The sequence below is a fragment of the Bos indicus x Bos taurus genome, chromosome 29, assembly GCF_003369695.1.
Source record: "Bos indicus x Bos taurus breed Angus x Brahman F1 hybrid chromosome 29, Bos_hybrid_MaternalHap_v2.0, whole genome shotgun sequence".
Classification (NCBI taxonomy): domain Eukaryota; kingdom Metazoa; phylum Chordata; class Mammalia; order Artiodactyla; family Bovidae; genus Bos; species Bos indicus x Bos taurus.
In genome coordinates, this window is record NC_040104.1 from 14,472,977 (window position 1) to 14,544,354 (window position 71,378).

Consider the following 71,378-nt stretch of genomic DNA (forward strand, 5'->3'; position numbering starts at 1 on the left):
TCCTGGAACCAAAACCAGTTCTGCCAACTCATCACTACCACGGGTGAGTGGCCAACCTTCCTGAGTCTCAGTTTTCTCCTCTGTAGTTCCTGTTGTTTGACAACACTCAGCTGCACCAAAGGGCCAATACATAACTGGACATCACTGCCCCCTCCTCTGAACCCACCACCCCTGTGAGTCTCCGTGCCAGCCACCAACCCCACATCCAAGGGGCAGCAGCTGGGAAAGGAAGGCCCACCAAAGCCAAACAGGCAAGGGCTGAGCGGGTGGAGGAAGCATCAGAAGGAGCCAGAAAGGAGATGGGCAGGGGAGAGCATCTGCAGGAGAGAGGCAGCCCAACATGACCCTTCCCAGGCTGCCTGCCAGGAAGCATCCAAAGATGGATTTTGAGCAGAGGGTCACATTTTGAGATGTCCATTTCATTCGGGGCCAGCCTCATGTGCACCACTGTGGTTTCAGGGGGCTAACACACTGCCCACCACCCCCCGTTCCTTCTCCTCCAGCCTGAAGGGTGGCATGTCTGTCCAGGTTCCTGCAGATCCCTACAGGATTCCATCAGCCCCAGCCTGCACCCTGCATTTCCCTAAACAGGAACCAAGACCACATGGGTCAGCTGAGAGGGGGGCTCTGAATGGCCTTGCATGCATGGAGACTCCTTAAGCCCCGAGGACGAGGCTGGAGCTCAGGTTCTGAGCAGGTGCCATTCATCCTGGGGGAAGGTGGGCAGGGGACGGGGACAAGGCATCCAAAGGCGGAGGCCTGCAGGAGTCAAGCTGGAGAGGCCATGTTGGGTGTCCCTCGGCCTCCCTTGAGGACAGTCCTTCCACTAGGTGGACTGCAACATGGACTCTTTGCAGGACACTCTCTGGGTGGACCACGCTTCTCAACAGACACCCAGACAGGTTGGGGGAGGCCAACCCTGTGTCCACAGATCAAACTCATCAGGCTCTCTACCCCGATTCTGACTCTGGGTTCTGAGACGCATCTGCGGCTGATTAAATCAACAAGTGCGGTTTGCCTCGGGACCCTTGAGAGATCTCCACTCCAGAACAACACGGTGTTTGGCAAACTGAGTCCCTACACTCCCTGCTTTGAACTCAATGCCTCACAGTTTTGCCACCCAAATCTATCTTCCGTCAACACGGAGTCAAGCAAGTCAAGACTCCACTCAGCCCTGGTGCCCTTGTAACCCTCCCAGAGAGGTGACTGGTCAAGACCAGTGGTTCATGGGGCTCCCAGACCAACAGCATCACATCACCGGGGACCTTTTTTGAAAGGCAAGTTATTGGCTCCCAGCCCAGACCTGCTGTTTGGGAAATTCTGGGAGTGGGCCCCCCACTCTGTAGTTTAAGAATCACTGGTCTAGTTGATAGTTCTCCTTCTCTGTTTGGCTTACTTCACTCACTATGACATTCTCTATATCCATCCATGTTGCTGCAAATATGACATCCCTTATATCTAATCTAAAAGAATCTAAAAAGAAATTATACAAATGAATTTACATACAAAACAGACTCACAGACTTTGAGAACAAGCTTATGGTGACCCAGGGGAAGACTAAGGGGGAAGGATAGTCAGAGAGTTTGGGATGACATGCACACACTGCCATATTTAAAAAGGATGACCAACAAGAACTGACTGTAGACCTCAGGGAACTACTCAATGTTATGTTGCATGGATGAGAGGGCGGTTTTGGGGAGAAAGGGTACATGTGTATATACGGCTGAGTCCCTTTGCTGTCCACCTGAAACTGTCATGACATTGTTCATTGGCTATTCCCCAACACAAAATCGAAAGTTTTTTTTTTTTTAAAAAAAGAACCACTGACCTAGACTTATGATTTCCTCTCCTCCAATCAGAGGGAGAATAGAAGGGTGGGTACTGGAGGCAAGAGGGCTGGGCAGAGCCCTGGGACCCTGCTGCAGTCTGGGGCACTGGATGAAGGAAAGGAGAAGCCAAGCTTGCTTTCTGATGAGCGAGGAGGGAGTGTGGCTTTCCCCCAGCAGCAGAAGCTCGGGCATCGGTCCCTCTGTGAGCCTAATCCATCCCCAGAAGAGCCTGACCATATGTCCCTGCAAACACAGCTTGCTCTACTGCGGAGCAGATGTTCCCACGAGCTGAACCGCTTGACTAGAGTTAATGGGCAGCCATAAATCATCAGTTGGAGCCACGCGGAGGCTGCAGGGGAGATGAGGCCACTTGGCCTGAGCTCCAGCATGAGAACTAGGTGTGTGCTCTGCCGGAGCCAGCGTGCAGGACAGCAGCCAAGCAGGGGAAGGATGGCAGAGCTGGTCCCTGTGCCTGCTCAGAGCTCAGACTGCAGTCACTCACACTACTGGGGATACCCTAAGTGGGGATCACAGAACCCAACTGGCCAGGGTCCTACTCAGCTGCTCACCCAGCTGCCTACCCCAGGGATCAGGAAGGGCACTTTACACCCCACTTCCCTCCTCTCCTTACCAAGGTTCTCACACAGGTTTTTTCCCAGGAAGTCATGAACGAGTAGGAGAGGTGGGCAAGGAAGGGAGCCCAGACAGGAAAAGGTCCTGGGAAGCTCCGGGACACCAGCAGCCTGGAGGGCAGCCTTCTCCATCACCACCCCTTTGTCCTCCGAAGTGCAGCCTCCCCCAGCTCTGAGCTGAACCTGATGCTGGATATACCACTGACTTCCAGCCTGAGGCTCCCCCTGCCCCCTGAGGCAGCAGGGCCAGTGCAGAGCCCTGGCCACAGTCCACTCATCAGTTCAGCACTGAAGACCATCAGTGCCATCAGCTGGGACTGGTTCTCCAAAACTACAGGGAGGAGGGTAAACTTGATGGGGTAACCATGCCCAGCCATTTGTCAGGAGGGCACAGAGCGAAGAAATCAGCCAGGACTTAGCAGATAGGGAATGTAACTCAAATTAAAAAGACTTAAATTCTGGGCCAATTAAATGTATGAAAGGGTCCTGAAATTAAAGTTTCAGCAGAAGAATCCATATAATAAAGATTGGTACCACCAGGAGTGTGAGACAACTCCTCTGTGTGCAATTTCCAGGACAAACTGCACCCCTCTGGGCTGCTTGGGCAGATCAGTGATTTGGAAGGAGGACCGAGAGTTGTGGGAAAGATGCCGGAAGAGATTTCTGCTGGGAGGGGTGTGGCTAAGCTACGAGTCTCACCCTTCCCTTACTTGGGTGAACTTCTAACCCCAAAGCTAGTGAGAAGTGGCTGCTAGGAGATTCCTCAGAAAACCTACACTGTGTTTTGTGCCACCACTGTAAAGGTAAGGGCTTCCCAGGTGTGCTAGTGGGAAAGAACCTGCCGGCCAATGCAGGAGATGGAAAAGACGCAGGTTTGATCCCTGGATTGGGAAGATCCCCTGGAGGAAGGCATGGCGACCCACTCCAGTATCCTTGCCTGGAGAATCCCATGGACAGAGGTGGGATCTCCTGGCAAGAATACTGAAGCGGGTTGCCATGCCCTCCTCCAGGGAATCTCCCCAACCCAGGAATTGAACCCCAGACTCACACATCACAAGCAGATTCTTTACTGTCTGAGCCACCAGGGAAGCCCACTTGGAGAAGATAGAGACATGGTGCGGGGTCACTTCTGAGAAAGTGAAAATTGGGGTGTACCCACATGTCTGTTTACATATGGCTATATTTCCCTGAAACCTGCAACTTCTATCTCTTTGATGCCCAACCTTCCCCTTCCCCTGTGGCTGCTTCCTCAGAAGAAGCAGTTCCCATGCAGGAAAGACGGTTAAAATAGGCGTTCAGCTCCAGCCAGAGACGGAGATGTGATGCGTGAAGGGTGTTCGTTTTTTTTCTTCACCACATACTTTGCGGTCATGACTGCACTTTAAAGAGAATATCAAGTTGGTGGAGTTGGTTAAGACCCAAGACAAATGTTAGCTGTTTGTTTTTAAACCAGGCCTCCTGAGCGACAACCCCAGCAAGGTTTTGACAGGGAAAACCTCCTCTTACAGACATGGGGACAAGCCAGAGGCTCCCTTAGGCTGAGGAAGACTTTCTTTTTTAGTTTAGAGACTCAGGGCTACAAACAAAGCTAGGTACTAGTTAAATAACTGGTCGGACTTTTAAAGCAAATGCAAGTTCCTACGAGGAAGTCGACTCTTTATAAAGTTTAGAGACTGTAAAAAAAAAGGGAGAAACATCCCTGAGATCCTGGGCCCAACCCTTGAGTCTCTAAGAATTGTCCCCAGTACCCTCCTGGGTCAGTGGGAGTCCTAAAAGGCACCAATGACCACAGCAGTAAGATTCTGGCCAAACAGACATATAACTCCTTCGGTCAACAGCCATCAACAAGCCAGCAGCCTGCCAGGAGACCTCACCGACAGCACAGAGGTCAGCATCTCAGGAGAAGCCTTGAAATCAGGTGCAGGTTCAGAGCCCAGCCCTAAACTCACCACCTGAGCAACTTTTGGTAAACGACTTACCAGGCCCAGTTTCCTGATCTGTGTGTGTGTGTGTGTGAATGCCACTCAGTCGTGTCTGGCTCTACGACATGGAATATAGTCCATGGAATTCTCCAGGACAGAACACTGGAGTGGATAGCCTTTCCCTTCTCCAGGGGATCTTCCCAACCCAAGGCTCGAACTCAGATCTTCTGCATTGCAGGCGGATTCCTTACCAGCTGAGCCACAATGTAAAGCCAGTGTCCAAACGAAGGGTGATCATGAGGGTTAAATGAGATATTTGTAAAGCAGCTTGCACGTTTCCCAGCTGCTAAATCTTAATACACGTGTGTGTGTGTGTGCCTGCATACTCAGTTGAGTCTGACTCTTTGTGACCCCACAGACTGTAGCCCACCAGGCTCCTCTGTCTGTAGAATTTTCCAGGTAAGAGTACTGGTGTGGGTTGCCATTTCCTACTCCAGGGGATCTTCCTAACCTAGGGATCAAACCTGTGTCTCTTTCATCTCCTGCATTGGCAGGCAGACTCTTGTGTTAAATACATTTTTAGTATACATTTTAAATACATTTAGAGTATTAAAAAGTTAAATTTAAAAATTATAAAAGCTGCTCTTCCCCAGAATCCCAGCCCCCAATTTAGACTATTTGTGATAACTTTTGTGAGGGTTCAAAGAGAGAGCTGAACCTCCATTTCTGGGAAGATGGAGTAGAGACATTTTTCCTGTTCCATCCACTATATACAACTAAAAGCCCTGGATAGAATACACAAAACAAACACAAGAAGACTCTGAAAGGTGGGAAGGAAAAGGCAGAATGCTGAGGGGCCTCAGGACCTAACGACAACACAGCAGTCAGTTCTCTGGGCTTATTTTTTGCCTCATATGCAGCAGACACGGAGCTGCTGCTGCTAAGTCGCTTCAGTCGTGTCCGACTCTGTGCAACCCCACAGACGGCCGCCCACCAGGCTCCCCCGTCCCTGGGATTCTCCAGGCAAGAACACTGGAGTGGGTTGCCATTTCCTTCTCCAGTGCATGAAAGTGAAAAGTGAAAGTGAAGTCTCTCAGTCGTGTCCAACTCTTAGCGACCCCATGGACTGCAGCCTACTAAGCTCCTCCGCTCATGGGATTTTCCAGGCAAGAGTACTGGAGTGGGTTAGACATGGAGCAGAAGATGGCAAATAAGCCAAAAGACCAACTCCCAGCAAAACTCTTCTCTCTTTGGCTGAAGAACAAGGAAAAGGGAGCCTAGCAAGACAGAAAACTTGTAGACAATGAGCACTCTGCTCCAGCCATCTGCAAAAGGGCTGTGATACAAAGGGCTGGGTGGGAGACTACCCTGCACCTTCTCCCTCATGCTGCAACAAGACACCCTCAATGTCACTGCCTGGTACTGTTACAGGAGGTCAGGCAGGAAGCTGGGAGCTTCATGCCCGCCAGGCTATGAGATCACCTTCCCTCGGGGTACAGGTGGAAAGCAATGGAGACCTGGACTTCAGGTTCATGGGGAAATAACAAGATGACCCCCACCTTGCAGAGTCTGTGTCAGGAGACAGGTCTCATTGTCACTCAGCAGTAATGAACTGGACACACGCCCCCTTTCCTGACGTCAGTGAAGCCACGTGGGGAGCAGAACAAGGCACTCCTCCCCCTGCCGGTCAGGACATTTTAGTGAAGGCCTAGCAAGGAGCCAGAAACATATTCCCCCACCCTATCCGCTGCCCAGCAGTAATGAGGAGCCCCCTCAGGTGTCACTGGATGTCCAGTGAGGGATTCAGAATTCTACTGTCACCTGGCAGCAGCAGGTGGCCTTCCCCTGCAATCCTAAATGTACGTGTACCAAACAACAAAGCTGCAAAATATTGAAGCAAAGATTGGTGGAACTGAGAGGAAAAAACAAACAGACCCACAGCTATGGTTGAGGACGTCAACGCTCCATGTGCTCAGTCACCCAGTCATGTCTGACTCTTTGTGACTCCATAGAATGTAGCCTGCCAGCCTCCTCTGTCCATGGGATTTCCCAGGCAAGAATACTGAAGTGGGTTTACCCCCATTCAACAATTAAAAGAAAAATTAGACAGAAAATTAGCAAGGGTATCAGTTCAGTTCAGTTCAGTCACTCAGTCGTGTCCAGCTCTTTGCGACCCCACGAATCGCAGCACACCAGGCCGCCCTGTCCATCACCAACTCCTGGAATTCACCCAAACTCATGTCCATCGAGTCAGTGATGCCATCCAGCCATCTCATCCTCTGTCGTCCCCTTCTCCTCCTGCCCCCAATCCCTCCCAGCATCAGAGTCTTTTCCAATGAGTTAAGTCTTCGCATGAAGTGGCCAAAGTATTGGAGTTTCAGCTTTAGCATCAGTCCTTCCAAAGAACACCCAGGACTGATCTCCTTTAGAATGGACTGGTTGGATCTCCTTGCAAGGTATACGGTGAAGATCGCTCAATCATGTCTGACTCTTTGCGACCCCATGGACTGTAGCCTACCAGGCTCCTCTGTCCATAGGATTTTCCAGGCAATGGTACTGGAGTGGATTGCCATTTCCTTCTCCAGGGAACTTTCTGACCCAGGGATTGAACCCAGGTCTCCCATATTGTAGACAGATGCTTAACTGTCTGAGCCACCAGGGATGCCACCTATACCTTGCAAGGTATAGAAACACTCAAAACCATCACCATTGTCAACCAGCAGAATCTCTTTGGTATTTACGGAACACTCCACCCAATGACAGCAGAATACATAGTCTTTTCAAGTTCCCTCAGAACATATACCAAAATAAGCCATATCCTGGGCCATAAAACAAGCCTCAACAAATTTAAAAGAACTGAAATCATATAGTGTGTTCTCCAACCACAATGGAGTCAAAGTAGAAATCAGTAACAGAAAGATAACAAGGAAATAGACAACAGACTTCTAAATAATCCATCGGTCAAAGAAGAAGTCTCAAGAGAAATCAGAAAAGACATTGAACTGGATGAAAATGATAATACAATATATAAAAATTTGTAGAACACAAATAAAGCTGTACTTCAGTAGAAATTCAGAGCATGAAATGATACATTAGAAACCAGTGTGAGTCACATCTATCATCTAGGCTCCCACTGCAATAACCTAGAGGGGAAAAGAGCAAAACAAACCCAAAGAAAGTGGAGGGGAGGAAACAAAGCCCATACACACATGTTTATAGCAGGGTTTCCACTTCAGTGCGGTTGCTGAAACACACCGCAGCACAGCCATACCGTGGAATGTAACTCATAACAAGGAGGAACAAACCACTGATGAGCGGTTCCAGCGGCTAAGGAGGGGGTGGACCTTCCCCGGTGGCTCAGCAGTAAAGAATCTGCTTCCCAACACAGGAGATGCAGGTGCGAGCCCTGAGTTGGGAAGATCCCCTGAATACTGAAGAAAATGGCAACCTTCAGTATTCTTTCCTGGAAAATCCCATGGACAGAGGAGCCTGGCAGCCGACAGTTAAGTTCAGTTCAGTTCAGTCGCTCAGTCGTGTCTGACTCTTTGAGACTCCACGGACTGCAGCAAGCCAGGCCTCCTTGTCCATCACCAACTCCCGGAGTTTATTCAGACTCATGTCCATTGAGTCGGTGATGCCATCCAACCATCTCATCCTCTGTCTATCCCTTCTCCTCCCGCCTTCAAAAGACCAGGCTTGGGGTCTTTTCAAATGAGTCAGCTCTACACATCAGGTGGCCAAAGTATTGGAGCTTCAGCATCAAATCAGTCCTTCCAATGAATATTCAGGACTGATTTCCTTTAGGATGGACTGGTTGGATCTCCTTGCTGTCCAAAGAACTCTCAAGAGTCCTCTCCAACACCACAGTTCAAAAGCATCAATTCTTCTGCACTCGGCTTTCTTTATAGTCCAACTCTCACATCCATACATGACTCCTGGAAAAACCATAGCCTTGACTAGATGGACCTTTGTTGGCAAAGTAAATGTCTCTGCTTTTTAATATGCTGTCTAGGTTGGTCGTAACTTTTCTTCCAAGGAGTAAGAGTCTTTTAATTTACAATATGAAAAGGCAAAAAGACGCCTACAGTTCATGGGGTCGCAAAGAGTTGGACATGATTTTTTGACTATACAACAACAAAAGAGGGGGTGAGAGTGAGATGAAACCACATAAAAGGCCAGCATGAAGATACTCAGTGATGCTGGACACGCTCTGTATCATGGTCAGTATTCTGGCTGTGATATTAGAGTTTTGTGAGATGTTGTCGTTGGGGAAACTAGATAAAGGGCACATGAGCTTTCTCTGTATGATTTCTTATAACTACCTGAAATCTACATCTATCTAAAAATAAAAATATAGTGAAAGGAGAGCTGGAGAGATCCAGAAATGGCTTCTAGAGGATTCTAAAGTCCTGGTGGCAGGGGATGCTAAACCCCAGCTGTCCAAGCCACCTTGTCTTGCCTTGTCCAAAGAACCGAGTGAAGCCCGTTCTACCTCAGGACTGCAAGGGGCACCGAGGGTCAGGCTGAAGGAAGGGTGTGCATACAATTTTTGCTTCCAAAGGAACCAGACAAAGAATAAGTTCTATATCAGACTACAGCAAGGGGAAAAGACACCCGTGGTCAAAAGTTCCTAATTCAAGTTCAGCCCTGAAGGATGTGTACAGGTTGGAGACATAGGCTGACGCTCTGATAGCCATGGATACAGAGAGCAGCTCCTTGTGACATGTCCTGCCTTGTACCAGCTGTCCCTGAGCCCCAGCTGGTTCCTCAGCGTCTCCTTAAATGATCTGAGATGCTTGGTGGCCTCCATGCGTTGCCACTTTTTACCCTAAGTTAGCTCAAGATAAAAAAAAAAGCACTGCCCCCAAATACCGAGGCTTGGAGTCTGGCAATTTAAATACCATGAATTAAATAGCTGGCACCTAAGGACAAATTCAATCCCTCCTTCAGTTGCCATAAAGCCACAGGACCTGTTTCAACAGAGAGACAGAAGGGTGGATTACAACAGTAATAATGACTTCCACCTGGGTGGCGTGGGGACCCCACCTTCCTCTCTCTGCACAGATTTCATCCTCTGTTACAGGGAGGGCGTAGAGAGATAGGAGGGTCTAAGACTATGCCTCCCCTTCCCTTCGAGAATCAACTGAAATGCCAACCACCCACACAAAGTCTCCCCTCGATCATCTTCAAATACCTTCTCCCTCCTCCCAACCCTTAAAAACTTTATCTAAAATGCTCCCTTTTAAATTAATTTTTATTGGAGTACAGCTGCTTTACAATGTTGTGTTAATTTCTACAGTACAGCAAAGTGAAGCAGGCATGCATGTCCATACATCCTCTCCCTTTTGCATTTCCTTTCCATGTAGATCACCACAGAGCACTGAGCAGAGTTCCCTGAGCTGTACAGTATGTTCCCATTGATTATCTATTTTATGCATAGTCTCAATAGTGTATATGCGTCAATCCCAATCTCCCAATTCCTCCCACCCTCCCTCCCCACTTGGTGTCCATTTTTTTGTTCTCTACCCCTGTGTCACTATTCCAGCTTTGCAAATAAGATCACCTCTACCATTTTTGCACGCTTCTTATCTTGTGTTAGAAGAACATGTCTGATATTCCCTACTAAAGTGGAAATTCCCTGAGGACATGTGTTTGTTTTGCCTTTATTTATACAGTGCCCAGTATGACACAGATAAAGTGGGCAATGAGTATTTGCTGAAAGAAAAAACCAAGGACAAATTGAGATCATTTGTTCCAGATGAGGACGTTCTTCTAAAAGTATAAAATAAAAAAAATTATAAAGTGTAAAGGCATGGCATATATCTAAGGTCTGGTCATTCTCCCTTCCTACTTCCCATGGGATCCAAGCCTATTATTTTCACCTCTTTGGCATCTCACAGACAAGGCTCTGTGGACAGGGATCATAGGGAAGGTGAGGTTGCTTCATTTGCTTTTGTTTTGAATTTCTACCACTCCTAATTTCAAAGGAATGAAATTGAAGGTTGGGTACAATAAAACCCCAAGCCCCGGGTATATAAAGATAAAATTGAGAAATCGGAAATGTATTGAGGAAATGAGGGAGATAAACTGACTGGTACCTTGGGTGAAAGTCACTGAGATTGGGCTGTAAACTGAGTGCTAAGCTTCCTGGTAGCCAAGGCAAAAAGGCAAAGTGGTGGTATTCTTAGTTCTCACTGTCATAAAAAAGGATCCTACCAGATATTGGGAAAGATAAACCCTTTCCGGGAGCTGCCTTTGGCAGGAATGATGGTGTCCTTCCCTTTAAGAGGCTGAAGAAAAACGTTGCAGGCAACATCCTCAACCGCCCCCTCCCCAAGTCAGCAATGCGGAGGACCAGCCTCTCACCCTGGGAGGCCCTGCTTCTGGGTGAGCATCAGAAAGGGCCGCAGTAAAGAGCAGGCCCCCAGCCAACCCACCAGCCCCAAGCAGCTGCAAGATTGGCTAGTCACGTCATTATTTAATGCTGTCTGACGGGGTGTAGGAAAATGCCTGCCTGAAACAACTATTTCGCATTTGGCATGAGGTTCGGCTGTCCTCTCTGACAATAAATTGCCATTGGATTAAGTTCTCTACTAAAATATATCGTGTCTCCTGAGTGTAAAAAATAAGCTATGATAATAAACTATGATAATCACTGTGTCAGGAGAGCATGTGCCAAGTTCATTTTAAAAGTCATCAATTGCTTGCAAGTTAAAGAGAAGAGGTTGCAAAGAGACAGGTGAGAACTGGGGAGGCAGCTACGGGTTGGGGATGCTGGGGGCAGACAGAGCTCAGGAAACAACAGCAGCCAAAAGTCAGGGCTCTTTGAATCTTGGTGACACGTCACCTGGCCTTTCATTGTTCTATTCGCTCTGCTTTTGTGTGTTTGAAAATACCCACATTTAAAAAGAAAACAACTTTAAACCTAAAAGCATTGCTTTATACTGCAAGATTCTGGCCATGAAAAGTGGTTTGAACCCTGTAAAGCCCTCCCTGGGTTATCCACTATTCACTCCCTGCCACTGCTGTGACTCAGCTCCAGGACACCCCAGGTGGCTTTCCCAAGTTCACACGCCGGCCTGGCCCCAGTCCTGGCTGAGGACACCCGGGGACCCACTGGACTCTGAGTGCTCCAAAAGGCATCTCAAACAATGAACTGTCTGTTCCCAGTCCAGTGGTGGCCTGGAAGAGCTGGTCTCTGCTCCTTCGATGGCTGCAATAAGAAACTTTAACCCTCAGTGGAGGCGGAGGAACACGGGGAACCCTGGGCCTCCCTGGAGTGGGAGAGGGAAAATGTGGCCTTGGCCCCAGAACTGGCAGCCCTGGGATGGGAAGAAGGAAAGGGAAGGAGCAGGAATCAGAGGAGGGCAGAGATAACTCTTCTGTCCATCCAAGGCCTCTCTGTCTGCAAGCTCCTGACCTAGAAACTAGAGTCAAGAGGGGTGATCCAGCAAAGAGGAGCCCAGAGCAGAGGAGGGGTCCCCACAGAGGGATGGGACAGGCTGAGACCTGGAAACCAGGAGGTCCTCAGAGGTGGGTGAACTCCGTGCAGCCTCGCCTCCCAGAGCCGGATGCAGAGAGACTGGGGGTGCATGGCCAGCCAGAGCCTGGGGCCTCTGACGCAATCTGATGCCATCAGTGCAGGGAAGGGGAACATGGGCAAGCAGCGGGGGACAGAGAAGAGAGGAGCTCCAGGCTGACCCCTCTGTACCCCCTAGCAGCCCCCCTGCTCCGGCAGCAGCCAGCTCGCTCCTGCTCTGTTTGAAGAGAGCAGAAGGGGACCGTGCTTTGATTTTTCCTAAAACAAACATTGGGCTGAGGAAGGAGATAAGCTGCGCCCAGGCTGGCTCGGGCTCCCGGGTGTGCGGGAAGTCACACTTCATATTTCCACCACGCAGGCCCCGGGGAGCCCCCTACCCATCCCTTCTCCTTTATGAAGGGTGGGAGGGAGGCTCTGCTGTGATCCAGGGACAGTGTCGGCTGAGGCATATTTCACTGCCAGCTGGACCCAAGGGATCCAACAAGGACAGAGGGACCTTGGTGCCTGCCCCCTCCCGACCCTGGGGGTTTGGAAAAGTGACCTTGTTGGGAGGGGGACGTTTCCCTAGGAATCTGCCTGAGTCACACCTCCTGTGAGAGGCAGGGACCCGACTCAGCCTCCCCTCCCCACAGGCCTCGAGCCCCCATCTGCACCCCTTGAGCTCAGGGCAGCAAGAAGTCCTCCAGCCAGGCACTCAGGGTTCCAAGTGCTTCTCACAGGCCGTCTCACCTGGTCCCCTCTGCGAACCTCCCAGGCAGGTACTGCTGTCACCTCCGGGTACAGATAAGGAGCCAAGGTCACCCGTAGTTCAGGGACGACCCACCTTGAACCTGACCCTTGGCTCTGGGACCCAAGGGAAAGCTGGTTTCCCTAAGGTCCCGCACTCCAGGGTGGCTCAGCTGAGCTTCCCTGTTGCCCAGAGACTGGGGTTCCACCAGCACTTGGCACTGCCTTCAGCCCTTCTTCCTCCACTGGCTCCCTGGGCTTCTTCCTGCAGCCCCTTGTCCAGCCTCTCCCAGCTCCCTGTATGCATGTATGCCCAAATACTCAGGGCCCCAAAGCCTATGCATGTGTATGCATATACACAATCGTACCTACACACACAGATACATACTGTCTGTCCCACTGAAAGGCCAATTCCACACAACTTCTCTCAAAAGAAAGGAAGACATGAACTGCTCCCCTTTTCTAGGCAAATAAAAATTCTTTTTATTTTTCAGTCATATGGGCCTTGATAAGCCGGTCCCTTAGGGTTACACGGAGGATTCGAAAGGAGCCGATGTGGGTGGGCACACGGGGAGCCCAGGGGCGGGATGGATGCCGACCCCCGCTTACTCAGAGATGAAGAGCCCGGGCCTGTTAATGAGCCCAAGAGGGCGAAGCCCCGGTGCCAGATGTCACTTCTGAGCAGTGATCAGATCAGGCAGTGCAACTGACCAAGGGCCAGCGGACAGGAGACCACTAACAGAAGGTTCAGGGTGAACCTTCACTAACTCCAAGGTTCAGGGTGAGCAAGGAACAAGAGTCTGCAGGAAGCTCTCAGAATGCCTCCATGCCTCGTGGAGGAAGTGCCAGGAAAAGGCCAGGCTCTATTTTGTCTCTGCCATGCCGCTATAGAAAGATACTCTTGGTGACCTGAAAGGAGCCTTAGGAGTTTGGGACTGACATGCACACAGTGCTAGGTTTAAAATAGTTAACCAACAAGGACCTACTGTTTAAAAAAAAAAAAATTAAGTGTACAAAAATAAAGTTTAAAGAATAAAGAGAAAAAAAGAAATATTGAAGAGGAAATTGGTCAGCACCCCAAGCCCTGCCCCCACGTGGGGGAGACCGCAGGCTGACCAGCCATCGCAGGTGTTTCTGTCTGCTTCTAAACGTGCCTGGGATGGGCTGGAATGTCCATGGCTCGGTGTTACCTCTCTTGAGTAATTTCCCTGAGTCTGTCCTTCATGGGCTGACTCCTAAATTTAATTTTTCAAGTAGACTTTACTACAAGAGAGGATGATAATAACAATAAGGATGGCTACCTTATACTGAATTCTGACCAAACAGTTCATAGGTGTATCCCCCTTACACAGTCACAAAACTCGCATGCCTTGGGGTTGTTTTGTCGACAAGGCCCTTCTGCCTGTCGTGAACCACTCACCAGCAGGCAGTGACCTGACCAACGCTGCTGCTCTGCATGTTTTATCCCAGCGCCTCGTTTTCAGTTATGTGTTCCACTGAACCAGATTCAATGAGCAACCCTCTAGGGGGAGGACACGCCTCTTTATCCCAAGTTGCAACTGAGAGCTTTTCTTATTAACACAGTAATAAAGATAGCTAACGTTCCTTGCTCCTAGTAGGTGCCAAGCACTCTGCCTCATGTGTCATATTCATCATCTAATGTGACTGTCTGAAAAAACCTGTTATTATTTTCCCCATTACAAAGAGAGCCCCAGAGGTTTAGACAAGCAGTGACAAAGAGGCAAAGCCAGGATCTGAGCCTGTACTCAAACCATGAGGCAAACAACCCCGGCTCTAGGGATTTGGGTTCTTTATCTCTAACCTAATCTCCAAAATCAAACATATTAAAAATGAAACTCATACAATAAATAAGTGGGGGGAAGTCCTATAATCCACTGTTACACAGCCATATCCCCTTCACCACGAGCCCCTCTCTTTCCCACGAATTTCCACTGCTAAAGGTTTGACACACAGCCTTCCAAATGCTTTTTGATATACATATGTACTGTGCTGTGCTTAGCTGCTTCAGTCGTGTCCGACTCTGCAATCCCACGGACTGTAGGCCACCAGGCTCCTCTGTCCATGGGCTTCTCCAGCCACGAGTACTGGAGTGGGTTGACACTTTCTCCTCCGGGTGATCTTCCAGACCCAGGGATCGAACCAGTGTCTCCTGCGTCTCCTACATTACAAAAAGATTCTTTACCACTGAGCCACAGGGGAAGCCCAGAATTCCCTGTAGTTGGTTTCAAAAAGTTCAGCACATTAACACAGAGACTCACTTCTGGCACAAAGCATATGAGTCCATATTCTCCTCTCCTCTCCTCATTTTTCTTTCTTAAAAAAAAGACAATACCATGTGATTTCAGAATGCCAGTCCCTGTTTAGAAACCAACGTGCCACGTCACTCAGCATGAAGCCCCAGCTTTCTGGGCTGGGGCTCATGGCCTGCGTCGCATTCACCCGCACCCACCAGCCCTCTCCCCAGCGCTCCTCTGCACCAGGCCAGCTCCCTTGTCACGTCGCACAGAAGCCTCACTACCCCTCCCGCTGCCCCTGCTCAGGCTGATTACACAGTCTCTCCCTTTGACAGTGAGCCCCCTGGGTGCAGAAACCATGTCTCCTAGTCCACATTCCTGGATTCTAGTGAGAAAATGATAACTATGGAAAAGGGGGGAAAGGGAGAACAATCACAAGGAAGGACGCAGTCCCTGCCTCCAGAGACAAACTTCCCCTCCATCCACACTCTGCCCTCGCCTATCCATCCTCTCCAGCTTTCAGATTCAGCTGTGCCATCCACGCCTACCTCAACTCTTCCTCCTCCAGAAACTTTCTGGACTGCTCTGCTCTATTCATTTATTTCCTAAGAATATGCACAAAAAGCCCTCCGAACTACACTCTTCAGTCTCTTGAGGGCAAGGACCATTTCTTAGGCTTCCTTCTTAGAAAGCTCTAAGCACATGCTGCAATCAAAGTTATCGGACTGAACCAAAGATACTGTCCACAAATAAATACATTCTCTTTTGATGTCATTGAGACAGAAACTCAGCTGTTGAGAATTTATGTGAGATCAGAGGCCCAGGAGGAACCATTCAAACCATTCTCACCGTTTCTAGCCCTAAATTCTATCAAGCTGGTAGTCACTTAGTCAATGTCAGTTTTCTAATCTGCAAAATGGGATTAACAATAGAACTCTATTGTTCTATTATTACCCATCAAGCTTCTGTGAGGACAGATGACATGTAACATATAAATAATTATAACCTATAAATACATACAACATACAGAGACTTAACAGTGCCCAGATGGGATGTAGAAAATCTCCCATTATTAGCAGCAGCCGTTGTATTATTATAACACCTTCCAAAATGTGTCCAGGTTTCTCTCCCCAAGGCCCAGTGTAAAGAGAATGCAGTGATGAGAGCTACCCACTGGGCGGCAGCGCAGAGTTCAAAACAGATTTTGGTGTCTAAGTACGGGCTTGGTAAGCAGAGGGAAGAAATGGAAATATTTAATATCACTTTTCTGGTCCATGACATCCAAAACTACTTTAACAGTCAAGAAGGGCTACTTCCCAGAGGCAGTAGCAAACCTATGTTTGCAGTGAGATTTTTTAGCTATTCTCCTTCCAGGGCTACCTGCGGATAGAAGAAGGGATGGGCATGCTTTGGGTAGGAGACCTCCCCCCAAAATAGAAAAGTAAGGGCATTTCCAATGTATAAAGCCCAAAAGATACATCTTTTGTTTCAGAAAAAATAACAGGCAAAATCTTTTGAAAATCCACTTGGAGTTGTAATTTCCAATTTATGGAATTGTTGAGTCTAAGGGCTTCCTTCGTGGCTCAGAGGATAAAGCGTCTGCCTGGAATGCAGGAGACCTGGGTTCAATCCCTGGGTCGGGAAGATCCCCTGAAGAAGGAAATGGCAAACCACTCCAGTACTCTTGCCTGGAGAATCCCATGGAGGGAGGAGCTTGGTAGGCTACAGTCCATTGGGTGGCAAAGAGTCGGACATGACTGAGTGACTTCACTTCACTTTAAAGTTTAAAAGGGACCATGAAACAAATGGTCAAGTCTAATGCATCATCTAAAAAGGAAATGGACTCTGAGAAAAAACGAGTCCCCTGCAGAAGGTCACCTGGCGGTAGCAGAGCCTAAAAAGTTTAGCTCTTCTGACCCCCAGGTCGTGACTGTCCAGGCCACTGGTGTGTCTGAGTTGCTCAGTCATGTCCAACTCTTTGTAACCTCTGGACCATAGCCCACCAGGCTCCTCTGTCCATGGGATTCTCCAGGCAAGAATACTGGAGTGGGTTGCCATTCCCTTCTCCAGGGGATCTTCCCAACCTGAGGACAGAACCCGGGTCTCCTGCATTACAGCCAGATTCTTTACCATTTGAGCCACCACCCATGCATGTGTAAATAGGTGACATTTGAAGGAACAAGAGCAAAGTGACTCAGACATAGTGCCCTGGACTCATAAGAACTAGGAGAGACTTACCCATTATGCAGTTAGGCATTTATCTAATTGTCTCAAAGGCAATATGCGTCAGCCTCTCCCAGGATGATGGGGACAGAATATAGCCCAACCATTGGAATCTTCATTTAGATACAGATTGGGCAACAAGGAAATTTACCCAGTGTGCTTTTAAGAAGGTTTTCTTGCCCAGAACAGTACATAAACCTTCTTGTCCGGAAGATCCTCATTTTTTCTCAGCCTGACTCCAATCCATTTGCCAATCCAAAACAGAGTGTGTTACACATTAAAGCCACAGGAGTCTTTATGGGTAACATATGGAGCCATAATATCTTGTAACCCAGTAGTATTGTCCCTAGAGCTAATATAACTCTGTTAACATATGTTTCTGCTATTCCCATCCTGAGAGATGTGTATTGAAATATGCTATGCACAATGTATGGTTAATTGAAAGATACAGGGGGTATATTAAAAAATAAACCTGTTTATATGACCTATGCTGGAATACATCTGAAATACCATACAGTTGTTTTCAACTGCATATAGAAGAAAAGATAGTGAACAATCTCACTGTCTTTTCCTCTAATTGCTCTGTCCTTTTCCTTTCAACCTCCCATGTCTCCTTATATGTTTTGCTGGTGCCAAGCTAACCACAGAATTTAAGATTAGAGGGAGTGGGTTGTGATTCCAGGAACTAAGGCAGTGAGTAAGAAGGTGTGGTAGGCAGTAAGGAGTGACCGGAGGAAAGAAAGCTATCGGCCATTCCATCCCTCTGAATTCTGGCAGGCCTATATTTCAGAAACTTAATCCAGAGAGGCGATCAAGCATGTCCGCTTTCACAGACACAGAGCGCAAACTGGCGGTTGCCAGTGGGGAAGGGGGAAAGAGAGGGCTGGACTGGGAGTCTGAGGCTGGTAGATGCGAACTATCACATTAAGAATCAATGAACAACAAGGTCTTACTGTAGAGCACAGGGAAGTACACTCAATATCCTGTGATAAACCAGAATGGAAAAGAATATGAAAAAGAATGTATATGAATATAAGAATGTGTATCAGTGTATAACTGAGTCACTTTGCTATACAGCAGAGTTTTGATACAACATTGTAAATCAACTATACTTCGGTTTTTTAAAAGATAAAAAAATAAAGAAGAATATCCACTTTCCTCTCCCTTTGTTCCATGGTCATATCCATGTGTCTAAGAATGACCTAATCCTACCCTTCCTTTGCAAAGCACGGACATCACTGATGGGGAAAAACCTTCGTCTACACTTTCCTCTGACACTTCTTTCATTGCAATGTTCTGTACACGGTTATCAAGACTGGCTCTATAAACCCTTAACTCTACACATTTCTAGAATTTGTCATCTCATTACCACTGCCCTTGTCTATGTTTCATGGCCTTGAATCTAGATTATTGCAGGAACCTCTTACTTACAGAACTGTCTTCCTGCCAACAGTCTTGTCCCAGTCAATCTAGGCTTGCTCAAGCTCACCACACTTGTGAACTGATTAAAATCGAATCTGAGTTAAATATCTGATTTTAAATCCTTCCATGGCTGCCTATTACTTACCAGACAAAACACAAAGTCCTTAACGTACATGGAAGGCCCTTCACGATAAGACCCCCCCACCCAACCTTCCAGCCTCATCTCCCACCCAAAACTGAAAGTGAAAGTCACTCAGTCTTGTCGACTCCTCACAACCCTGTGGACTGTATCCTGCCAGGCTCCTCTGTCTGTAGGATTTCCCAGGCAAGGGTACTGGAGTGGGGATGCCATTTCCTCCTCCAGGGGATCTTCCTGACCCAGCACACTTGTAATTCAGCAGCAGCAAGTATTTCATTTCTAATTCTCTTGTGCCATTGTCCACACTGGCCCCACAGTGAAGAGTGCCTTCCCTCCTTATCTACTGACAAATTCTAGTCATTCTTCAAGACCCAGCTTCCGCAACATTTCCTCTGTGAGGTCATCCCACATCCTCTGAAGGTTATCACCACAGCTGCTAATGCTATCATCCCATAGCCATAACACATGCCTGGAGCCCAGCACTTCCCCCACCACATCACAGCCATCTGCCTGTCCCCCGAGTAGAAGGTGAGCCTCCTGCGAACCTGGACAAGAGGTTTCAGTTTATAACTCATTTAATAACTATGGAGTTTGGAGACCACACTCTGCAACTTAGTAGCTGGGAGAACACATACTGTAAAACAGGCCCTTTACATCTCTGGCCCCCGGCTTCTTGACACCCAAGAAGAGGCAATAATACCATCCATAATGTTGGGATGTGTATGTCCATAGAGTTGGACCATAAGGAAGGTTGAGTGCCAAAGAACTGATGCTTTCACACTGTGGTGCTAGAGAAGACTCTTAAGAGTACTTTGGACAGCAAGAAGATCAAACCAATCTCATTTCTGCCTACTCTCTTGGTCCTCAGAGTACAACCAAAGAGACAGACAAACCATTAGTGCAATGTCAGAAGGACATGGAGGCTGCACACGAAATGGGCTGGGAGTCATTCCTGGAGGAAGGACTGAAAGGGGATGAATCTGAAACCAGAGAGAACAGGAGTGGGCTACTGACATTCCCCACATGACACCAGGCTGCACCGAGGCAGCAGCCGTGCGCAGGAACAGAGGGGACAACTTTAAAGACATTTGGGAGGTGGAATGAAGTCGTGTGACTAGTGAATGATGGGATGTGGGGTCTCTGCCAGGGAGAGTCTGGCCTGCTCAGGCCTGGGGGAAGTTGAGAATGCAGACGCAGGAGCCATCCCCGTGCTGGTTTTAACTGAAGTAACAGGAGAGCACGTGATGGGGCGCCGGGGGAAGGAGCCGTGAGAAATGAGCTGCGCAGAGAGCTGCATGGAGCAGCATGGAAAGGCTGGAGGAGGAAGGGGAGCTCATGAGGGCAACTGAGCGGTAACAGCCAGGCAGAGCCGAGGAGCCCAGCACAGAAGCTGCAAGGAAGCAGTGAAAGGAGCATGTGGATATTCTTAGTGCCTGATACCTGGCAGATGGATAGATTTATTTGTAGAATAAATTAGTGAATCATTGATTTTAAATGACCCACTTAAAGCTGGAAGTTCTTTCATAGAAGTAGGAGCACACCTATTCTTTTACCCTAATAGAATCTTCGGGTGTTGACGATCAAGGAGAGAGGGACCTTGGACTTCAGAGGAAGAGCAGGGAACCCAAGGAGTGACGGCGGGCTGAAGTCCACTCAAGGATGAAAGAGCGTGCATGTCCTCAAGGTATTTACAACAGAGTCAGGGAGAAGAAGTAACCCCACAGTTTCACCAATAGTGGAACACCCAGTACTATGAACCTCCAGATGTGAGACAACGTGAGAGCCACACGGAAAATACAGGAGGAGAAGGGAAAAGTCAAGGGAACCATGAGGAAACAACCAGAGAAAGGAATTTAAGGCAAGAGGCTTGACTGAATCCTATAAATTACAATCTTGGGACAATTGAGGAATTATGAATATGGACTGGATATCTGATGCTGTCACAGAACTGTCCATTTTCTTAGGTATGAGCATGGTACCATGTTTATGTAGAAGACGGTCTTTATTCTTAGGAAATGCAGCCAAAGTACTTAGGAGTGAAGTGCCAGGGTGCAACTCCCAAATGCGTTGACAAAAATGGTCTCTCTGTGAAAGAGACAAAGAAAATACAGTGAAATAGTAATTACACTTTCTAAGCGGATTGGCTTCCCTGGTGGCTCAGTGGTAAAGAATCTACCTGCCAATGTAGGAGATGCAAGTTTGATCCCTGGGGCAGGAAGATTCCCTGGAGAAGGAAATGGTGACCCACTCCAGTATTTTTGCCTGGGAAATCCCATGGACAGAGGAGCCTGGGGGCTGCAGTCCTTGGGGTTTCAAACAGTTGGATATAACTTAGTAACTAAACAGCAACAAGAAAAAGCAGAGGATTACTCTATTCTTTCCAATTCTGTATGTCTGATATATTTCAGAATAAAAAATTGGGGGAAAGATTAAGAAACTTATTCTTCAGAACCTTGGAGATTCATCTTGCAAAAACAATTCTGCTATATACAGGGGGCAGGAACCACACTGACTCCGGAACAGTTAAAGAAAAGAGAGTAGGCAGAGTCCCAGCAAAGTGCAGAAAATGGGGATAGCATATTTCCTATTTTTTAAAAAAGGTCAGAGGCACAACTATGAAAGGAGTAACCTTAACCCACTTCTCTTTCAACACAGATTGGGAAATAACAACTATGAAAATTCTTTGAGAATTCTTCAGGCTGTGTAACTTACTCCCAGTTTGGGGTAATAATTAACTGGCATTTGTGGAGTGTTTGCACATCTCCAGCACTGCACACATCAGTCCACTGAGTCACGCAGAAGCTGTAGGAGGTGAATGCTGTTATTTCCTCTTTCAGAGTTAAAGCAGTGGAAGCTGTGTCCCCCATCAAAAGTCTCAACGCCTGTCTGGCTCCCTGGCCACCTAGACCTTCCTAACTCAGGCCTTCACCACCTTTCTCAGCTCACCTTTTAGGGGGTGTGGAAACTAAACCCCATGGTTACCTCCTGGGGTGCTGCACCAGCCCTTGGGGCTTCCTTCTCCAGCCCACTCTTTTGTAATATGTTCTTTATTTAACTCTGCTCAAACCATTCTAAGTTGAGTGTGCCCATTTCCTGCTGGAATCCTGGGAGCGAGAGGGTGAGAATAAGAGAAAGAAGCTGGAGACAGGTGAACCCTACCCAGCGGGTAAGCGGTCAGAAAACAACCCCGGTTGGTGGATAAGGTAGCCCCTTAAAGAAAGTAAAACAGATTGGGAAAACTCTAGGCATGGTAGAATCACTCTGGAGAACAATTTGGAAATAGCTCATCATGAAGTTGAATGTGCAAATTCTCTATGTCCAGAAATTCCACCCGTAACATCTCTCACGCTCTGGAGAGTATGTACAGGAATCTTCCCAGCAGAACTGTTTGTATCAGGAAAATTCTGGAAACAATATAAATGTCCATCATTCCTATCTAAGTAATGAAATAATACACCAGACTGGAAAGTGAGCGAACTAGAGTTACGCGTACCCACGTGAATGACTCCTACCGACGGAACGTTCAGCAAGGAAGGTAAGAAGTCAAAGAACACCTGCTGGCAAATGCAGGTGCTACCCTGCATGTGTGATTGAAAAGCAGGCCAAGCAAACTAGGCATCGTTTAGGAATACAGACATATGTAGTGAGAGAGGAAGGAATGGCTGGGGATGCTAAACACCAAATTCAAGGTCATGGTTACCCCTCCCCAACCCCGAGCGGAGGAGGAGGGGCACCAAGGAGGAAGCACCCACAGGGGGCCTCAACTCTGCTGGTGATGTGTTATTTCTTACACTGGGTGATTAGCATCTAGGCTTTATTTTATTAATCCTTGTTCCTTATATGTGGCAAATATTTAATAAATATTTTAAGGAAACAACAAAACAACTTATGGAAGTTTCCAGGGAAAAGGAAGAGTCATGGGGGGTTGCTGGACTCCCTTGGCACATGAGGATGGTTTGCTCACATCTCCTCATCCTTTTCTGCTTCTTTGACTCAAAGCAGCGCAAACCGTCTAAGGTTTCTGGGGCGTCTCTGAACTCGAGGTTCATTTGGCTGCAGAGTGGTTCCGAGAGCCAAATGCCAGCCCTAAAAACCTCAGAAGAAGCTTCCCTGGGAAACATACCAAGAGAGCACTCAAGTGCATCAGCTTCCTATCAGGAGAGGTTATAGGAGGATTTCTTTTCATTGTACTTCAATGTACATTGCTTCACAGATACTGCGTTTTTTGCAGAGTGATGGTTTGCAGTGACCCTGTGTTGAGCAAGTCTATGGGCATAACTTTTCCAATGGCATTTGCTCATTCATGTCTCTGTGTCCCATTTCAGGAACTCTCTCAGTGCTCCAGATTGTTTTACTATGATGACAATATTTGCTGCAGTCATCTGTGATCAGTGCTCTTTGATGTTAGTACTACAAAGAGATTATGATTCACTGGAGGATCAAATAATGGTTAGCATTTTTTAGCAGTAAAGTATTTTTGAATCAAGGTATGCATATTTTTTAGACATATTACTGTCGTACCTTTAATAGACTACGGAATCGTGTAAATATAAGTTTTATAGGCACTGAGATGGAGAAGGCAACGGCAACCCACTCCAGGGTTCTTGTTTGGAGAATCCCACAGACGGCGGAGCCTGGTGGGCTGCCGTCTATGGGGTCGCACAGAGTCGGACACGACTGACGCGACTTAGCAGCAGCAGCAGCAGGCACTGAGACTGAAGAACTCATGCAACTCGACTTATTACAATTTTCACTTTATTGCAGTGATCTGGAACAGAGTCTGCAGGATCCTCCAGGCCTGCTGTATAGGGCTCAGGGCATGTCTGGGTTGTGTTAAGAAGTCCTTTAGAAACCACATAACACTGCCTCAAGAAATGCTCTGAGTCATTCTAAGAAATCTTTCAGGGAAGAAAGAAACATTGGTCACTGAAGAAAGGACATTTTCTTCCCTGCCATAGCAAGAGGCTGACGAGGCCTCCTAGAGCCCAGCAGAGCAGGGAGGAGCCTAGTTCTGGAACGGAGCAAACTTGGGCTTAAATCTTGGCTCCACCACTTGCCAGGGTGACCACACAATTCACTTCACATTCTGAAAGCTCGGTTTCAGCATCTGGAAGGCTGTGAAGGTCAACTGGGATCATGTTTGTAGGTTAATCAGCGCCTGCACAGAGCAGGGTCTTCATAGACCCAGAGGGGATCAGCTCCCTCACCCTCTTGGTCTGACGCTTGTTCCCAGGGAAGCCTCTGCCTGGAGTCACTCTCTGATGGTCACATGGCCCCAGGCCCTGCGCTCCGTGTGTGTGTGTGTGTGTGTGTGTGTGTGTGTGTGTGTGTGTGTGTACAGGCTGGCTGGGCCATATTCCCTTGCTCTGCAGACCCAGGCCCACGAAGGTGTGTGACAGAGTCATGGCAGAAGAAAGGAGCATTGGTCATTGAAGAAAGGTCATTGTCTCCCTGAATACACTTCCTTAGGCCTCCCAAAGTCTCTTTCCTCAACATCCCCCAACACCACCACATCTGTTGGGGGGAACCTCTGACTGAAACCTGGCCTGGCACCACAGTAACCATTTGTATGAGTTACTTTTCCCCAGAAGATTAAGGAGATAAGTTTCCTCAGAATTTATAAGCCACCACCAACTGGACAAATTTGGTAAAGGTCATGAGGAAAGAGGAGACTCCAGTCCATGTGTCCTCCCAGAGTCCTCCTCTCTGGAATCTGTCTTGGCTGAGCAATATACACACTACCAGGAAGGACCCTGAGTCGGCGTGATTGGCCAGATACAAGCGGGAAACTAATCCCATCACCATAAAACCCAAGACTGCGAGCTTCATGCCAGAGCAGTCCTCCTGGGTTCCCTCACCCTTCTGCTCTGCACCCGGATGCCCCTTCCCAATAAAGTCTTTTGCCTTGTCAGCACTTCTGTCTCCTCGGACAATTCATTTCCAAATGTTGGACAAGAGCCCCCTTGTTAGGAAGTGTGTCCCTTCCTGCAACACCAGAAGTCTCTGCCAGATGAGTCATGGTGAAAGGGACAGGTCCTCTCTGCCGAGTCTAGAAGTCCAGCCCATGGGGTCAGAAATCCCAGACAGCAGGGGCCTAAACCCCTGCATATACCAGCTAGGACTGTGGCCTGTGGAGCAGGGGAGGGCATGGGCAAAGGGGACTGTGTGTAACAATTGTCAGCTACATATGGGCACTTGCCATCTACCTCTGCAAGGATTAGATCACGTGCTGCTGCAGCTGCTGACCGTTGGCACCTGCTGAAGGAGTTCAGGGTTGAGAGCAGAAATGAGACGCTCTGTGCTTGGGAGAAACTGGCAGAACAGGTCTTCAGATAGTTAAATATTTTCATGTGCCGATTTTATGAGCCCAATTCTTCTATCTCCTCAAATCAAGAAAAGCACTAAAACTCTTCGTGGTGACGGCTATTTCTCATGACTAGCAGAAAGCTCCATGAGACCAGCAGAAACCTTCTGGAAAAACATATGTGCTCGATTGCATGTACTCCCGCTTCACCAGAATCACATATACACTGTCCTTCCCCAGGACCTCTTCAGAGCAGTTTCTCAGAGCTATCTGAGGTGCTGTGTCCTGGGCTGCAGTTCTCATCCTGCCCCAATAAAACTTGACTCGCAACTCTCAGGTTGTGCTTTTCTTTTTTAAGTCAACACAATTCAGGGATGCAGCAGCGGCCTCATCAGCCTCCAAGCCTTCACCGTCACAGCATCTGCACCGTTGCCCCAAACCCCACTGTCCTTGGGCAGACTCCCTGCCTCTCGCTCTGTCTTGCCCTTTCTGCCAAGATCACTCTTCCTTGGAAGGAATCAGCTCTGCCTCTTCCTCGGAATGCCTCTGGAAGCCAGGAACTGTTACCTCCCTCAGCAACTTTCTGGCCCGTGTTTGGAATGTGATTTACGTTACTGACTGCAAGTGCAAGAGAAGGCAAGGCCAGGCCCTCCCAGCAGAGCGCAGGGCTGGGTGGTTCCAGGTCCCCTGCAGGCAGGGAGGGCCCCCTTCCGGGGAGCAGTGAGGGGTCTCTGCCTCTAGGGCCCCACAGTGTGGCGGTGGCGGGGGGGGGTCTCTTCCCACGATGGTCCAGTGTGGATACCACTGCAATGCCCTCCCAGCCCAAAGGGCTGGCGGGTGAGGGTCTGTCTGGGGAGCTTGGAGGAGAAACTAGGTTTGCTGGGACTTGCTGCTGGGACTGCAGGCTTCAGGCCTGACTCAGCCGGCAGGACTGGGTGCAGGCCAAGGGCCATGGAAAGACTTGGGGTCACACACGCGGCCACGGGCTGAGCTAGCTCAACCGCTGGGGCAGCCAGGGCTCACTGGGCAGGGGAGTGCGGCCCAGGGAGTCAAGACCTTTATGCAATTATAAAGGCTTTTTCTCCAGTTTGGCAAGAAGACATTCCTCTCCCGAGGAGGAATTACGAAGCAAATTGTTCCTGACTCTCTTCAAAGGCCAGGGAGGTTAGGACACTCCTTCCTTCTCCAGGAAGCCTAAGAACACAGGCAGGTTTGTCTACTCCACGCTTCAGTGTAAGTCGCTGCCTCTGGTACCTTGACAGAGGCGCTCCGAGCCCCCAGTCTGGCTGCCGGTGGGACGCACACTTCTCCTCTCCCTCTTTTCTGAGACTTTTTTTCCCCTGTGGACCATTTTTAATGACTTTACTGAGTTTGTTGCAATATTGCTTCTGTTGTCTTTTATGTTTTTGGTTTTTTGGCCTCCAAGGCACCTGGGATCTTAGTTCCCGAATCAAGGATCAAGCCCACAGCCCCTGCATTGGAAGGCAAAGTCTTAACCACTGGACCACCGGGGAAGTCCCTCCGCTTCCTCCTTTATTTGCTGCAATACAATAAGAAATACATGTGCTGGTCCTTGTGGCCTGGTTCCTGATACAGAATTCCTGAAACACTTGTGATTTCCTGGCTGACAGAGATGCTAGAGGCTTCCTTCTGTTCTATCATTTGGTCTTTGATGCTGGTTTCTGTACAGAGCTCCTAAATTCTTGGAGTTTCCCACGTGAGGAAACCTCCATTAAAAATCCCTCAGCTATGCAGATGGGAACACACTATATGGTTGGGAAACTATTCTGGATTAGTCAACACACCCACATGCTGAGAATGACATGCCCCAAGCCCACATGCGTGGGGATCCTCCTGGACCTTGCCCCGGGTACCCCCTCGCCTGTTTGCCTGTGTCCTTCATCATGTCCTCTATGATAAACCAGGAAACACAAGCTAACGTTTCTCTCAATTCCATGAGCCATTCCAGCTCAGAACTGAGAGGGAATCATGGGAACCCTCAGCTTTGTAGCCAAGTAAGTCAGAAGTATGGGGGCCCTGGGAACCCATTACTTGTGACTGGTTCTGTAGTGTGGGCAGTCTTGTGAGACAGAGCTCTTAACCTGTGGAAACTGATGCTAATTCCCAAAATGACTTTAACTAGAGGACACCCTGTTGGTGTCCAGAGAGCTGGAAATTGGTTGGAAAGTGGGGGGCGGGGGGACAAACATAAATTTGGTGTCAAAAGTGTTGCAGGTAGAGAAACAGCTTTTCCTTTACCCTCCAACCCTTGGGAACTTTTCCTCTCAGAGCTTTTACTGGCAATTGCTGCAATGGAAAACAGGAGGGACAACAAAAATAACAACCCCAAAAATGTGACAACATTTTGGGTAATTTTATAAAGATCTTATAGTTGCTGACTGCCAGCTGAGACATCAACCCCAACAACCCCTTCCGGATGCTGTCCAGGCTCCCAGTAGCTTGGAGAGCCAGGCAGGCTCTTCTGCCCCCTGCTCCTTCCACCAGAAATTTCTGTCAAGTGCTGAAGCTTTGTCCAAGCCCCCTTCCTGGCCCCTCACCCTGGACCCCTCTCCAGAAGCAGCCCACCCATCTCTGAATCCCAAATTAAAACCAAATAATCACCCACCAAAGTTGACTGCTTAACTGTGCCTGGAAACCCAGACTATAAACTTGAACACACCCTGAAGAAACAGGAAATCTACCTTCCTCCTAAATCTCATGGACCCCCTCCCTCACTGGGCAGATTAGGAAATGGGGCTCCAGAGACCGTCTCGGATCTGAGATCACTGCAAGTTTCTCAACTCTTAGTTGGATGTTCTTTAAAATATGCCATGCTTCTGCCCCATATGGAAATCTAGCATCGTCCAACCAAACCGGGACTAGGAAGAAGGAAATATTCTCCAGGCGGAATGAAGCGTTCTCTCTGGAAATCTGGGATCCCTCCTAAGGAAGGTAGCGTACTGGGCCCCCTAACCTCGGTCTAGCCCCAGAGGCCGCCCCTCAGGCTGCCTGCATAGCTATTCCTTCTGGTGCCCACCCCCAGCCCCCTCTCAGCAGGGTATGCCCCTCCCCATCAGCTCTCCTCCCTTGATTCCTCCCCCACGCCCCACTCCCCCAGACCCAGTGCTCCTGCTCAGCCCAGGCCGACCCCCCTTTGCACTCACTGCACCTGTCACCACCTGGATCTTTTCCAGCCTGGGCGCTCACTGCACGGGGCAGGGACCCAAGGTCTGGCCCTTAGCGGATGCTGAGAGAAGGTATGTAGAGAGAAGATGAAGGCATGGAGGCAGGACACGGGTCTTAAATACAACTTTATTGGGAGCAGGCCGTCGTCCCCGCGGCGGCCAGCTCCCACGTATACACAGTATACACAGCCCCGCCAGCACCCAGGTCCTTCCATCCTTCTACAGCACCCGGAATGCAAAAGAACCAAACACAAGAGGGGCTCTGTCAGTGACAGTGTCTAGCGCCTTTGAGAGCCAGCACCCAGGCCGAGGACATTCAGGACCTTCCTCCGGTCCTCAGCTCCCCACCCCTGCCCCAACATGGCAAGACCCGCGAGGCTGGGCTCCTCCAGTCAGTGCACGTGACGGGCAGATCCTTACTGGTGCGCGCCCCACCCAAGAGGTGGCTGCAGCCCCCAGCACGTTCCTCTTCTTCCACAGACACAAGAGATCACTGTAACTTTTTGCTCCGTCACCAGAAACCTGTGCCTTGAGGCTTCTCTCTGCTCAAAGAGAAGAATATGTTCTTGGAGAGTACGGTTGGATTAGTGATGTGGTCCCAGACAAGACATACCTCCCAACTTGTCTCACTCGTGCTTCTTTTCAAAAGGAAATAAAAAAAAAAAAAAGGTAAAAGAAAAACATCACGACAGAAAAGAGCATTGAGACCCAGCTTGTGTCAGGAACAAGATTGGTTGTCCCTCCTTAAAATGATTCATCAGGCCGCTCTGCTAGGGGCCAGACGCCCCCACGGACGGCCTCTCCCTTCCCACCCACCCTTCTGCACGCCCCCGCGCCACCTCGCCTCTCCTCACCAGGCAGGCGTGCACCGAGCGGGGGGCAGTGCTATCGTCAGCCGGCGGGGGTCCACCTCTGCCCGGCAGCCCCCCAGCGTTCACTCAGGCAGGAAGGGGGTTCATCCTCTCTGCCTTCTTCAAGGGTGACAGCAGCCCAGCCTAAGACACCCGCCTGCCCTCTGCCCCCAGCAGGAGCTGGTTCAAGGGCTCAGCCAGGGTTAGACCAGGATTAGAACACGGTCCCAGGCTCACTGGCTGGCCCGCTGGTCTGCAGACTCTGACTTGCAGGGAAACCCGATAAAAGTGCTGCCTGCCTGTCACCTCACTGGGGTCCAGGACTCGCCACCTGTACTCAGAACCAGAATCTCTGGTGTCCGTGCTAGCGCAGCCGCACCCTCAAGAAATACCCTGCTCAGCCAAAGAAGCTCTAAGCCCAAAGCATCTTCCCACTCGGAGCTGCAGGAAATATCCCGGTTTCCATTCCCCTACCATATCTCTGAGACAGACAAGTCTCCAGCAGCACCAAGGGCCCCTGGGTCAACTAACTGATTGCTGCTGCCTCCTGAAACCTGTCCCCAAGGCACCTGAAGAGAGAGACCCTGTCACATTTGGGGGCCTGGGGGATGGCTGGGCTGTGGGAGGCAGGAAACAGGCACCCTAGTTCATCTCTGCATCTGGGCAGCTCAGTCTATGGAGGACGACAGCCGGGGCTGCTGGAAGCACCAGGGTCACCACTGCCCTGGGGAGGGAAGGGTGTGTACCCAGAGAGCAGACCTGAGGTAGCAAACAGTGAGCCCCGTTATCCAACTACAGAAACTGTGGCCTGTGATGCAGTGGGACGGTTCTCAGGCCAGACCATGTGCGGCTCTTCAGACGATGTCCACCTGGACATTTGGCACCTGGCCCTTCTGGGCGTGTCCCACATCCCCCCAGTGGGGTCAGCACCATGGCAATGCTGGTTTAAGATAACAGCCTCATTTATACCTGCCTCCCTGGAGGAAGAAGCCATCAGAACTGGGGCCTTCTCCTCCCTCCCTAGGGTGACATGCCCTCAAAGCTTAGCCCCCGAGACAGCAGACCCTTCCAGATCACCCTTCAAAGTCACTGCTTCAGCAACAGAACCTGTCACCCCTCGAAAGTTTCAGCATCTCTTTTGGATGGTCGGATCCCTCGTGAAGAAGACAACAATCTCCATGCTGACCGCCTGCCTCCACCTGCAAAGCCTCAGAGGACACCAGCACACAATTCCTCCCACTAGTGTGGTGGCCAGACGACGCCGGGAGGAGGGACGGCCGAGAGAGGAAGGAAGATGCAGCCAGGCCACTCCCCACCCCTGCACACACCTCATTCCACATGGAGTGGCCCAGGGTCCAGTTACACCTGTCCTGGCCCTGCCCCTCAACTCTGCCCACCCCCAGCCAGTTTTCACTGTTGAGTCCACGTCGGGCAGGAAAGAAAGTGGCTGAAAGCACCAAAAAGACCTGCCTTGTTCAGAGATGGCTCAGAGCCCTGGGGGCCCCTGAGGGTGCCAAGCTGCCGGGCCATGGCTCTTCCAGCAGCCTGTGACCTCCCTGCGGGGGGGCGTGGTCCCTGAAGTTCTGCTGGGAGGCGCCTGTCCATCCTCCTGTCCCTGGGAGGCTGGGCCCGTGCCTCCTGCCCAGCTCTGCACCCTTCTGAGCTTCACCGTGAGGCTGGCCCCGGAGGAGCCGGGCATGAGGTAGACTGTGCCTTCGTGACTTCGCTTCCCCGCCCAGGTCCTTGTCCCTGGATGTGGGTGACCTCATGACCTGGGCCGCGGGCCACTGCCTGTGTGGGCAGCTGGCAGGGAGGCGGCAGCATGATGGGCCCGACAGTGGGCAGGAGGGTCACCGGCTCAGCACGGCCTCAGGATGCAGAAGTCCAGCTCCTGGGGCTTCCGGCGCAGGTCGCACTGGTCGCGTGCCAGCAGCCGCCCTCCGTGGCCCAAGCACTTGAGCGGACGCCTCTTAAACCCCCGGCCACAGCTCTTGGAGCAGGGCGACCAGGCGCCCAGCTCCCAAGTCGGACAGGGCTCCCCGCAGCTGCGCGTCTCCGCCGGGCGGTGTGCAGCATCACAAGTGGATGCCCCGCGCTGCCCTGGGGACCCGCGACAGTCCACCGGCCGCCGCTGCAGGCCGCCCCCGCAGCTGGCCGAGCACGGCCCCCAGCTGCCCGCCACCCAGCGCGCAGGGGCCCGGGCATCCGGCTGCTCCACCTGGTTGGAGAAGCTGAGGACGCTGTTGTGGTGCACCGAGGGCGCCCGGGGCTCCTTGGGCAGGTAGAAGGAGTAGCGGACCCGCGGAGGCGTCATCTTGCCCACGGAGAGCACCTCCACCGTCAGGGGCTCCAGGATGGGTCGCGAAGCCTGCAGACTCTCCACCGCGGTCCCCGTGCCGCTGTAGCGTAGCAAGCTGCCCTTCACCACCAGGTCCCGCTCCACGGCCGACACCACGAAGTGCCCATTGAGCAGGTATTTGCCTTGGCTGTTCTTCAGGGCCAGGTAGTTGTCATCTCCGATCAGCCCCTTGTAGCCGCGCTGGCGGATGTCGATGCTGGAGGCACCCGCTGGGATGGCCACCACGAAATTGTAGCCGTGCCTGCGGTGGAAGGATGTGTGTTAGAGGGCTGCAGGCCTCTACCCCGCTGCCCTCCGCCCCCAGATCGGTTCCTCTTCCCCAAACCCCCCAGCGGCTCACGCAGGCGGCAGAGTCCATAGCCTGGCCCCGTCCAGGGTCATACAAACCAAGTGGTGGTGAGGCTGCCTCACCCACAACCAGATCCTCCAGAGGCAGTGGAGAGGAAGGAGGAGGAGCAGGTTGGGGGGAGGCTGGGGCTCTGTGCGAGGAGGTGTGTGTGCGTGCTCAGTTACTTCAGTTGTGTCCCGACTCTGTGCAAGTCCATGGACTGCAGCCTGCCAGGCTCCTCTGTCCATGGGATTCTCCAGGCAAGAATAATGGAGTGGGTAGCCATGCCCTCCTCCAGAGGATCTTCAACCCAGGGACTGAACCCAGGTCTCCTACGTCTCCTGCACTGACAGGCCGTTTCTTTACCACTAGCACCACCTGAGTACAGGGAGGTATGTGGCCCCAGAGTCAGGGACCCAGACCAAGCCTTGGCTGGGGTGTCAGCTCTCTGATGAGTTCAAGTGAATCAGACTCTCTGGGCTCCACAGCTCATCTACGCAATGAGCAGGTTAAAAGAGCTGATGTCTTAGGCTCCTTCTGGCTCCACTAGTCTATGAAAGGGACACCTGCCATTTAGCTAGTGAAGCAAGTCAGGGGATCTACCTTTAATCCCCCCCGCCCAGGTCTCCCCTGCAGGTCTCTGAGACTGCAACGCCATTGGCTCTCAGTGTCTGAGCACCCAGGTTGCACCCAGGGCTCGATAGAGGGCACTGTGTCTGGGGGGACAGTGGAGGCTCCTGGACAGCCATCAAGGCCTTCCCACCGGCAGCATGTGGACTCCCAAGTTCTCAGAGCCAATCATACCCCTCAACTGGGACAGCAGGGGCTCTGCTTGCCTCCTTTTCCAGAGAGTGGATCTGGACTTTGCAAGGAGCGCAATCCCCTGAAAAAGAGGGGCTGTGCTGGACCTTGGAAAGCCAGGAGCCCAGGCTCTGCTGGGACAATTCTCCAGATGATCAGGGAGGGGGCTCCCTCACACCAGCTGCTCACTCCCCTGTCTCCCTGAAGTTTATTGCTGTTCTTGCCTTCATCCCACTCCCAAGGCCAGGGCCTCATGCTCAGGAATCAGGGAAACTGTCACATCTATCCCCAGGTAAGTTTTGTTTTTTATCAACATCAAGAACATTTAGTGAGCATTTATTATGCACCAGGTACTATGCTAAGCATGTTACTCGAATTAATTCCCTTAACCTTCACAACAGTAGGACTGGAAATACACTAGCACCGTACTCACTTTACAAGTGGGGAAATCTGAAAGCCTAGAGATTGTGTCACTGGACTAGGGTCATCAAGAAAGTGGGAAATGGGATCTGAACATAGGTCAGTCTCACTCTAGGACCCGAGACGGGCCCTAATGACTTTACTGTCTCTCTAAATATCATCTCCCGCTAAGCAGGGTCCTACTCAAGACTCCATCTTTGTTGGATGAATGCATGAATGAACATCACTCTCATGGGCGAGCATGAGTAGCCTCCACAGCAAGGGTGCTGGCCAGGATCTGACATTTACCCCATCTAACCTGGGAGCTGGTGATGGACAGGGAGGCCTGGCATGCTGCAGTTCATGGGGTCACAAGGAGTCGGACACAACTGAGCAACTGAACTGAACTGCACTGAACTTAAGGTTAGGGCCTGGGGGGTAACTCCTCCCCTCCCGCCCCCATCCCTCCTCTCCCTGTCCTGGACACACCCCCAGGGCCCAGAACTCACATGGGCTTGGTGAAGAGTCCTGACACCTTCTTGCAGCTCTTATTGTCTCCTCCACACACCCCACACTTGTCGAACTTCTTTTTGGAGCCCAGGTTCCCATCGCAGCCTGCCTTGATGCACTTGCCCTGGACGCAGACTGAGGTGGAGTCTGGGGTACAAGGCGTGCCGTCCACCACCTGCAGGGCCCCCCAGACAGGGAGAAGAGGAACAGGGGCAGCTCAGCCCGACGCTCCCTAAGACTGTGTCCCCCTGTCCCCCGGCCTCCTGCCCGGGCTCACCCACCTTGGGAGCCAGCACGTAGAAGTAGCCAGTGCCGTTGGCTCGGCAGATGAGCTTGCACTTGTCCCGTGGGGAGACACCCGAGTACTTGGGCACCCAGGCCACGGCCAGGGTGAGCCGGTTGGTGCTGTGGTTGTAGCCGTTGAAGGCCTCGCACTGCTCCTCCCGGAAACTCTTGCCAGAGGCTGGGGAGGGAGGAAGCACATGTAGGAAGCTAAAGGGAGGGGCAGTGGGGGAGAGGGCAAAGAATAGGACCCCGCCCCGTGTGCTTGCTCAGCCTCCCTCAGCTCTAAACAGCTCCTCTCCACCCTTGGCTGAGTGGTCCTCATCACCAAAGCCACCCCATCTCAAAGGACCAATGCAGGCTGGAACCAAAGGATGCAGGATACAGATGATAATGCATCCCCCAGACAATGTACCACCTTCCCCAGTGGTCCAGCCTTAAATTCCCTCTACAACAGGAATCCTAAATAGAAGCCTTCAGTGACCTATTGAGACTGTTTACAGAATGTTCTTAAATGCATAAAATACATACATAGATTACAAAGAATACCAATTATATTAACACACAACAATCAATATATTTTGAAACATATTTGTGATGCATGTGCTTCCTTGTTAACTCATTATATAACAAAATTCAATGATGAGTCTAAAAAACAACCAGAAGGTCTTCCCTGGAGGTGCAGGGGTTAAGACTCCAGCTTCCACTGCGAGGGGCGAGGGTTATTTGCCTGATCGGGCAGCTAAAGGTCCTACATGCCGTGCCACACAGCCAAAAAATAAGATTAAGTAAAATATTTTTTAAAAGCTTCAAAAAAAACTAAGTGTAAAGTGGTGATAAGCACAAATGGCATTTTGAGGAATCTGCCACAACTGAAAATGCGTAATATATGAAAATACCTGGGATTTCTAGCAGGGGCAGAGCCACAGACCAGCATTACAGTTTATTGCCTAACTAAGAGAAATACTAAATTTTAGGTGGAAAGGTTAGCAAAAAACAAACCAAAAAAACACTAAATTCCTAACTTAAAAAACTATTAAATTTTAGATTAAAAAGTTAGTAAATATAGAGATGTCATCTTCCCCCCACCCAAGTTCAAGAGGCTTGGAGGAAGAATTCCTGCTCATATGTAAGTAAGAACCACCTCTGAGTTCTAAGCTGGGCTGTATCTATTCCAGTCTCATAAAAATAGCAAGAAACTGAGAATGTGGAAAAGATCTAATTTACTTTTATCCCAACAAATTACAGAGAGCTGATCAAGGTCTATAGGAAAGTCAAACAAGGGATATGTAACAGTTTTTTTTTTTTTTTCCTAAACCATTTTATTTTCATTCTGCTATTGTTATTGCAAAGGATTATTCTTAGAAAACACATAAATTAAAAGCTAACCTGTTTAAAAGGATTCCTGCCTATGAAGACGGGCTTGTCAGCGCTTAACTAAGAGGGTTCTAGTGTCCTGTCCCCCTTGGGCCACTTAGCCTTCCAGCCTCAGCCTCAGAGGATAACAGCCCTGGCAGAGGTGAGTGGGCAGAGAAATGATACCACGAGATACCTCTGCAGCTGCAGACTCTGCCCCAGGGGCGAGGACCTCAGTTGAAGTAGCTCTGTGGCCTCCAGCCCACCTCCCCAACCGTGCCACGGGCACCCCCTCCTCACCCGAGCTGGGGCAGGACTCCAGGTTGCAAGAGCGATATTTCACCCTCACGCCCTCACAGTACTTGCCGCCATTGGCAGGGGTGGGGTTGCTGCACTGCCTCCGGGCCAGCTGCACGCCCCCTCCACAGGTGCGCGAGCAGGGGCCATAGGGCTCCCACTTGGCCCAGGAGCCGTCCACCTGCGAGGAAGGGACTGTTACACTCCTGCAGGGTCCAGGCGCCACACGCGCACCCGGATCCTACAGGAGAGCTACCCGGGGGCAGCCTCCACCCTCCCACCCCACCAGGACAAAACCCACTCTGTTTCCGGGCCCGGGACGCACACCACACTGTAGCCTGGAGATGAGCAAATGGCCACTGCTCCGAGTTAGAAGCCAGGCCGCACGGGAGGACGGGGCTCCTGGCTGTGGAGTCGGTCAGGGACGCTCCACCTGTGCCCTCACTGCATGGGTGGTCTTGAGCAAAGCAGAAAAGCTGCCTCAAGTTTCAGGTGTTTCACATGCAAAAATGGAGCCAGCACATCTGACCTCAGGCATGAGGTCAGTTGGAAGATTGAAATGATGCAACGTGTGTGATATTTCCCAGGTCAATGCTGGCCACCTCCCAGGAGCTCAAGGTTCCTCTTTACATATTGTTAGTGTCCTTACAAGAGTCTCTGGGTCTAAAGTGGCCAGTAAACCATGTCATGATAGATACCCAAATAGTCTCATCTGTGAGGTTTCTACAATTCAGACACCAAACCAGATTGGCTGTCACCTCAGTCTGAGGTTGCATTTGTGAAAGTTTTGCTACAAGCAGATGTAATGTTTGTGTTCAGAGGAGATAAAGAGAGGAGACTATTAAGCAATCTTCAAAGTCTATTTGGCTTTGGGGTGAATTATGCAGTGTTGTTTTACTTTTCAAGAGGGTGGAGAGAGGATAGAGAATTTATAGTCTTCATTATGTTTTTCTTGGGATGACAGTAAAGTTAAGTTCTCGGCATTGAAAACACATGGGGTGGGCGACAGGGGATGAGGCCCCGCTGTACAGGCTGGGGTGGAAACATGGTCACAGATCATCCAAAGCCACCAACCCACGAGGAGACTAACTGTGACTGATGTAGGTACTCAGAGCATTTCTCCCATCTGTTCTCTGTCAGAAAGTTTCTGTTTCATTGTTGCCAGCGTGTCTGTTTCATCCTGCAGAAGACCACTTTCCCTTAACCCGGCTTTCTCCTCAAATCAGAGCCCACCCCAACTCAGCCCTTCCCTTCCTCAGCGAGTCAGCTATACCTGCTCTTTCTACCTGCTGCCTCTGCTGTGCCTTGCACCACAGAAGCCCCCTGGCCAAGGCAGCAGTGACCCCCTAAAGATTGAAAGAGTCCGTGCCCAGGCCTGTGGTCCCCAGTCTTCAATATTTAACTCTGCTCCTGTGGCTTCTGAGATGATGCTACATTGTTTTACCTGGCATCACTTCTTCCTGCATGCTCCTACAGGAAACACTTCTGCCATGCGCCATCCAATCACTCATTTGCCCAGTATTTGTTGAATTGTTACTACAAGCAAATCTCTGCCTTCAAAGCAAACGCATCCCAGCAGGGAAGACAAACAATAAAAAGAAGCCTGTGCACCTGCTGTCAGATGGGATTAAAGCAGGTGGGGGAGAGGGAGGTGGGGCTGGTCCTGGCAAGGTGGGCTGGCACCACTGGGGATGGGAGAGAGTCAGATGCCATTGGGGGATGGCTTGGCCCAGTGAATACATTGAATAGGGATGGGGCAGGGGAGCATCTGTGAAGGAGTGATTCCAACGCTGGACCACCAAGTCTCCACTCAGTATCAGGCTGGTGAGGATCTGAGTTGCGTGAGGGGCGATGGAAAGCTGGTCAGATCAATGGATGGACTGTACATAAAATAGACTTGAAGAATTGCTGGAGTTCAGAAACTAGAGGCATTTAAACTGGGGAAAATGGGGCTTCAGTGGACAGAGTGGGATTCCTGAACTGAGGTCACTGGGGTGATTAATAAGCTTTGTGCTTTGGTCTTGACTGCTGAGGGCAATAACTCCCTGAAGGGCCAAGGTAAAGAAGCGACAGTCTGCTCAGAAATGAGGTTGAGGACAGAGTGGATTTGGCTGCCGAGGGACTGAGAGGTCCAGAGTGCCTCTCACATCACGTTTCCTATACCCAACGTCCTCTTAACCTATTTCTTTACCCTCCAGATTCTTCTTCCCAAGAGAAGGAGGTGGCCATGACTGGCCTGTCCTCAAGAGCTCCTGGCCTCTGTGCAGCAGACTAGGGGTCCAGGCAGCCTCTGGCTGGTTCCAAACCACCCTCTCAAAGATGTCCCCAGTGGAGCACTGATCCCCACAAGCCTCCAGCTCAGCCCACCTCCCAGACTCTGCCCCATCTCTGCCCGTTGAGACCCCACTTATCCCTCACGACTCTCTTCCAGTCCACCTTCCTCATCAGTGCTTTTTCAGGCCCCTCCAATCATCAGTGGGCTCTCATCCTTGTTCTCCACAACACGTGTCCTGCTCTGTCTCAACGCACAGCATACACTCCCCCACCCCATGGATGACAGTTACATTTCTGATTTCCCCACTAGACTGTGTGCTTTCTGACATGGCCCATGTTTTCTTTGCTTTTCTGACCACCCAGAATCCTGAATACAGTGGGTTGTTGCCTAATGAATGAAGTTTTAATTAAATGTATATTCCCAAAACAGAAGATTTTACAGAATTCTGTACCACACCCATCTCAGAGAAATTGATTAAGTATTTGATGAATGCTTTTTTATCATGTTGCCTCTGAGTACATAAAAACCCCACGGCAAGCTCTCCTGTGGACAGGGCCGAGGCAGAAGATGGACAGACAGTCCCCACCAGGATCCAGGGAGAGGGTGGACCTCCTACCTGGAAAAGTGCCCATCCCTTTGCTATCCCAACCCAAGATGGGAAGAATATAAAACTCTTACTATATTCAGAGAATATCTGGGTTTTGAATTTGTTCTGGTTTGGTTGGTATTCCTATTTATCAGGAAAAAAATAACTTTCATTCATTTATGTTTCAACTTCAAAAACAACAAATCACAACAGAAACTGAAGCTAAGTTCAGGATGTAACGGATGAGCCTGGTGCACCTCAGGCTCCCTGGCCATGAACTACCCAAAGAAGGTAGAAATGAAGAGCAGGTCACGAGCCAGTCGGAGCTTCAGGGGCTGGAGGCCGGGTCCTGAGCCCCTCCCAAGGAGATGGGGTGCAGCTCAGGACTGGGAGGTGGGAGGCTTGCCAGCTTCCCTGACTGGCCACATCATTTTTCTCCAGTCTCATAATCAAGAAGGGGACAGGACCACCGCCAGTCGTGGAGACACCCGCAGCACTGACACAGCTACAGCCACGCAGCAATCTGCGCCGGGCTGGCCCCCTGGGGAGGCTCCTGAGCACCCCCGCGCCCGCCCCTCCGCGCCACCGCCCCCACTCACCCGGTACTTGTTGGGGTTGTGTCTCTCCACGCAGGCCCCCTTGAGGCAGAAGCGGCCCTCGCCGCAGCCCGTGCCGTCTGCCCAGGGGAAGTGGCGCGTCTGGCACACCATCTGGCCCCTGGCCTTGCCCGTGCACCACAGCTTGGTGCAGGACTGCATGTAGGGGCAGGGCTTGGAGCCCACACCGAAGGCCAGCTCACACTGCTGGCTCAGCGGGTAGCTGGCGCCCGGCAGGTCCTCGGGCAGGGAGACGGGCTTGCTGGGCTGGTCCAGGAGGCAGTCTCCTGCGGGAGCCGAGGATGTTCATCAGGGACGGGCCCAGAGAGGTGGCCATGGCCAGCGCGGGGTCTCGAAGGCAGGGAGAGGACGAAGCCAGGGACACGGAACGGGCCCCACCAGAGCCCAGCTCCTCGAGTCGCGAGTGAGATGGGTAACAGAAGACAGATGGGCCGGGCGGCCCGCCTCCCCAGGCCCCGCTCACCGTGCCCACTGTCCAGGAAGTCGGTGACGATGGCCGCGCTGCAGGCCGACCAGGGGTTGGCACGGTCAATTTGGATGAGCGTTGGGGACATCATATGATTGCCCCGGAGCTTCCCGAACACCTCCTCGCACACCTTCACGTTGTCGTGGGGCATGTTGAACACGTGGCCTGCAGGGGAGACGAGGGGCCTCAGAGGGGGACCGTGGCATGGGGGACCCATGGGGCAGGCCCACCCAGAAGAGGGAGCCACTGCTACAGGGCCTTGAGGGAAAAAAGACAAATGTCCACCCCTGCTCAGAGCAGCCAGCTCACACCCAGAGGGAGCAGAAGGGAGCCCTGCCCTCTCGACCCCCACCCCGAGAGCCCTGCATACCCAGCTCGTGGGCAGTGGTGAAGGCCGAGGGCAGCCCATCGTCCTCGATCACCGAGCAGCTCCTCTTGGGGTCACACATGGTGCCCACGTCGGCCATGCCCAGGGTGTCACAGGTGGTGGCTCCACACAGGTCCTGCCCGGGAGGGGAGAAGCAGAGGCCGGCAGGAGTTAGAGATGTAATGTGGGGACCCGTTGAGAAGGAAGGACACTCAACCCACTCCCAGACCATGGGGACCCATCACCTCCCAGCCAGGCCCTTTGCCCAGGGGGTTACGGGCTGCTACTTCTGGAATGAGCCCAGGCCTCGGGAGGAGGCCTCGGGAGGAAAGCTTGCTGGCTTGCAAGCTGAGAAGATGCTGCCCAAATCCTACCCAGGAAAGCCCCAAGGAGGAAATCAGGAGGCCATAATTACATGAGAAGGACCACTGCTTCCTAGAGAGACCGCCTTCCAGCCCAGGAAGTGGGGACTCCCTAGCTGGGTGAGGTTCTGGTCATGGCTAACTGGGTGGGAGGGGGTGGAAAGCCAGCGCTCTCCCAGCAGAGTCGGCTCTGGGAGCCTGGGTCCTCAATGGGGGATGGCCTTCAGACAACCATGAATTAAGCTCAAACTCTCAGCCAGCGGGTCACTGGCCAAGGGCCCGCCCTGCCCGAGGCCCAGCTGCTACGGCTGGGAGGGGCAGAGCGAGGCAGATGCAGGCCCAGATCCAAACCCCACTCCACTGGCCACAGAGCTCTGGGGACCACAGGCCTGACAGCTGCTACGAAGACTATACATAACAGGGAACAGGACCTGAGCAGAAAGGGCCATCCCTCTTTTTGTCCTGAAACAAGCTGCTGTGGGCCAGGGTCTCCAGCAGCCCTCGGGGAGCACATCCCACAGGGCTTGGGAGCACCGTGGGCCAGCAACACGCCAGGGACCTTGGCGCCCTGAGCAGGACGAGAACGGGACCCCTGTGCACATTCTGCTCCTCCTGAAAAGTCACTTTGAACAGGTGACACTGATGCTGTCTGCATCCTACCCCCGCCTGTGGAAGGCCATTGGGCTGTTTACAAGAAGTATACGGGCAGCATCTCATGTGCCCCAGCACAGGCTGAGGAAGCAGAGGTGTTATCACACACATCTGTTGAGGGTGGAGCCTGCGACTCGTGATCACATCTCATCATGGGGGTGACCTTGGGTCTGCAGCTGACACGCAGAGTCCTGGGAATCCCCCAACCCAGCCTGGAGTAGGGCTTTCAGCACCACCCGCCCCACAGACGCCCCCTTTAGACTACCCTGAAGCTCGAAGATGCTCAAGCCCCAGCCAGGATCTGGGGTCTGGACACTCAGGCTCTCTCGGCCTCGTCACTGCTGTTCACCCTGTGCCTCTGGAGCCCCCCCCCTGGGGAGAAAGCACGGCTGGTGTTTCCCTGGGGAGCCCAGCGGCTCACACAGCACACACACACAGCTGTGCTCAGCTGTATGTCTCTAGGGGTGTGTGCGCATGTGTGAGCGTGCACACACATGCCGACGTGGGGAAAATGTAGGCAGCCGGGAGGCATAAGTGGGGCCAGGGGGCATGGGAGGAAATGCGGTCATAGTACAGAAAATCAGCAAAATTTAATCTCAAGCACTCACAGGTTTACCACCTGAGCAGTCAGGCTTGGCTTCCCACGGTCAGGTGACAGTCACAGCTCCTCACAAGTTCACAGGGCTTCTGGCCAGAGAACCCCCAGGGGATCAGACCAAACTGGAGGACACCCGAGTCACCGGTGGGTGAAATGCCGTCTCACCCTTGCTCACGGCACCTCTGCCCCTTCTTCAAGCCCCCCAGGCACACCTCAAATTCCATCTCTTTCAAGTACCCTTTCCTCATCTAAGGCTCAGAAAGCTCTCCTTTCTGCCCCACCCCCGGCCCCTGAGTTCTGAAACCCAGAAAACACCTGCTGTCAGGACACAGCAGGAAGTAGGGAAGAAGCAGCTCATCAGTGGTTCAAGAACCGTGGCCACTGAGGAGCAGGCTGGGTGGACAGAGTGACCTGGGGACAGAGGACGGAAGGGAGGCAGGAAGGCTCCTGCAGGGGCAGAGTGAGGGGGATAGGGGAGCACAGGACCCCACAGAGGTGGTCACCCCTGGAAGTTCCAGCCTGGCAATCACAGCCTGCAGGGACAGCCTCTGCCAGACAAGCGTGTCACACTGTCCCCAGGCCGCCATGGGTGCCCTGCACTGGCCTTGAGTGGGAGAGGGCAGGACCAAGAAGCCTAGAGGCTGGCCCTAGCCCATCACAACACAGACATGTCACACCGTCCCCAGGTCACCATGGGCACCCAGCACTGGCCTCATGTGGGAGAGGGCAAGACCAAGAAGCCTAGAGGCTGGCCCTGACCCATCACGACACAGACGTGTCCCTTCAGGCAAGTCAGCCTATTCCCTGGGCCTTGTTCCCCTCCTGGAAGGGCCAGCTCCCACTGAGAACCAAGACAGTCCAAGTGCCGTGAGCCTCTGCCCCTTGGCAGCTCAGGGGAAGGAAACCTAAGGCCGATCTTGTCTGCCGACACACCCTGTGCAACTGATGAAAGCAACTCACAGAAGCGTGAAGTTACCCACAAGGAGGCTCAGAGGACCAGCCCCTGCCTTGCTCAGCCGAAGAGGCTGAATGGAGCGAGAGCTCAGGCCAGGGTCCGGCGGCTGCTGTAAAACCCACCTCTGCAGCCCAGAGGCCCTGGAAGCCGAGAGCTTTCTCCTTGCCCTCTCTTCTCTCTTGTCCTCCTTTCTCTCGGGAAGGCAGGTTTTCTCTGCAGCAGATGTGCCACTGAAGGCCCCTCCTGGCCAGGAGCAACCTGTTCTTGCCATTAAGAAACCCCAGTTTCTCTGGATCAAACGAGAGGAACAAGGCAAGAGCCGGCAACCTTCCTGAGGGTCAGGGTGCAGGCAAGAGCAGCCATGCCTCAAGAGCCAGCCTGTCGCTGGAGGAAGACCAGCTGCTGGGTGTCTGGGGCTCTGCCTGGCCCTCAGCCCCATGTCAGGGGAACTCTCACTGGGCCTCCTGCTTTCAACTCCCACAGGTGACTGTGTAGGGCCTGCCGTGCCTCCCTTGTGGCACTGAGTCTCCACCCTTCTGGAGGGATCTCACACGTACTCCAGCTGCCTTAACCGCTTTACACAAGGTGCTTGTCTCCAGAACCAGAGCCGCTTCTGGGTCCTTCCACCTACAGGGTGCAGGCACCGCCCAGTCCAGCTGCCACCTGCTTCACTATTTCTGGGGACTTGCTGATTCTTCTTGTAGCCACAGCCACTTTTCCAAAGGACCCAAGAATCCTCTTGGCCAAGAACCTAATCCTCCTGGATCATTCTTTTCTCTTTTTATAACAATAATTTAGGATTGGAGCCATAATTGGGAAACAAATAAGGATAGCAACCTCACTCAGTTAGGTAAAGAATCCACCTGTCATGCGGGAGACTGTCTACAATGCAAGAGACCCAGGTTTGATCCCTAGGTTGGGAAGATCACCTAGAAAAACAAATGACTACCCACTGCAGTATTCTTGCCTGGGAAGTCCCATGGACAGAGGAGCTCGGCAGGCTGAGTCCATGGGGTTGCAAAGAGTTGGACGTGACTTAGTGGCTGAACCACGACCACCACTGCCACCCCACAGGGTTCACCATGTTTATCAAGACTGTGAGCTACACACACACCACCCCTCCCAACCAGCTGTCCTCCTACAGTCCTCCTTCCACCTCGTCTCACTTTTCCCACCATCTACTGAGGTGCTTGATGTTTCCCAGGAGTATGAAGAAAGGGGACGACGGAGGATGAGATGGTTGGATGGCATCACCGACTCAATGGACATGGGTTTGGGTGGACTCTGGGAGTTGGTGATAGACAGGGAGGCCTGGCGTGCTGCGGTTCATGGGGTCACAAAGAGTCGGACACGACTGAGCAACTGAACTGAAACTGAAATGCATAGCTCAGGAACTCTACTCAGTGACTGGTGGTGACTTACATGAGAAGGAAACCCAAAGGTAACAGGGTACATGTATACCTGCGGCTGATTCACTTTGCTGTACAGCAGAAACTAACACAACTTTCTAAAGCAACTATCCTTCAGTCAAAGTTAATTTAAAACATCAAGCACAGTAAATTTTTTTATGTGGCAGAAGACACATGTTCTGATGGAGACAGCTTTCTACTCACATTGAATTTCTGGGCATGAGAGGCCATGCTCATGGTCACAAGTCACATCACAGCTTTCAAGAATTCTACTCACAGTTCTTCATAGCCTCTCTCTCATTCTACAGGTGAGGAAACTGGGGCTCTGAGGGCTATGATGACTCCCCGCCAGCCAGGCCACTTTGAAGTAAAGAATGGAGTCAGAATCCATTGGACACCCAGGGCAGCATGGCCTTTAGTCTGAAGAGTATCACATGAGCGAGGGCTCAGTTCACCACTGGTGAGACCACCTGCACTGGTATTAACATGGCCCCTGAAGTCGGTTGCCCACCTGAATCTCTCTCATGCGTCACTGGAGTTCCTCGTCAAACTCAAAATCCACTTCTGTTTGCAATCCCCAAGGACGAGAGGGCCTTGCTTTGCTAGAAGGAAAAGAATCTATCAGCTCAGGGTCTGGGCAGCGTGACTCAGGAAGCCTAGTGAGAAGAGGCTGGCATATCCTAACAGTGTGTATCTGCAGGTTCTGTTCCCCCAGGTCTACTGCAAGGCAGATGGATTATTTACCACCTGAGCCACCAGGGAAGCCTAATTCTGTTCCACCAGAATACAAATCCCTCGAGATGCACAGAACGGTGTCACAGCAAGAGATGGAGGGAATCAGACAGGAATGCCCTCAGCGAGGAAGCAGAGGAACCCAAAGTTTGCAGGGGACCAGACTCTCTCCAGAAACCATCACTTCAAGGAGCACCATGTCCAATGGTCACTGGCATTCACGTGGCAGATGCTGTTCCAAGTGCCTCACCTGCTTGTTGTCAGACTCCTCACTGCACCTTTGTGAAGTAGGTGCCACAACCAGGCCCCATCTACAGATGAGCCCCGGGAGACCATGCGCAACCAGCCCGGGGTCAGCAGTGAGCTCGAGGCGAGACGGGGAAGGAGGGGCTGAGTGAGGGCTGAACCCAAGCCGTGAAGCCATGGAGCCTGATCCTCCCCAGGCCTGTGTGCTGCCTCCGGGGCATGAGCACTCCAAGAATGAAGGGGCTGGGGAGGGGCTCAAGAGGACAAGGTCGTCCACTCTGGGCCCCTGACCCCAGAGCTCAGGCTGGTCACCAGTAGGGAGAGGCCGGGAGAGACACAGGCAGAGGGGAAGGCAGGCTCAGGAGCCAAGAGTGCTCTGGGAGAGGGGTCTGTGCCTGGCTCCCGACCCCATACTGACACGCCGAGCCCGTCCCTGTGGTGCACCAGGGCAAAGCCAGACCAAGGAGCCTCGATGCGACGCCAAAGAACCCAAGGCTCCCTCTCCCAACTCTGCAGGCAACAACCTCAAGCAATGGAGGAACGATCCCCTGGAAGGAAGGTGAAACCACCTGAGCACTCAGGGTTCTGTGGTCCTCCCACCCGAAGAATGACAGCAACGTGCAAGGCCCCATCAGAGGGGCTACACAGATGCAGGGAGGCCCTGCCTGAAGGCATTTTACACATCACCGGGACTGGCCACTTCAGAGTCCAGAGTCTCCACACATAGAGGAAGCGTCAGGGCATACCTGCAGGGGGATGGGGCAGAAGGCTTCGCAGCAGAGCCATCTTAAACCTAAGCTCCAGCCAGGGGCCCACCCGCAATAACTGGACAACGGCAAACACACAGTCAGACTAAGGCAGTGATGGTAACAGGGCACCGATTCTGGAACGCCCAGTAACTCATCCCCTCAGCAGCCCTGCACAGCATCATTATCCGTGTTTTATGGATGAGGATAGAGAACTTCAAACAGCTGATACATTCAGTGTCATGACTAAATATGCAAGCACCAAGATCCCAAGTCAGCTCCGCCTGCCTCCATGCCTGTGTTCTTTCCATCATTCCACTCGACCCAGGCAAGTGTCACAGCAAACAGCTATGAGACGTTCAGAGGCAGGGGAGGGGCAGGACCCACAGGGGACAGACCTCGCTGGCTCTCCTGACTCGCCAGTGTCTAAAAATGCAAAGAATAGTTTCCAGTGCACATGCCTCCCTCCAAACTTCCTCCGCACCCTGGCCCATCACTCTTGGCTTCCTTATGTGCTGTAAGTAAGAAACGGGGCAGAAGAACCATTTCCCTACAGACAGGGAGAACCGTCTCCCCTCCGTGCTGTCTGCCTCCTCCCTCCCAGAAGGAGTACAGTTGAATTTCCATTTAGTGATCAAGATTTACAAACTGTTAAATACCAAATCTACAGCTCTCTCTCTCTCTCTCTCTCTCTCTCTCTCTTTCTCTGCTAACATCTTCCTCCAAGGCTGACTTCAAAAAAGATCCTAACAAAAGACAAAAATTCTAATTCCAAAAGCTACACGCTCCCCAGTGCTCACAGCAGCACTATTTACAACAGCCAAGACATGAATGCAACCTAAAATTCCACTGTCAGATGACTGGACAAAGAAGACACAGTCTCTATATACAATGGAATATTACTCAGCTATAAAAAAAGAATGAAATAATGCCAGTTGCAGCAACATGGATGAATCTAGAGACTGCCATACTGAGAGAAGTAAGCCAAACAGAGAAAGACAAATATCATATGATATCGCTTACATGTGGAATCTAAAATATGATACAAATAAACTTATTTACAAAACAGAAATAGAGCAAGAGACATAGAAAAAAACTTACGGTAACCAAAGGGGGACAGGGTTAAGAAAGGGATAAATTAGAAGTTTGGTATTAACATATATACGTTAAGATATATAAAACAGATAATTTTACACTAAGGTTTTACTGTATAGCATAGGGAACGATACTCGATATTTTGTAATAATCTATAAGGGAAAAGAGGAGAAGGCAATGGCACCCCACTCCAGTACTCTTGCTGGAAAATCCCATGGATGGAGGAGCCTGGTGGGCTGCAATCCATGGGGTTGCTAAGAGTCGGACACGACTTCACTTTCACTTTTCACTTTCATGCATTGGAGAAGGAAATGGCAACCCACTCCAGTGTTCTTGCCTGGAGAATCCCAGGGGTGGGGGAGCCTTGTGGGCTGCCGTCTATGGGGTCGCACAGAGTCAGACATGACTGAAGCGACTTAGCAGCAGCAGCAGCATAAGGGAAAAGAATCTGGAAAAGTATACACACACACACACACACACACACACACATATATGTATGGCTTCCCTGGTGGCTTGGCAATAAAGAATCCACTTGCCAATTCAGGAGCCACAAGTTCTTCCTGGGTCAGGAAGATCCATCCTCTGGAGAAGGAAATGGCAGCCCACTCCAGTATTCTTGTCTGAGAAATGCCATGGACAGAGGAGCCTGGCAGGCTACAGTCAGTCCATGAGGTCGCAAAAGAGTTGGAATTGACTTAGCAACTAAACAATGACAATAACAATATACGTACATATATAACTGATTCACTTTGCTGTACAGCTGAAACTAACACAAGGTAAATCAAAAACAAAGACAAACAAGCAAAAAAAGATCTTGACAAAATTATGATTCTTTTTATTATATTGATAGATATATATAAAAGACATTTATCATTTTACTATTAGCATTTTTTGTCTGAACACTAAATTTTACTGTCATGTTGCATCTAGTTCATTACGGAAAGAACTGGCCTCTATTCCAAATGAGACTCCGGAATGCTGATGGATCCTATTCGGTGCAGGATACGGATTTGTTGTTCAGTCGCTAAGTCATGTCTGACATTCCCCAGGGAATGCAGCCCGCCAGGCTCCCCTGTCCTTCCCTAACTCCCGGAGTTTGCTCAAACTGATGTCCATTGAGTCAGTGATGCTATATATACAAATCTATGCTGTACACATACACATGGTATACATACACATCCCCACAAAACCCAAGGCCAGAATGGGAAGACAAGCACCAAGCTTGAGATGTGAAAGGAAGAAAGGTAAGAGCAGGAGTGAGGAGAAGAAGAGGATGACAGAGACCCTGCCTCGAAGACCCTACAAGAGGAAGAAGAGAGCTTGGAGGAAATCGGGGAAGGGAGGGGCTAAGGGAGCAGCATGCGCGGTACTCAGCACACTCAGGAAAAACAGGTACATGAAGAAGTAAGCGGGCAAACCCCACAAACTACACACCCTAAAACCTGTCAGTCCCATGGAGGAGACATCACAGGGAGCAAACCAGAGCAGGGACTGGAGGAGCGGGCCTCCCACAAGAAAGAAGCAAGCTTCCTGTCCCATCAACACTACCTGCTTCCTTCTCGCCAGTCCTTCCATCCAGCATCTGTTTGTCCCTTATCCTCGGCTTCTGCACACCAGTGTTAAAGAGAATGATTTGGCCTCCAGCAAAGAGGGATCCTGGTCTTCCTCAAGGCAGTCACACCACATTGCACTGGTTGTTTCCTTGTTGGAGGTCCCTGACACACGGTGAATTCCTAGGGGCCAGAGGCCACATCTTACGAGTATCTGTATCTCCACGCCCGGGAAAGCACTGCAAGTAACAGATGCTCAGCATGCGTTAAGAGAATGTATGGATAAATGAATGGAAGTCACCCAACTACAGAGCTACCCAAACTGCAGAGGCATCCAACCTAAAGAAGAGAGAAGACCCAGGGAAGTGTGGTCCCACTGGGCCTCTGCCCAGCAGAGCGGAAGCCATAGAAACTTCTCCTCATAGAAATAAAAGTCCACGCAGAACAACTGGCTCTCATTCTCCACAGATCCTGGTTCCAATTCCGTGTGACCTCACCCGGCTGTTATGAGCTGGAAGCTGATCGCTTTCCACAATCCAACATGCACTCTTCTTCCAGGAACTTAGACTCATTCTGAATCTTTAAGGAAACTCCTCATATTGTCAAAATCCTTGCTGTGTGATCCATGGTTCCTCCTTTGTGGACAGTAAAGGATCGTCCCTGGGTCTCGTCTTCCCAGTGTTTTAATTTCAACACCTCACATCCCCTCCTCTGCCTGCCAAGAGGACAGCAGGCTCCCACAGCCTGGCCCAGGCTCGTTGCCACTGCCACAGCACTGAGGGATTGGAAGGGAGCTCCACGTCCACCCGTCCAGCCCTTCTCCTGCTCTTTGCCGGGCACCCCAGAGCACCTGGAGCTCCCCAGAGCTGCTTGCCCCTTGTCATCACAGGAGGAAATATGACCCGGCCAAGCCCGACCTCTTCCTAACTGCTTCCATCCCATGAAAAACACAATTGTGTGATCAGAGACAATCACACCATTTTTCCAATATCTCCAGGAGACCCAAGAAATAGGTAACTCTAAATGTACCTGTCAGTTCAAGGTCCTTTAGAGACAAAGGTAATTTACAAAATAAGTACATTTCTAAAAACGTTTAATCCAAACAAATTATATATGGCTTACCAGATGGCATTAGTGATAACGAACCTGCCTGCCAGTGCAGGAAATTTAAGAGACTCAGCTTTGACCCTGGATTGGGAAGATCTCCTGGAGGAGAGCATGGCAATCCACTCTAGTATTCTTGCCTGGAGAATCCCATAGACAGAGGAGCCTGGCGGGCTACAGTCCATGGGGTCGCAAAGAGTCAGACATGACTAAAGCAACTTAGCATGCATATATAATTCTTTTCAAATTTTAGTTTGAAAAAGCATTAATTACACCAATATTCTGATAAATATAAGCAGAGAAGCTCACACATCTGATTTAAAGGATTACTCCTGACCCTTACAAAGGTAAAGAATCTCCCTGCAATGCAGGAGACCTGTGTTCAATCCCTGCGTTGGGAAGAACCCCTGGAGAAGGAAATGGCAACCCATTACAGTATTCTTGCCTGGAGAATCCCAGGGACAGAGGAACCTGGTGAGCAGCAGTCCATGGGGTTGCAAAGAGTCAGACACGACTGAGCAAATAACACAATAACTTACAAAGTAAGACAAAAGTCCCTCTTGTGTTGGCGCAGAGAGGTGGCTCCAGACTCCTGGAGCCCATGCCGGCCTCTGTCTAGAAAGCGCAGCTGTACGCTGGCGTTCTCATCTCATACTGTTTCTTCCCCCGGGAGCTCAGGAATGAGCCATTCCTAAGACTCTGAGAACTCGGCAGGCCCCGGAGTCTGTGCTGATGAGGAGGTGGGGGAGAGACGTTTGCTATAAAGCACATATCTGCTTGACGGGCCTGCCAACACAGCCTCCCTCCCCACTCTCTGGCTTTGCCCTCGCGACGCCTGAGCAAAAGACAGCTTCTAAGGGATCACACCGCACACACCCCTGCTTCTGACCCAAGTGGCCACACATCTTGTGCCTAATATGCATGGCCAACAAGGCCCCCTGGGAGTGGGGAATCTAGCCCACACCAGCAACAGACAGAAGCTATCACACTGTTTGATTGCTGCTGCTTCACAAGGCCGATCCTTCCAACAGCAGGACCTATACTCCTGCAGGAGTCCTGTTCCGAAAGTGAGCCACCCCACGAGGCGGCAGAGACACAGGTCTGTTACATTAGACTAGTGAGCAACCTTCACAGGGCATCCCGGGTAGCAGGTAGGCCAACAGCTGCTTTGCCCATTAAGAGATCTGTTCACAGCCTCTGCTCTCTCCCCACCCATCTGACTGCCGAGCTGTGTGCAGAGGTCGAGGCCCCCTTCCTTGCAGCTTCCCTGTAACTCAGGCAGAACTTGGAGGAGTGGGGCAGTGACAGCTCCACAGACCTCAGTTGGAAGAATGAGCACAAGGAAACAGACTCAGGCCAAAGACCTCCCTAGAGGAACCAGGTGGTGGGAGGAGAAGGCTGGGAAAGGAGGAAGTTCAGCCCCAGGAAGGGCCCAACTGTGCCAGCTGGGTCAGTGTGGAAGGCTCCTGCCCCGGCCCTGTGCGCACCAGTCCACCTGCATACAGCAGAGACTCAGGACCCCACAGGTACCCGAGGGCTCCGTGCCATCCCCAGAAGGCTGTGGTTATGACATGAACAAAGCGAGAGCCTGGCACTGATTCAAGCCCCAGCTCCCAGAGTCAGAGGAAGCAGGTCACAGGGACGCCCTCTTCTCTCTCAGTCTCTCACACCTGAGAAATTTCAAGACTCCGACAACACAGCACCCAATCTATGAATCTAAAATGTCAATAGATCCATAGCACCAAAGGCTTCTCTGATCTGCTATTCTGACCTTTCTAATCCCAAGACTCAGTGTCTTTCCAGCCCTGCAGCTGGGATCTGCGCTCTGTCACTGAGCTGACTCTTTCCGCGCGGCCGGGGGCGGGAGCTGGAGCCCTCACAGGACATGTCAGTGAGCCTGCTCGGCGGAGCTACCTCAGGGCTCCCAGGTCCCCCATCCCCTGACCTGCCAACAGGGATACGGGACAATTCAGCTCAGCTCCGAGCAAAGCTCCACTCAGAGCTCCAGGCTCTGAACTCTCTGACTACTCCACCTGCTCTGAATGGGCCAGAAGCCCCCTCAGAGAAGAGCCAGACCCCGCGCTGCCCGGGGGAGGGAGAAGCAGCAAGGAAGAAGGGAATGCTCCCTGTACTTGAGTCTGTCCTTTCCCTGCAACCCACGAAAAAATCCAAACGAGCCCTCCACCCTAATCCAGACTTCCCAGGCCCAAGACGGATAGAGGACTGCAACGTGCTGCCCTCGAGAAGAACAGCAGGCGCTCAGCTCCCAGGTCCCGGAGCTGAAGAAGGAAGCCTAGGAAGGAGGGTCCGGAAGGACTCGGACGCCCCCTTGAAGAAGGGCTGGACTCTCCAACACCATCCTCGGGGCGCCCCCTATCGGCCGTGCAGACCAACCGCGGCTCCGGGGCGGCAACTTCCTGGGTCCCGGCCCCTCGGCGTCATTGGCCGCGCCGGGCCAACACCTTCCGAAGGAGCGGGCGTTCCTCCCACCGCCCACGTGCGTCGGCATGCACGCGAGTCAGAGCTCCGCCGTGCCTAGCGGCAGTCTTTCCCCCGAAGAGCCCAAGTGGCAGTCGGAAGAGATCAACGAAATTCAAACTCGGGGGTGAGTCGGTGACTGCGCGGCACAAAGGACATTCGGAGAGTTAAGGGCGGAGACTCCCGCCCCCCCCAAAAAAATGGGGGCCACCTGGGTCCAAAGAGATGACGGGTCGACTCACCTGCCGAGTGAAGAGGATGGCCGTGTCCCAGTACTCCGGGTGCTTGTCACTCACTTTGTTCAGTTTCTTCTGCCACGCGCAGAAGTTGCGCAGCGTCAAGGCCGCATTGCCCGTGACCTTGGGCCCCGTGTCGCGGTCTCCGAGAAGCAGCACCTTGACCACGACGATGTTGATGGGGTTGAGGATGCTGGGGTGGCGGTAGAGCCGCGCCGCCGTGGCCAGCAGCGTCAGCAGATAGTGCTCCAGGTCCGCGCCGTGGAACTTGACCATCGACTCGTCCGCCACCACCAGCGTCTCCACGTATCGCGGGATAGACACGAAGCGCTTGGCGCGCCCGGACCTGCGTCGGCTGCGAGCCTCCCCTAAGCCGATCCGCCGAGGAATATAAGGGTCCAGGGCCCGCAGGATGGCGGGGTTCCAGCCTGAGCCCACCCCGCAGCGAGACGTGGAATCTCCGGGAGGCTCCCCGGGGGCGCCCCGGCGCTGGAGGAGGTGTGCGCCCTGGCTGTTGCGCTGCGTCGCCGGCGCGCTGGTGTTGGGCAGCGGGCTAATGACATACTCGGCGCCCCGGTAGCCGAAGGCTCCGCGTAGCCCCCCGCACAAGCTCAGGGCGGCGAACGAGTCTGGCTCGGCATTCACGTCCCCAGAATAGAAGCAACGTCTCAAGTCCGGAGAGCTGCGGATGAGTCCCTGGAGGGGGACGCCCAGGTGCTCAGTGGCGAAGGCGGGTGCCAAGAACTGAGCATCTGGCGTCAGGTGTAGGTAAAAGTCCTCCTGAAACGCTGTGATCTGAAAAATGAGTCCCTGATCCCCGGAGTCCTCGGGACCCTGCCAATAGTAGTGGCGGCCGTTGATGTCCGGGTCTAGTCGGATGGGGACCACCACCTCCCGCTCTGGCTCTGAGCCGCCAGCGGGTGCCCCGGCGAGAACCAGCATTAAGATGCCCAGCAGAAGCATGGCGCCGGGCAGCGCACAGCCGCGCTCTCGGAAGGGCCCGGCCCGGCTCCCCGACCGCCGGCACGGTCTCCTTGCAGCCCGCACACCGGAACCACCGACGCCCCGGGCCGCCCGCAGCTCCCAGAAAGGAGAACCCCAGGGAGGGAGACTCCTCCCAGAGCTGTGAGCGTGCACCGAGCAGCTCGCGCCTCCTACCTGTGCCTTTCCAAGCAGAGCGCGCCCTGGGAGCTTAAGTGCAATCGCTGTCAAGTGCAAGGACGAAGATTTGCAGCGGAGAGCTAGAGGGAGGTGCCGGCCGCTTCTCCGAACCCCAGCGGTTCGCAGCGCAGCAAACCAGGCGCTGGGCGAGCCTATTAAAGGCCCCCTCCTCTTTGGACTGCCCAGTCAGCGCTCTCCCTCCCTCCTCTCCCAGCCTCCCAAAGCTTGCAGCCTCCTGGGGCCACCGAAGAACTCGATCCCGCCTCCCGAGCGCAGAGCCACTTGGCGGGGAGGGAGTGGCGTTGCGCTGAAGCAGGAGGCGTGGGCTGGCCAGAGCAACCCGCGGCGGAGTCTGCATCTGCGTCCGGCCCCAGTGCCCAGAGCATCAGTCCGGACCTGCGGCTGGCTGCGCCCTGGGTCTTAGCCTTTATCTCAAGGCAGTTGGGGTCAGGAATGCAATATGAAGACTGGAGGCTAACCCCCTCTCCCAGACCCACCTCAGCCCTCCCGTTGCAATTTCCTCATCACCGATGGTGCTGCTGCTAAGTCGCTTCAGTCGTGTCCGACTCTGTACGACCCCATAGACAGCAGCCCACCAGGCTCCTCCGTCCCTGGGATTCTCCAGGCAAGAACACTGGAGTGGGTTGCCATTTCCTCCTCCAATGCATGAAAGTGAAAAGTGAAAGTGAAATTGCTCAGTTGTATCCGACTCTTAGGGACCCCATGGACTGCGGCCTACCAGGCTCCTCCGTCCATGGGATTTTCCAGGCAAGAGTACTGGAGTTGGGTGCCATTGCCTACTCCCTTCCTCATCACAGTGTCCCCTAAAAAATCCAGAACAAAGAATTGCCCCTGTACATGTGCTACTGCTGCCAGAAGGGCACATTCTGGGGCCCATGGAGAGCTTGTTTGGAACCTATGGCTGCCCAGGCCCACCATCTGCCACGAGGGCAGACGGTGGGCAGAATGAGCTGGTACCGATGGTTAGTTTTCAAGAACTTTGCTATTACACAGTCATCACTAACATTTTGGTTATGTGAACTTATAAATCATGTGTAATAACAAGCCCCACCACATCCTAATGGTTTGAGCACAATTATCTGTGCTCTGGAGCCTGGGAGATCAACAGTCCTTCAGGACAGACCCCAGCCCACTGGGGCGGGGACGTGCAGGGAGGAGAGCAGATGGTGAGGGTAGGAGGGCAGGACTGAGTGGTGCCCATCCCACATCCCACATGATGCAGGGGCATCATGACAGAAGCTCAGACCAGGTCCTGTGGGAGTGTTCACACCACTCAAGGAGGTAAATGCTCAGGACTGGAGAGGGGTTGGGTGATGGAGAGCCATATTTAGCACTGACCAGCACACCAGTGCCCAGGGATGTGGAGAAAAGGGTGGTCTTCCTGCCAAAGAGGGGCTGAGGCACTGGTGGACAGTGGAAAAAACATCAAGAAAAGGTACTTTCTGGGACTTCACCGGTGGTCCAGTGGCTAAGACTCCAGGCTCCCAATGCAGGGGGCCTGGGTTCAATCCCTGGTCAGGGAATGAGATTCCACATGCCACAGTGAAGACCCAGAGCAGCCAAATAAATAAATGAAAATAAACATTTTTTAAGGGAGCATCCTCAAAGTATTTCTTAGAAAAGAAAGAAAGAGTACTTCCTCCCTTCCTTTCTCTCCTGTGATCCTTGACCAAGTACAGGAAGGACTCCGGAGTGAGAAGCTGAGGGTGCGCAGTGGTGATACCATCAAGTCACGAGATCCCACTGACTCTGAGGGGAGTCTGGGAGCCCTGTTTCAGGCTCTGGGCCCCAAGGTCCTTCCTAGCTCTCAGTAAAATGCACGTCTTTCTTCTGAGAAGAAAGGAGGGCAAGTAGAGCAAGGAAGGCTCTCCTGTCTCTCCTGAGACCTAGAAAATCTTTCCAGAACCAAAGGGCTCTGGGTTGAGCTTGTAAGAGGAGGAGCATGTAAGAGTGGGACAGTGCGTGACGATCTGAAGCATGAGAAGGGGATGTGCGGAAGAAGTTTGGAATTTTCTTAGGAGAGTGGCTGCTGGAGTCAACAACTCTGCTGTGGAAGGGAAGAGAATGCTGGGACTGGTCCCAGAAAGAGCACTTTCTGCCCATTATTCTCTACCCATAAAGGATCCGGACGCAAGAGCCCCCTGGGGCTTTGGAACAGGAAGAGTGCTCCGGTGCCCACTATTCTCCTGGGGCCCCACTTCAGCTGAGATGTGTGGGGCTGAAATTCATTATGTGAATGAGTAAGAGATGGTGTTTACGCTCTGCAAATGAAAGGGAGAGTGTGCATGTGGAGATCTGTGAGAGAGAGTTCACATTGACAAAGGCCTTCTGTGTCCAAGTGTTTAAAGAGGGGCTGTAATTAAAGAGAAACACAGACAAACAAGGGCAATCATAAGTCACTTCTTTAGGGCAGGCAATTGTTTTCCTACACGCAGCAGTTTTAATGGTGAGTTACAAGGCTTCCAATGACATTTTACGTTCACTGTGATCCATGGGTTTTGGTAGGGACTGTGATGTGTCGCTAGTGATGATGGGCACAGGAGAAGAAACCCTTCCCCACCTGTTGGCCTCACTTCCCCTTCCCCAGTCACACCTCGAGCACAGAAGTGGGCCATGTGGACATCGCCAAAGGCGTTTGCGTACACTGAGCCCTTACTCTGCACTCAGCACTACACTGATTTCCATGTGCATCGTTTTCCGTGACCCTGGTCTCTCTGCTCTTGGGAAGCTGCCCTTCTGTCCAGTTGCTCTTTCCAGGGGTTCCTAAACAGGGTTGAGGCTCTAGGAGAATGCAGGTTGAGCACACAGAACACTCGAGTCGAAGTCAGAACTCCACATGGACCCTCCGTTTCCATCACTTATCTGATTCTCTGACTCTGTCAAAAGAAGAGGGACCACCCACCATCAGAGGTCTTCAGTCAGAAGACTGCATTGGAAATCTCAGGTCTAGATAACATCTAAGATCACTTCCGGATCAAATACTGAATGACCACTGGAGGCCTGTGGAAGGCAACAGAGCGCGATGACTGAGAGCCAAAGCTCAGAGGACCCCGTGTGCGTCCTGGCTGCACCCCATCTTAGCTGTGCCTGCTTGGATAAGTTACTGTACCTCCTGAAGCCTCAGTTTCTTCATTATTACAATTAGCATACTGATACAAACCATGTCCTATACTCATTTTGAGGATTGCTGCCGCTACTGCTGCTAAGTCGCTTCAGTCGTGTCCGACTCTGTGCGACCCCATAGATGGCAGCCCACCAGGCTCCTCTGTCCCTGGGATTCTCCAGGTGAGAATACTGGAGTGGGTTGCCATTTTCTTCTCCAATGCATGAAAGTAAAAAGTGAAAGTGAAGTCGCTCAGTCGTGCCTGACTCTTAGCAACCCCATGGACTGCAGCCTACCAGGCTCCTCCATCCATGGCATGTTCCAGGCAAAAGTACTGGAGTGGGTTGCCATTGCCTTCTCCGCATTTTGAAGATTAAATAAGTGAATTTTTAAAAAGTATTTTTAAAAAGCTCAGAAGTGCTTGATGCGTCATAAAAAAAAGCATTCTTAAAGTCATCTAGCAGTGTTGTTTGTATTTTTATTGTTGCTGTGTTAGTTGCTCAGTCTTTCTGACTCTTTGTGGCCCCGTGGACTATAGCCTGCCAAGGTCCTCTGTCCATGGGCTTCTCCAGGCGAGAATACTAATGGGTAGCCATTCCCTTCTCCAGGGGATCCTCCTGACCCAGGGATCAAAGCCAGATCTTGTGAATTTCAGGCGGATTCTTTATTATTATTATTACTACCAAGCCTTACTTGGTCCTCCAAGATGCTTCCATCATCACCTTCTGGAGCTTCTGGTATTTCCAGTGGAAAAGAGGAAACCTAGCGGGACCACCTTGTCCTAGCCCCCCCCGCCAGGGGCCCTCAGTGTCACGCTGGTGGCGGCCCTGCCTTCACACTAGGACAGGGCAAGTGTCACCCTCTGAGATCTTAAGATCTTTGGGAAATAAAAAACACCTCTTCCCCAGAGAAAGACAGGGGCCTGCCCTGCTGCCAGATCTGAAGACCTCAGCTTGGCCATCATGCCCTTCACCTGTTGAGCTGACCTATTCCTGGCCTTCTGGCCTCAGCCCAAGTGCCACTCTTTCAGAGAAGTCTTCCTAAACCACCCAACCTAGCAAGCCCAAATCATGATTATGAGCCTGTATTTTATTTTTCTCCATAGCATGTCTTCTATCTAAACCTATTTTGTTCACTTGGATCTTTACTCTTTAATTGACTATGTGCCCCCCAATCCCTCAACTAGAAAAACAGTCAGACTTCCTCTGTCTCATGCACTGTTACCCATGCAGGGCCTCGTCCACTGCTTGGCAGTAGGAACTCTCCATAGTGGCTCAGACGGTAAAGAATCTGCTTGCAATGAGGGAGACCTGGGTTCGATCCCTGGTCAGTCAGGAAGATCCCCTGGAGAAGGGAATGGCTGCCCACCTCCAGTATTCTTGCCTGGAGAATTTCGTGGACAGAGGAGCCTGGTGGGCTAGAGTCCATGAGGTCACAAAGAGTCGGACATGACTGAGGGACTAACACACACACATACACAAATACAGAGTGAATGAATGAATGCGCCCAAATCTAACCTCAGCTCAGCCTCTCACAGCAGACAAGGAGCTCCAGATCTAAAATGGGAGTAAGGGACTTCCCTGGCAGTCCAGTGGTTAAGTCTCTGCACTTCCAATGGAGGGAGCATGGGTTTGATCTCTGGTTGGGGAATTAAGATCCCACATGCTGTGCAGTGTAGCCAAAATAAAAAGTAGTAAGAAAAATAAAAATTACAAAAATACAATGGGGGTCAGGCTAGCTCCTTGGAGGATTGGGAAATTGGGATTGCCTGAAATACTCCTCCCATAATTATCTGTGTCCCCTCTGTGAGGGGACATCAGCCCAGCACCCTAGTCTCCCAGCCCAGGACCCTCATATCATAGTGGAGGCCACTGAGGTCCAGAGAAAATTCCTTGTCTAAGGCTGCCTAGAGAGATGCTTTGCTCATCTCATAACTCATTATCTTTACCCTTTTCATGAGAACCTGGCTCTGGCTAAATTAATCGATTTGGCTTCTTCTGCTCCAAAGCTGTTGCTTCAGCTTGCCCCCTCCCCAGCGTGGGGGTGCCCTCTCAACCTCACTTCTGCTCTACCTCTGGCCTCCTGTAGGAAACCACTTCATTTAACTCAGAAAGCTTTGATGGCTCCTTTTGTCTTAGCTCCTTCAGCATTTGTGTATTCCATTTCTAGCAAATGAGTGTTTGATTTGAACTTGCTTATCTTTCATCCAACTCAATGGACATGAGTTTAAGCAAACTCCGAGAGAGTTGGTGGTGGACAGGGAAGCCTGGCGTGCTGCAGTCCATGGGGTCACAAAGAGTCAGACACGACTGAGTAACTGAACTGAACTGAACTGCTTGCCTTTTGCTAATTAAATGCTACGCCTTTTCCTGGGACTGGGCTACAGGCACGCTTGACTGGAAACTCATCAAAACCGGGGCTTCCTTTCCTTTAACATGAGTCTCCATGACAGTCCCTCAAGCAGGTGTGGATGGTATGGCTGAGCCAGCTGGGTGCAGAAGGTTTCAGGTAGGAGATCAGCCCCAGAGGGTGATGCTCTGAGGCTGGAGAGGGGTTCTCTTAGGAGATTCAGAATTCACCCCTTTCAGGTTCTATTCACCAACATCAGGACCAAGGGTGACTTCTGCCTCTTGAAAAAATCAAGCATCCTGGCATATCTTCTCAAACAGGAAATAAGAATTAAGGAGAAAAGAGTGGAGGAGAAAGGAGGAAGAAGTTCTATGGTCCAGGCAAGATTTCAGTGGGCAGGGATGTCTCTCAACTCCTCAGATCAGGTATTATTAATTCATTGTGGCTCAGATGGTAAAGAATCTGCTGCAGTGCAGGAGACCTGGGTCCCATTCCTGGGTCAGGAAGAGTCCCTGGAGAAGGAAATGGCTACCCACTCCAGTATTCTTGCCTGGAGAATCCCATGGACAGAGGAGCCTGGCAGGCTACAGTCCATGGTATCGCAAAGATTAGGACATGACTGAGCAAATAATACTTACCACGTTCACATTTAGATCAGAAAATACATTTAAGAATGTACCATTGTTGTGCTGTATATCTGTAGCATTCTCTGGCAAAGATCCCTGAAAGTCCCAAGTATGTTTAATCTGCCTTTCATGGACACCATGCCCCAGAGTCAGGCAAAGCAGACAACATCCACTGAGGTATTTGGGAACTTCTTGGAAGGCTCGGGAAGTGTTAAACTGTGGAGACATCGGCCACGGGCTCCCAGCAGTGCCGGAGCTCTTGGCCTGTCTTCCCCCAGATGTGGAGACAGCTGAAGCAGCTGGAGATTCATCTAAGGCTCCATGAATTATAGCCCTGGGCCTGGGTCCATTCTTCTCTGCTCAGAGGAAATATTTAACTCTACTTTTTCCCTCTCTGCCACCCACTCTGTTTTCTCTCTGGGGCTCAGTATTTAACAGATGTCCCTTTGGTACTTAAGTGCTGTATCTGTTCTCTTGGATGCTAGGGGGCTAGAATAAAGGGTCCTGACTTGGCCTGGGGACACTCACTGGGCAGTTCCAGGCTGCCTCCTTCTTGTACCCTGAATACCTCTCATACCATCTTGAATAGCAGCCACCACCCTCATATCTCAGGCCCACCAATTTAGTGACGTATTCCATAGATTTACACACACACACATATACACATCAGTGTGAATGACTGGGACTCTTAGCTGTTTAGGATCTCATTGGTGTTCGAACTGGTACAGGAGGAATACCTAGGACGGAGACAAAACGTGTGCTAAATCCTCAACTCCTGCTTGTGGATTTAGAAAGCAACTTGTTCTTTCTGCCAAGCAAGCTTCTCTCTGCTCTGCTCCTCTCAGTGTACAGTGTTCTCTTTCCCACCATCATCAGCATCCAGAATAGTAGCTTCAATATCGAGCCTGGGCCGGAGCCTCGGGCCCCCTGTGCAGTGGGAAGCACCACCTTTACACAGGATGTCAGGATGTCAGGTGAGGCCCCAAATAAAATTCATCCTTTCTCCCAAGCGCCATGTTTTCTTTCATCAACCCGTTCTCCTTCTTAATAAAAATACTTTACATACACAAAAACAGCATATGGTTTGTAAATGAGTTCATATATATTATCTGACTTCATCCTCACAAAACCCTGGGGGCAGTGGTCGGACAGGAATTATTAACATCTCCACTTTGGGTAAGAAAAACAATTAACCTGATGGCCCTAATGTATTTGGAGTTTTTACAGAAAGTCACAGAGAACTTCCTAACATAGTAGAGGTGTGTTATTTGATTTGTATTCAAAGGGCATTTTTTCTGTTGTATTTAAATATTTTCACTTCCTTCCTTCCTTCCTTCTAAGCTACGGCACTAAGGGAACTCAGCTCAGTGGAACTTGGTTAGATCGAAGTTTGCTCTGATGCAGCGATCCTGAGCCACTTCGGGCCCACAGAGGATGCTGTAAACACTGAGAAACCCGATCCTTGGAAACACCCAGACACAGACACACACTCAGAGCTTTGCCTGTAACTTTGGGAGATTTATAGACCCCCCAAGCGAGTCCTGCCTGTGCCCAAGCAGAAGGAAAAGCCTCCTCTCACACCTGTTGTTAAAAATGCTGAACAGCAGGGAACCTCCCTGGTGGTCAGGTGGCTAAGTCTCTGCACTCCCAGTGCAGAAGCCTGGGTTTGATCCCTGGTCAGGGAACTAGATCCCACATGCCACAACTAAAAGCTTGCATGCCACAGCTAAAGATCCCACATGCCTCAGAGAAGATCGAAGATCCTGCATGCTGCAACTAAGACCTGGTCAACCAAATAAATAACTGTTTTAAATACTTGAATATCAAACATGGGACCTGGGCAGAAAACAGCAGCCCTTATGCGACTGAGAGTAGCTCGCTGCTCCAAACTGCAGATCTGCAAGCTGGAGCCCAGCCCCAGCCGTGCTTGGCGGTGGGTTGTTCAGGGTGCCAGCTAAGTGGCCCCATCTCCTACAGCTTAGAATTCCTTCTGTATGAAAGAGGAGGAATATTTGTACTGTCATTAGTAAGGACACGCAGAACCTACGAGTGAAGAGCATCATTTAGAATTCTTGCAGTTAGAAAATACAATATAGTTCTCACTTGAGGAGTTTACAAGAAAAACTGAGGTGAACTGCAGGCTCTGGCTGCCTTCCTGTGGATGAACCGAGGTGGGACATGCGGCCTGTGGAAGCCAGGGCGTCAGCACCTCATCTTGGTGCCGGGCCCCTCCCTCTTCCCTCTGCTTCCCCATTCGCCTCACCCTCTCTCCAGTTCTTCTCCTGCACCCTCTCTCCCCATTCTCAAAGTTTGCTGCTGCCAGCGGTTTCATTTTCACTAAGGCCAAAACAACTCATAACCGCATTATAATGTTTCCATTCACGTATATTTACACCTTAAAAGAATCCAAGCCTTTTCCAAAACAAAGTAGACAGTAGACTCTCAGACAGCAGCTACTAAGGGAGGTGCTTATACCAGGAGAAAACCATCGTTCAGAAAGACACACACACCCCAGTGCTCACTGCAGCACTATTTACAGTAGCCAGGACATAGAAGCAACCTAGATGTCCATCAACAGAGAAATGGATAAAGAAGCTATGGTACATATATACAATGGAATATTACTTAGCCAGAAAAAAGAATGGAATTGTGCCATTTGCAGAGATGTGAATGGACCTGAAGAGTGTCAGGCAGAGTGAAGTAATCAGAAAGAGAAAAACAAATATCGTACATTAACACATATACGTGGAATCTAGAAAAATGGTCTAGATGATCTTACTTGTAAAGCAGAAGTAGAGACACAGACATAGAAAACAAATGCATGGATATCAAGGCGGGAGCGATGTGGGATGAACTGGGAGATTGGGTCTGACACATATATACACTAAGTATAAAATAGATAACTAGTGGGAACCTACTGCTTAGCTCAGGGATCTCCACTCAATGAGGAAATCCAAAAAAGAGGGGATATGTGTATGAGGATGGCTGATTTGGGCTTCCCTCATAGCTCAGCTGATACAGCATCTGCCTGCAATGTGGGAGACCTGGGTTCAGTCCCTGGGTGGGGAAGATCCCCGGAGGAGGGCATGGCAACACACTCCAGTACTCTTGCCTGAGGAATCCCATGGACAGGGGAGCCTGGGGGACGACAGTCCATGAGGTCACACGGAGTCGGACACGACTGAGTGACGAAGCCCAGCACAGCACATGACATTCATTTTGCTGTAGGGCAGAAACTAACACAACATTGTAAAGCAGCTATACTCTAACAAAAATATTTTTAAAAGAGGGCAGGAAGGTGAAGGGGTGGCACAAAGACCTTCCCAGGCAGGGCCACAGACCCGCTCTGAGGGCACGGTCCTCATGAACCAGAAATAAACCGCCTGTGCAGCATCTGAACCCGCGTCCCCACCCTGCTGTCACTCATCTCACTGCTCTCCAGGCCCAGCACTGGAAAGCTACCTGCCTCGAGTTTTTTTCTCTGGCACCTCATATGGAAATGCTTTGTGAACTGCTTCTCTGGTCTGTCCGGATCGCTGAGTAACCGAGTCCATGCCCTCTGCCTCAACCCAGGCTTCAGGAACTCTCTGCCTTACCCTGGAAGTGGAGAAGTGAGGGGAAAGGGGCCAGGTCTGTGGATGGCCAAGTGCAGAGCAGAAGCCAGAGCAGCAGAAACAATGCCCACCTGAGCCTCCGTGACCCCGCAGCCACAGCCATGCTTACAGGACATCAGAAATTGAAGGGCTGACTGGGAATTTCCTGGCAGTCCAGTGGTTAGGACTCTGTGCTTCCAGGGCTCCAGTCGTTGCTTGGAACTAAGATCCACGGTGTTGTGAAGCTTGGCAGAAAGAAAGAAATTAAAAGGCAGAAAACCCTGGTGTTTAACCAGAGAAGAATATAGAATGAACCCCTGACCAGGCCATCAGGAGAAGAAAAGTTACTCTGGCTGGTCCAGGCCCCGTCCCACCAGAATGAGGGTCCCAGAGCAGAGCCTGCTTGCTCCCACTCTGAGTGCCCCAAAGCTCTTCCGGAGCCAGGTGTTCTCTCCTTCATCAGAGCCCTGCATACTCTGCCTGCCCTTGCCTCCTCCCTGCACCTTTGCATGGCCTCCCTTGTCACCACTGAGAGCCAAGAGGTGATGGGATACAGCAATGTCACTGCTTAGCCAACCTGGCAGGAGCAATCCAGCAATGCATCCAGTATTTTCCAGCTGGGGTTGGTGAGACTCCAGAAATCGAGTCACTCCAAGTAGACATCCGCCTTCCTTTCCTGCTCTCTCCAGGCCAGCCAGGAATCCCTTCCCTCACCAGGACATCCCACCCTGATGTCTGAATCAGGAAAGGACCAACCAGGAGACACCTGCAGACTACAGAGCCCAGGTGGGTGCAAATCACCGCATTTCATAAAAGAAGACAGAGGGTTCTGGCTTTTGGGGAAAGACCCCAGACCGGCAGGCTGGCCTTGCCTGTGCTCTGGGGGAGGTAGGGGTTGAGAAGAGAGGACAGTGAAAGAATGGGAGATGCTGAGAAGATGAGTAGAAACTCAGGAGGAAGCGAAGAGAATCCTGGACTGCACATGTACTTGTAGAGCAGGGCATGCACACCGTTTCAGCCACTGTCCCCGCAGCCGGCTCCGCAGCTACATACTGGTGCCATCCCTGCCTGAGCCGCGAGGGTGTGCATCCATCCACACCAGCCATCCCAGAAGGTGCTCCACAAGCCTGGACACAAACGTGCTTCTCCCTCCATGCATGTGCCCAAAGCATCCTGCTTGTACATGTACACCTTCGTCCTTGTACACGGCACCTCCATCCACCTCCCCTCTCCGCAGGCACCTCAGCCCCATCTCCTCTTTCCCCACGGCCCCAGAGGCCCCAGTGCATTCCTGCCCGTCTCCACCGCCCCTTCCCTCAGGCTCATGCCGCCTCTGGAAAGCGTGCGCTAACAGGTCCCCGTCACTCCAATCCCTCCCTTAACGCCACCCCGGTTCCAAGTAACAGCTGAAAAAGTCATCCTTCTAAAAGAAAAATGCAGCCATGTCGCTTCCCTGCATACAAGTCTTTAGTGAGTCTGCACAGCCTGCTGGAAGAAAAGTCAAGTGCCCAGGTCACAAATACAGCCTCACACCTGTGCCCAGCACCTGCTTCACTGCCCACTCTCCGGCACACCCACCTGCAAGGCACACCCAACTCCATTTCTTCTCAAGTGCAAAAGCTTCTTTAATGTCCTTGTGCGTGTGTGTGTGTGTGTATATATATGCTAGAGAGAGAGAGTGGGTATATGGGTATGAGTGGGTGTGCACACGCACACACACACACACACACACACACACACACACACACACTAGATGTGGAAAAAAGCCTTTGACATTTCCAAGCTTCAAAGCTAATCAGAAAGTTTTTCCTCGCCAGGGCACCAGCTCTTTGTCCCTGTCCTCTTCCCCTTCCTCCCTGGCCATGCAGCTGCTCTAAGTCCCACTTTCTTCCTAAGTCCCCAGGCCTTTCCTATTTCCCCATCTCCTTTTGAGGCATTCGGAAGACACCTCCACATTCTTAGTATCACTCAGGGTGAAGCCCTCCTTTGTAAATCATTAAATATGGCTAAAGTCTAAATACTTGGAATTCTTCCTCAATGGAAGGCTCTTTCACTGAAGAAAAAGCAAACACCCGTGGAAGATTCCACGTGGAAGGTGGCACGTCGGGGGATGCAGCACACTGAAACACTCCGGCTGGCCCTGCTGCAGCCCAGGGACCAGGGCTCTGGGGCCACATCCATCTTCCAGAGGGGCTGGGCCTGGCTGGAGTCACGGGAACCGTCCAAGTTCAGGTCTGGCTCTGCAAGACCTGATGGACACACGGCCTCAGATGGACACAGAACACTGGGCTGAGAATGCACCTTCACACCCTGAATTGCCTCTCTGTCAACCAGCAGTGTGACTTGAGGAGAAGGATGGCCTTGCAGGTCTCAACCTCCCCATCTGTCAAGTGGGAGGATGGAGGAAAGACCTCCTGCCATCCTCGTCCAATGTCTACATGCCTCTTTAAATTCTCCAAGGCAGTGAGCTCGATGAGATGGCGAACAGAGAGGACTGCATGGAAGAATATTCTGAAAAAGAGAAATAAGTCCTGTAGCCTGATGAAATGGGATCGGTGGACAGTTTGCACTAGGCCCAGATGTCTAAGAGAGAAGAATCTGGATTCTTTAATCCAGAATCAAGAGAATGCTTGTTTCTTCCACTTATCTGAGGACACCCAGAAAGTAGAACAAATGGGGCTCTAACATTCTCATAGCATCATCTCTCAGCCAATTCAAAAGTCCTCTTTTACCTTGAAAAAGAATGGAACGTGTGTATGTATAACTGAATCAGTTTGCTGTACACCTGAAACGAGCATCATGTTAACCAACTACGCTCTAATATAAAAGTTTTAAAAATCTGCTTTTAACACCCTTGCAGGTGCCTCCATCTGTCACTTAGGAGCCCTGACGTGTGTCCTTGGCCCCCAGATTTCTCGCTCAGTCTAAGGCAACCACGTCTGAAATTCCACCACTGGTTGTTTATTTCTTTTTGTTTCCCTTAGTCAAGACTCTTAAAAGTCAAACACTCCCAGGAGTACTTGCTATCAAACCAAAGTGTTAACGACTTGGATTCCCTTCCGTGAATGACAGCAGGTCAGGGAAGCATCCCGATGACTCTAAAGAAGAGACACTGAGGATGAGGGGAACGAGGCGAGGTGAACTCCAGAGACTTTATGACTAGTCCACCAGGGTGCCGGCTGCGGGGTAGACGACTATGATGCCGCTGTGAGGGAAAACGGTGGCCACTTACGCATGCCTACGATGCCGCTGTGAGGGAAAACGGTGGCCACTTACGCATGCCTACGATGCCGCTGTGAGGGAAAACGGTGGCCACTTACGCATGCCTACGATGCCGTTGTGAGGGAAAACGGTGGCCACTTACGCATGCCTACGATGCCGTTGTGAGGGAAAACGGTGACCACTTACGCATGCCTACCGTGAGTCAAACACTCTTCTTGGCACTTCCCATCCTAACTCACTGGGAAGATATTTATAAAAGGTGGATCATTTCTATATGAAGTCCCTTCATGACCTAGAACAAGCACTTCACATGCTCTGAAATCACCCTCCATCCTGAAATCTCCTGCATCCCTCTTTTCTTCCCCTGACACAAGGAGAAATGGTATACAGCTCTGCAAGTTAGTACATTAAAGTATATACTTATACATATGTGTGTGCCTGTGAGTGTATAATTAGAAGTGGTTAATTAGGAGCATCCTTTAGAGCGATTTCAGATCCCACATCATCAGCTGTAAAAAGTAAATGTGACAAGACTCCCACCTGGTGGTTCGAGTCAACCATGAAGATATGAAGGAAATGTACAGTTTTCACTAAAAATTAAAGGATGCACTGGAGCCAAATCATTCTCACGATTAAGGTGGTCCCAGGCCTGAAGACACCTCGGCTTGGCCAACTCTCCAAGACTGACAGATAATTTGAGTAGAGAGACACTCATCTGATGAAGACACTCATCTAATTCTTTACTAATTACAGTAAAGAAAAGTAAAAATGTTACTCAGTCGTGTCCGACTCTTTGTGACCTCATAGACTGTAGCTCACCAGGCTCCTCTGTCCATGGGATTCTCCAGGCAAGAATACTGGAGTGGAGTAGTGATCCCTGAGACCCCCCAGGGATCGAACCTGGGTCTCCCGCATTGCAGACAGATTCTTTGAGTCACCAGGGAAGCCCCAGTAAAAACTGGACAGTGGAAAAGGGGAAAACACGGGTCATGTCAAGCACAATGACCAAAGGACACCTCCTTCAACATTCTCCAGGGACTGGGTGTAAGAAACAGAATGAAAACTCAGATTTATATGTATAATTTTGAAAGATTGCTGTCTCAGACTTGCATGCTGTGATAGAAATGTCTAACTTTTGAAGAAGTTGCTCTGTTAGAGAAAAAAACTAAGCAGATACATACCAAGCTGAACATTGCCACCTGCTGGCCATTTGATGGTACAGCAAGCATGACCCAAGTCAGCCATTCCTTTTTGTGGACTGTTAAGACTCAAAATGCGCAAGAGACTGAATGGCCAGTTACAGTACTGACCACAGATGTTCATCACAGATATATCCCAGTTGGGATCAACCTTATATGGGGGTGCCCAACAGTGAGCCCAAGACTTGGCAGTTAGTCATTGAAAATACAAAGTAGGAACAAAAAATTTTGTTTGCTGCAGCTCCGGGTACTAAAATCAATCAACATCTGGCCAGCAAGAAAGGCTACGTCAATATTAGACTTAAGTTTGTGCTAGAGCTGGTTCTCAGTGATATAAATAACAGAATTGGGAGTGTGCCCACTGAGACTGTAAACACCAGACAGCCAGATGAAGATAGGGAAAATAATCAGAGTAGCTAGTGATCCACGGGAACTGGGACATTGAACTTAAAACAGCCTCAAGAACATGAATTAATGATTTTCCATATACTGTGTGAAGTTCCAAAGGTTCCAAAAGATGGAATATTTAGGACTAAGGGAGAATTAAACAGATAAAAATACAGAGGAATGCTTGTGTACAAGTGGTGATCACAAAATTCTGCACACCAAAGGGAGTACAAAGGCACATCAGCACACAAGTGATATCAAAACCAAACCTTGACAGCTGGGATTCTGAGCTCACTAGTGAGAGACAGAACCAGGAAATCCTCCCTCTGTTATAGGCAACGTGGGGGCCACAGCAGTCAGCCAAAGTTATAAAAATGAGCATGAATTGCAGCAAAAAAAAAAAAAAGATATTACTTTGTTTAGAAAAAAGAACTCTGTTTATATTTAAATGCCTTCACAGGCTTTTGAGAAAAGCTGTTTATTCCCTTCTTTGAAATCTTTAAAAATGAAAACCTAGAGGTCCTTCCAGCTCAGTAATACCATGATTTAATCATTGGTTCTAAACAAAGAAACACTAAATCAGTGTAGGATGATGTCACTAGAAAAACATTATATTTAATTGGTAGTTTATGAATGCGACCTTTAGTTAAGAATGCTGTTTCCACCGCTTATTAACTGAGTGACCGTAAGCAACTTATCTAACCTCCCTAAACCTATTTCTTTATCTATGGGACATCTTTTCAGAGGATTGTCATGATGATAAAGTGAAATCATGTTTGGGGGCTGTTCAGCACAGTGCTGAGCCATAGCAAGCAGTCAAAAGGTGGATGCTATATTTACCCAAGACTTAAGGAAAATTAAATCTAAATAAGCCTTTAGAACAATGCCTGGCCCAGAGTAAGCACTCACTTTTAACAAAAAGGTATGGATTACAAATGAAATTTGAAAGCAATAAACAGGCTTTTTCTTTCCTTAATCGTCATGCGAGGGGTACCATAGTATTTTAAGAAAATTTGTTACCACTAATTATGTGCCTTTGGATAAGTCACTGAAAACTCTACATTTCTGCTTTTACACTGAAACTTCTACATTTCTGTGGAAGCGGATTAGATAGCCACTAATGGATCTTCCAGTTGAAAGCAGATTCTAGAGAATACTAGAGCTTAGGACATATTAAAAATGTATAATATATACTCTATAAAACCCTGGTGATAAACTGAGAAATAACCAGTTACTAATAGTTATGAGTTAACTAAAACGTCAATATGCACGACAGATCTGTAGTATTGCTGTGTTCAGTTGCTAAGTCGTGTCTGATTCTTTGTGACTCCATAGACCACAGCAAGCCAGGATCCTCTGTCCTCCACTATCTCCTGGAGTTTGCTCAAATTCGTGTCCATTGAGTTGCTGATGCTCTCTAACCATCTCTTCTTCTGCCTCCCCCTTCTCCTTTTGCCTTCAGTCTTTCCCAGCATCAGGGTCTTTCCCAATGAGTCAGCTCCTCACATCAGGCGGCCAAAGTATTGGAGTTTCAGCTTTAGCAACAGTCCCTCCAATGAATATTCAGGGTTGATTTCCTTTAGGATTGACTGGTTTGATCTCCTTGCTGTTCAAGAGACCAAGACTCTTGAAAATCTTCTCCAGCACCATAATATGAAAGCATCAGTTTTTTGGCATTCAGCCTTCTTTATGGTCCAGTTTTCACATCTGTACATGACTACCAGAAAAACTGAAGCTTTGATTATATGGAATTTGTCAGCAAAGTGATGCCTCTGCTTTTTACTATACTGTCTACGTTTGTCATAGTTTTCAAGGAGCAAATGTCTTTTATGACTGCAGTCAGCATACACAGTGATTTTGGAGCCAACGAAAATACCATAAACATAAAAATTCTTTAGTTACTTAAGGACTAATTAAATAACAAATAACTGCTAGATACAGGATTCAAGACAGACACAGATATTTTAATTTTCATTTTTAATGTTACCCTTCATATTCAAAGTAAGAAATCATGTAAAAACTTCCTATTCCATATTAATCACAGACACTGAGTCTAAACAATCCCACATTCCAAATTTAAGCACTCCAAATTAATGCTGCCTTACTGTAATTCAGAGGTCAGGAAACTATTTCTGTAAAAGGTCGGATTGCACATATATTTTAGGTGTGCTTAACCCTGCTCTCATAGCATAAGAACAGCCAATGGGCAGACCATGCACAATGCAGTCGTCTTTCAATAAAACATTATGTATGGACACTGATATGTGAATTTCATACCTTCTTCCAGCATTATGAAGTTTTACTTTTCCTTTTCATGTTTTTAATCATTTACAAAATGGGAATAGGAAACATCTTTAGTTTGCAGACGATACAAAAACAGGCAGTGTGCAGGACTCAATTCGTGGGCCGCAGCATGCCTCCTCTGCTGTAATTATATATGTGGGGAAAGAACATGGTAAGGTAGGAAATCTGCAACTGGCAGATACCCACCTGGGAATTTCACTGGCTGCTTGTTGCATTCATTTTCTTGTACTGTGTCCACCTACCACTCTCCTGGGGCTTTCACCACAAACCAGGGAACCCCCTTCTCAGTCCCAGTATCCAAGGCACTAGATGGAAGCCTGACACCTTGAGGACACCGTGCCAGGGGCAGGCACAGGCTGGAGTTACTAGCAAGGCCCATATGGCTGTGGGAAGGATGAATCCTAGAGGGCAAAGAGAGGCCAGCCATCGGGTTCAGACCCACGTCCTCAACCTGACCTCTCTCCAAAGAACTGTCTTTGGGGACATCTCATTCTGTTTAAAAACAATAATTTCCAGAGACTTCCCAATTGAAACCTGGGGGCGCAAGGATGTCTAAGAATTTCCCTGATCTGGTTAAGACTCCCACCTGCAGCCTTTGGATTTGCTGAAAGTTTTACTTTCATTATAGGTTTAAAGGATTTGTTAACAAAAGAAACCACTCATTACATACAAATAAAACAATTTCAGTTTCTTATAGAAGGTTGATTGTCTGAGGAAACCTTACAAAATGGTTGACGAGGCCTTACAAAGAGCTGAGAAAAGAAGTCAAAGGCAAACAAGAAAAGGAAAGATATATCCATCTGAATACAGAGTTCCAAAGAATAGCAAGGAGACATAAGAAAGCCTTCCTAAGTGAACAATGCAAAGAAATAAAGGAAAACAATAGAATGGGAAAGACTAGAGATCTCTTCAAGAAAATTAGAGATCCAAGGGAACATTTCATGCAAAGATGGGCTCAATAAAGGACACAAATGGTATGGACCTAACAGAAGCAGAAGATAATAAAAAGAGGTGGCAACATTACACAGATGAACTATACAAAAAAGATTTTAATGACCCAGAAAACCATGATGGTGTGATCACTCACCTAGAGCCAGACATCCTGGAGTCCAAAGTCAAGTAGGTCTTAGGAAGCATCACTATGAACAAAGCTAGTGGAGGTGATGGAATTCCAGCTGAGCTATTTCAAATCCTAAAAGATGATGCTGTGAAAGTGATGCACTCAATATGCCAGGAAATTTGGAAAACTCACCAATGGCCAAAAGTTAGTTTTCATTCCAATCCCAAAGAAGGGCAATGCCAAAGAATGTTCAAACTACCGCACAATTGCACTCATTTCACACACTAGCAAAATAATGCTCAAAATTCTCCGTGCTAGGCTTCAACAGTACATGAACCAAGAACTCCCATATGTTCAAGCTGGATTTAGAAAAGGAGGAACCAGAGATCAAATTGCCAGCATCCATTGGGTCACAGAAAAAAAAAACAAGAGAATTCCAGAAAAATAACTACTTCTGTTTTATTGACTACGCCAAAGCCTTTGACTGTGTGGATCACAACAAACACTGGAAAATTCTTCA

The 71,378-nt window shown here is 50.5% G+C and overlaps 1 protein-coding gene across 1 annotated transcript; it reads right to left on the minus strand.

Annotated features, from left to right (window-relative positions):
- Window positions 1-28,284: 28,284 nt before the first annotated feature.
- Window positions 28,285-53,610, minus strand: ADAMTS15 (ADAM metallopeptidase with thrombospondin type 1 motif 15). The gene is made up of 8 exons (XM_027531703.1): window positions 51,840-53,610; window positions 39,675-39,807; window positions 39,302-39,469; window positions 38,821-39,104; window positions 35,364-35,541; window positions 33,707-33,888; window positions 33,425-33,600; window positions 28,285-31,628 (listed from the first exon to the last, which is right to left on the minus strand). The coding sequence occupies exons 1-8, from the start codon at window positions 52,794-52,796 to the stop codon at window positions 30,887-30,889; spliced, it is 2,820 nt and encodes a 939-aa protein (XP_027387504.1). The 5' UTR covers window positions 52,797-53,610; the 3' UTR covers window positions 28,285-30,886.
- Between the last annotated feature and the right edge of the window lie 17,768 nt (window positions 53,611-71,378).

Bases quoted from the DNA above. Each gene is read 5' to 3' on its own strand.
- ADAMTS15 (XM_027531703.1), bottom strand. From the start codon at position 52,796: ATGCTTCTGCTGGGCATCTTAATGCTGGTTCTCGCCGGGGCACCCGCT. The intron at 39,808-51,839 runs GTGAGTCGACCC...CCTCCCGGGCAG, and splicing joins CCATCCTCTTCACTCGGCAG to GACCTGTGTGGAGCCACCAC. The intron at 33,889-35,363 runs GTGAGGAGGGGG...CTCCCTCCCCAG, and splicing joins GGAGTCCTGCCCCAGCTCGG to CCTCTGGCAAGAGTTTCCGG.